The sequence below is a fragment of the Nothobranchius furzeri genome, chromosome 10, assembly GCF_043380555.1.
Source record: "Nothobranchius furzeri strain GRZ-AD chromosome 10, NfurGRZ-RIMD1, whole genome shotgun sequence".
NCBI lineage: Eukaryota > Metazoa > Chordata > Actinopteri > Cyprinodontiformes > Nothobranchiidae > Nothobranchius > Nothobranchius furzeri.
Window position 1 is genome coordinate 56,702,669 of NC_091750.1, and position 69,938 is coordinate 56,772,606.

The 69,938-nt window shown below is 41.8% G+C and overlaps 6 protein-coding genes across 8 annotated transcripts in view; 1 reads left to right on the top strand and 5 right to left on the bottom strand.

The window, feature by feature from the left end:
• Positions 1–10,200: 10,200 nt before the first annotated feature.
• Positions 10,201–14,480, bottom strand: htatsf1 (HIV-1 Tat specific factor 1). The gene is made up of 10 exons (XM_015961362.3): positions 14,326–14,480; positions 13,735–13,899; positions 13,295–13,529; positions 13,140–13,187; positions 12,916–13,070; positions 12,628–12,791; positions 11,954–12,050; positions 11,417–11,506; positions 11,197–11,334; positions 10,201–10,729 (listed from the first exon to the last, which is right to left on the bottom strand). The coding sequence occupies exons 2-10, from the start codon at positions 13,897–13,899 to the stop codon at positions 10,487–10,489; spliced, it is 1,335 nt and encodes a 444-aa protein (XP_015816848.3). The 5' UTR covers positions 14,326–14,480; the 3' UTR covers positions 10,201–10,486.
• Positions 14,481–14,631: 151 nt separating this feature from the next.
• Positions 14,632–25,876, top strand: LOC107386810 (uncharacterized). Its single transcript, XM_054731124.2, has 7 exons — positions 14,632–14,906; positions 14,983–15,107; positions 15,294–15,505; positions 22,328–22,447; positions 23,082–23,224; positions 24,151–24,362; positions 25,447–25,876. The coding sequence occupies exons 1-7, from the start codon at positions 14,763–14,765 to the stop codon at positions 25,736–25,738; spliced, it is 1,248 nt and encodes a 415-aa protein (XP_054587099.2). The 5' UTR covers positions 14,632–14,762; the 3' UTR covers positions 25,739–25,876.
• Positions 25,877–26,241: 365 nt separating this feature from the next.
• bnip1b (BCL2 interacting protein 1b) lies at positions 26,242–29,221 on the bottom strand. Its single transcript, XM_015961371.3, has 6 exons — positions 29,032–29,221; positions 28,318–28,410; positions 28,146–28,237; positions 27,808–27,915; positions 27,217–27,335; positions 26,242–27,123 (listed from the first exon to the last, which is right to left on the bottom strand). Exons 1-6 carry the CDS (start codon positions 29,113–29,115, stop codon positions 26,927–26,929), a joined length of 693 nt encoding a protein of 230 aa, XP_015816857.3. The 5' UTR covers positions 29,116–29,221; the 3' UTR covers positions 26,242–26,926.
• A 10,397-nt stretch (positions 29,222–39,618) lies between these two features.
• crebrf (creb3 regulatory factor) lies at positions 39,619–51,793 on the bottom strand. The gene is made up of 9 exons (XM_015961351.3): positions 51,579–51,793; positions 47,365–47,490; positions 42,747–42,922; positions 41,354–42,486; positions 40,639–40,836; positions 40,341–40,530; positions 40,190–40,263; positions 39,971–40,090; positions 39,619–39,872 (listed from the first exon to the last, which is right to left on the bottom strand). The coding sequence occupies exons 1-9, from the start codon at positions 51,585–51,587 to the stop codon at positions 39,754–39,756; spliced, it is 2,145 nt and encodes a 714-aa protein (XP_015816837.1). The 5' UTR covers positions 51,588–51,793; the 3' UTR covers positions 39,619–39,753.
• Positions 51,794–61,455: 9,662 nt separating this feature from the next.
• On the bottom strand, positions 61,456–66,302 carry LOC107386753 (prenylcysteine oxidase-like). Its single transcript, XM_015961360.3, has 7 exons — positions 65,978–66,302; positions 64,777–64,983; positions 64,418–64,592; positions 63,191–63,402; positions 62,737–62,877; positions 61,991–62,402; positions 61,456–61,899 (listed from the first exon to the last, which is right to left on the bottom strand). The coding sequence occupies exons 1-7, from the start codon at positions 66,084–66,086 to the stop codon at positions 61,650–61,652; spliced, it is 1,506 nt and encodes a 501-aa protein (XP_015816846.3). The 5' UTR covers positions 66,087–66,302; the 3' UTR covers positions 61,456–61,649.
• A 405-nt stretch (positions 66,303–66,707) lies between these two features.
• tcerg1b (transcription elongation regulator 1b (CA150)) overlaps positions 66,708–69,938 on the bottom strand; it is a 12,174-nt gene continuing 8,943 nt past the window's right edge. For all 3 annotated transcript variants that reach the window (XM_015961347.3, XM_015961346.3, XM_015961345.3), the window contains 9 exons: positions 69,915–69,938; positions 69,711–69,829; positions 69,397–69,547; positions 69,151–69,315; positions 68,303–68,485; positions 68,032–68,211; positions 67,814–67,897; positions 67,617–67,717; positions 66,708–67,417 (listed from right to left, as the gene is read on the bottom strand). The exon at positions 69,915–69,938 is cut by the window's right edge and continues 66 nt beyond it. In XM_015961347.3, coding sequence (XP_015816833.3) covers positions 67,216–67,417; positions 67,617–67,717; positions 67,814–67,897; positions 68,032–68,211; positions 68,303–68,485; positions 69,151–69,315; positions 69,397–69,547; positions 69,711–69,829; positions 69,915–69,938 — 1,209 coding nt within the window. In that variant the 3' untranslated portion in view covers positions 66,708–67,215. The remainder of the gene's footprint in view (positions 67,418–67,616; positions 67,718–67,813; positions 67,898–68,031; positions 68,212–68,302; positions 68,486–69,150; positions 69,316–69,396; positions 69,548–69,710; positions 69,830–69,914) is intronic.

Genomic DNA, 69,938 nt, shown 5'->3' on the forward strand with positions numbered 1-69,938 from the left:
CATATGGTAACATTGTCCCTGTCTGAACCAACTCAGCTGACTATGTTCGATGAGGAGGAGCAGTGGCTCTATTTTAGGCTCCTCACTTTATCTCTTGATAAAATGGGCCACCCTGTAGGGGAAACTCATTTCAGCTTCATTTCAGGGTAATCGGGTCTTGGTTCCTCGGGTTACGTTGGACTGGAAGCAAACTCCATGTGAGACCATTATCCATGCATGCTTTGTTTGTTTCATCCTCACCTCATTCAGTGATTGAATTATGATGGACGGCATTGCTTTAGAAAATAGAAAAGAAAAGAAAAGAAAAGACTTTTTTTTCAGAAACAGCCATCTGGCAGAGTTTAGCATAAGTTGATGAGCCATTAGTGATCTGTATGGAAAACTTTGATAACCTGCTGCAGCAGTGCAGCGCCACCTAGCTCAATTCCCTGACACTGTCTGATCTATCAGTTAATAACACTCATACAGCTGCAGTGTAGGCTGTTTCCTGTATGCCGTTCTCATCGTGTCCACATTACTGTTCCATCTGCCCAGGCATTTCCTGTCCAACCTTGAAATCAGCCTCCATCTCACACACACACACATACACACACTCATTATCCCCCATTTCCCTCCAAACTCTCTGCTGACACACACAACAGCCCCATATGTTCACGCAAGAAAAACTCAAATTTAAAACAAGCTTGGCTAAAATCCCAAGAGGGGTTTAAATAACATAAACAAACATAAATACCAGTTGTGAAAAGCAAATCTTCAAGGGAACTTGTGTATTTATTATTTCATCGCTAAAAGCTGACAAGCAGCACAAACTATCACTTTACAACCTGACACTTTTTCACGTCGGGCTGATGTGCGTGCTTTTTCACCAATCAGCAGTCCGGTGGTAAATCCAGCCTACTCCCAAAGCAGCCACATGTGTTTTTATTCAGCCGGGTAAAGTTGTGGCAGAAAACGGTTAGGTCACTGGTAGTTTACAATAATGTTATTCATGTAAAAGAGGGGAAATGATCCCCATATATGACTTCACTCTGTTTACACAAGCATGCCCCAAACACACGGATATTGCCAGCCACTAACACACCCACACACACATTAACGACTGTAGCGGAATATAGTTGGTATATTCTTACACTTTTATTAAGGTCCAGAGATATCACTGATCCAAACACCTTGTATTGAATTAGAGACAAGAAGAGAGAGAGAGATGGGACGTTTAAGAATATTTATTTTATAATTATTTGAAACAATCACCAGGACTAACTCTCTAATGATAGATGCAGATTAATGTAATGCTGAAGTGTTGGTGTGTGTGTGCCAGTTCAGAATTTTCCATCTGGTGGAGGCAAGTCTGAGTGCGGGATGTTGTTTGCTACTAACTGACCGACAATGGACTTCAGGAGGAAGACATGAGACGCGATCTATGCCGATCTACGTACCGTGCGAAGACTCCCGTGTTAGATCCGGATGCCAGGTCCTTGGACCCTCCTTGTGCTGGAACTGGTGAAACAGCGTCGGCAGCACGACAAACCAGTCTGAGGATCGTCTCCCGGTACAACGGCAGGTTTCCAACGTCACGTAGAGACCCCCCTTTTGGGTCAGAGAGTTCAGCTTTTATTCTGAAGGAACCGTCGTCTGGTTGATAAAACGACAGAATTTTCCAGCTTGACAGTTCTCAGCTTAAAAGTAGAAAATACAGCTGGCCAGTCTGTACTTCACTTAGCGATGATGGACATCAGAAGGATTTGAGAGCTGGTTGAGTACTTGGTTAGAACTCCGTTGGAACTGTGTTGGAACTACGTTGAAAACTTTCGTTGGAACTAAATTAAAATGGCGTTGTTCTGTTTTATTAAGCTAGTTGTTTATGATTCTTAGCGAATCGGAGTGGACAGATTAACTAAACACCACAGGACTCTGCCACGCATCAGAATGGAAGTTCTGATTGGATGAGTGAACAATGTGTCATGTGTTTACCTTATGTGGATCAGGATGTCTAGCTCAGTTAGCCCAAAGTCTTGTTGTTCATTAAACACATAAATCATAACATTTTGATTTCACAGATCAGTCACCTGATTATTATTGACCAACAGTTGTTTTGATTAGCTTTATTAGAAATAAAGTTCTTTGATTAACTAATGAAAAGCGTTCTTCGTCCTTCTTCTGTCTTCTTTGCTGTAATGTAAACATCAGAAGCAAGCGCACGACCTTTGCAATTTATGCACACTGTCACTGTGTCAAAGGGCAGCTGTTAAGGGCAGAAATGGCATATTCATAACGCTACACGACTCTAAAAATATTTCATAAGATGATGGATAACAATGAACCTGAGTTTCGACAATTAGCAGATTTAAAGAAAAAAAAACAAAGGGCCTGAGGCGCGGTGTTAAAGCAGAGGAGACATAATAACGGTCAGTTATGATTCCAACTCAGAAAAAGCACAGAGAAGTTGCTGTAGTGTTTGAATATCCAGAGCCAAAAGCTCTCTACATCACTCTTGGGTGTGTTTCCTGGTTACTTTTAATGCTGATTTCATTTGAAATGTTAATTACAATGCACCCATTAAGGCATTTTTAGATAAATTAATGCTATTATGTGAGTTTTAACACCTGAGGGGGCAAAAGTGTCAAATCAATCAATCAATCAATCAATCAAAACTTTATTTATAAAGCACCTTCCACAACCCTGTCAGGAAGCCTAAAGCGCTGAACATGGTAAAGTTGTAAGTAAATATATTGAAAAAATCAACAATAAAAGAAATTCAAATTGCAAAATACAAATTACAAAATACAAAATGGAAATTATAAGATAGATGAAACATTCTGGTAAAGGACAAATGTGTGAAACACATTTGGATTGAGTGGATGGATTGAGTGTCCCAATGAAAACTGTGGAATGGATTCAACATAAAAGAGGGCCAAAATCAAACATGTTCTGGAAACGCCAAGTGGAGGAGGTGTGTTTTTAGGTGATTCTTAAAGACTGGCAGAGATGGGGACAGCCTAACTGAGGGTGGCAACTGGTTCCAGAGTAACGGTGCTAGGACTGAGAAAGCCCGGTCCCCACGGGTACGACACCTAGACCGAGGGACAGCGAGCAGGCCTTGATCAGAGGAGCGCAGAGCGTGTGATGGGGAATGTTTGTTCAGGAGAGTGGCCAGATAGGGGGGACCACCACCCTGGAAGAAATGATAAACAAAGACGAGGATTTTGAATTGTGAGCGATAGCAAATCGGAAGCCAGTGCAGGGAGGCCAGAACTGGACTGATGTGGTCCCGTTTCCTGGTCCCAGTCAGGAACCTGGCAGCGCTGTTCTGCACAACCTGTAGGCGACGCAGTGTTGACTGACACAACCCTGCATAGAGAGAGTTGCAGTAGTCAAGCCGAGAAATAACAAAGGCATGCAGTACCCGCTCCAGGTGGGCTCTCGACAGCATATGCTTGATTTTAGCAAGGCGTCTCAGGTGAAAGAAACTGGACCGGATCACAGAATTGATGTGAGCATCAAATTTAAGTTCTACATCAAGTTTCACCCCCAAACTGGTAACAACTGGTTTTGAGTACGGAGAAAGAGGGCCAAGATCAGCATAACGATCCACATTCCTACTGTTGGGGTGAAAAACGATGAGCTCTGTCTTTCCCTCATTCAGATGTAGATAGTTGGACATTAGCCAAGACTTCACCTCATTAACACAGGAGACAAAGGACTGAATAGAGTGACCTTTCTCCTGACACAACGGAGAGTAAATCTGGCAATCGTCAGAAGTATGAAATGAAGAAGTAAAGTAGCTAAACATAGCTACAAATAAATCCTTAAGTCCAAACAACTAAAAATGTGCAGACAAATACAAACTGTACATTACTAATTGTACAATGAAGTTCGGCTATGTGTGGCTCAAAGAGACCATGTTTACGATGGTTGGAGAGTCTAGGGCAGAATTGTCATCTAACATCCTTCTAAGTGATAGAAAAATGAGCATGTTTACATGAAAATGACTCTGAAATCAGAAAAATTATTACAAATATTACAAAGAAGAATTGTCAGTACAGATGACAATATTTAAAAACCAGGGATGGCAGGATGTGTTCCCACAGGGAGATCACACTCCTGAGTCTCTACTCGGGACAATCTCTACAGTCTACTCAGGGTTCTGGAGTGGGGGGACCGCCAGATAGTTGAATCTCAGATTCAGGAGGATCAATGTGGGTTTGCCCAACCAATCTACATGTGTTTTGTGAATTTGGAGAAGGCGTTTGACACTCAGTGAGCCTGTGAGGGGTACTCCAGGAGTACACCAGGTCCTTTGATGTGGGCTGTTAGGTTCCTGTATGAGTGGTGCCAGAGCTTGATCTGCAATCCCAGCAGTAAGTCAGGCTCGTTTCCGGTTAGTCAGCCAAGACTGCCCTTTCACCAATCCTAAGGTAAATGGTCTATATTTGTATAGTACCTTCTTGGGGTTCTACAACCCCCCAAGGCGCTTCATAACACAATCAGTCATCCACCCACTCACATGCTGGTGGGAACGACTACTGCCCTGAAACGCACTGACAGAAGGGAGACTGGCGCCACTGGTCCCCTCTGATCACCACCAGCAGGCAAGGAGGGTCAAGTGTCTTTCCCAAGGACACAACGGCAGCATTCTCAGGCGAGAGCTGTGATTGAACCCACAGCCTTCTGAATACTGGACAACCTGCTCCACCTCCCGAGCTACTGCTGTCCCTGTTCATAACTTTTATGGAAACGATTTAGGTGTATCAATCAATCAATCAATCAAAGCTTTATTTATAAAGCGCCTTCCGCAACCCTGTCAGGAAGCCCAAAGCGCTGACCAAAGCGCTGAAAGGTGTAGCCAAAGTTTTGAGGAAATCCATTTTGACAGCCGAAAGATCAGGTCTTGGTTATTTGCAGATGATGTGGTTCTGTTGGTTTCATCAGAACGTGATCTCCAACTGTCACTGAGTAGGCTCATAGCTGAGTGTGAAGCAGCTGGAATGAGGAACAGCTCCTCAAAATCCAAGACCATGGTCTTGAGTCATAGATAGATAGAGGGCCTTCTCCAGGTCAGGAACGAGACACATCGGGGATGTGGAGGAGGCTCGGGGTCTTGTTCTCGAATGAGGGAAAAATGAAGCGTGAGATCGATCGGTGGATTGGTGCTGGCGTTGTGTCGGTCTGCCATGGTGAAGAGAGAGCTGAGGCGAAAAGTGAAGCTCTCGATTTACTGGTCATACGTTCACTTTTATAATGCGGCGTTTCCTCCGAATGCGTTTTAGCTCTATTTTTAGATCACTGAGCTATCCTGTTGTTTTGTCTACATCTCTTGTTTGTATCTCATGTATTTATTAGATTTTATGTACATCTTTGTGGGCCCTTACAGGGCTCTTTGTTGTTTTAAGTTCTTCTTTTATGCACGTACAGCACTTTTGGTTCGTCTTCTGGACGATGACAAGTGCTATTGAAAAAAGTTGGTGAAAAAAATGTTGATCATAATAACATTTATGCACAAGTAGGCCATACTTGTGTAAGACGCCCAGTCATCCATGCTTCAACAATGTAATGAACAAATGTTTTTTAAAAGGGTTCAAAAGCTTCTCTGTTGCAACGATTGGCAGTAAATTGTTGCGTTATCAGTTTTCCCAACCATTTACCTCCTTTACTGAAAAATGTGCAAACTCACTAGTGACTGTTGAGCAACGGCCGACCCTTTCAGGAGGTCAGCCTTGACTTTAAACATGGGAGAACGCGGCTTTAAAACCACACACAAATAATAAACACACCCCTTTCCCTTAAAAGATCTGCTTTGTGTGATTTTCCCAGCGGAGGAGAGCATCTGCAGCAGATCAGCTGTGCTCCTCCCTCACCCCCTCTTCCACCCACTTGTTTCCTTTTATTCCCCTTTATGGATTAATTCCTGATAAATAACAAGTGTAACTTCCCTTTCTCATATTAGCATGTACTGTGTTAATATATAAACAAGTTCTGATGTATGTTGGCTGATAGGAACAGGTTTCAAGAAATAATCCGATGGATTTGGTCGTTCAGAGCAGCTGCTTCAATGTGGGAACAGTACAAGTGCATCGTGTTCAAGTGGGACCACATGAGTAACTTGATTGGTCAGTTTTATTATCACCATAGGAGGACTCCTAGTTCACACAGTGGAAGTCCCCTCTTTTGCACACTGTTAATGGAGCGGACCTGTCCATGCAGCGCGCCGGACGAAGAGTTTCCCATGGCTGATCATCATCGTCTCCAGTCATGGGTGCATTCCAGCTCCTTTATCTCGCCCACTCAACATCCCAATGTGAAAAAGAAGAAAAACAAATCAAACAATTCAGTTTCCCATTTCTCCCTCTGTCAGCATATGGTTCCAATCAGCAGTGTGTGTGTGTGTGTGTGCGTGTGCGTGCGTGCGTGTGTGTGTGCGTGCGTGTCTGTGTGTGTGTGCGTGCGTGTCTGTGTGTGTGCGTGCGTGCGTGCGTGTCTGTGTGTGTGTGTGAACGCGTGTCTGTGTGTGTGTGTGCGCGCGCGTGTGTGTGTGTGTGTGTGTGTGTGTGTGTGTGTGTGCATGCGTGTGTGTGCGTGTCTGTGTGAGTGTGTGTGTGAGAGAGAGAGAGAGAGAGAGAGAGAGAGACCATGATTTATTTTACATACAATTATCCTCTGATACAAAGCTCTTTGTTCAACATTTCTCCATCTTTCCGACTCCTCCTTCCTCTCACGCCCTCTCCATCCTCCATCCTTCCATCTCTCTCCAGGAGCCATGTCTTTGACAATCAGATATAAAATTCTCTCTCTCTCTCTCTCTCTCTCTCTCTCTCTCTCTCTCTCTCTCTCTCTCTCTCTCTCTCTCTCTCTCTCTCTCTCTCTCTCTCTCTCTCTCTCTCTCTCTCCATGTCTCTCTCTCTATTTTAATCTTGCTTTTCTTGGCAGGAACTAAGACCTCGGGCGAACCTAGAGGTCTTTTTCCCAAGCGATCTCCAGGGTGGACTCCAGGGAACCAAACACACACTTACAAACACAGGCTCTGCCCTCATGCACCCTGTCCATTTCCTCCTCTGTCTTTACTCCTGTCCCATATCAGTCTTCACCTCCTTCTTGACTCATACATCGTTTTTGTGTTTTAAAGCTTTTGCTGTCTTGGTCTACTGGAAGAACGAGTCACTCTGGCCTTAAAGAACTGCCCTCCTTCCAAGAACAACACATGAGACAAAGTTTTGGTTTTGTTATTGTTTTTGTTGCCACAAAAAGTTTATCGAGCTAATATAAATGTTCTTTTTTTCTTATGGTCAAACCAGATGGGTAGTAATGGGAGCTCTAAAACAAGCAGAATGCCAAAGACTCATGTAATGAAATTACTGCCAGCCTGGACCTTCGAAACTGAAATGAAGAAATTAACCTCTGAACTCAAATAATTTTACAGCAGGTCAGGTTGGAGAAAGCAAAACTCAGTTAGAGCCAAATAGTTTACCTGAAAGTAAAAAATTCAAGAAAAACTGATCCAGGCACAATGTTGTTTATTATTTATTTATTTATTTATTTTGCCACATCATAGCTGAGCTTCGGACGATTGCAGGTTTTGGACTCTTATTTCCTGATATTTGGAAGTCTCCATTTGGATTGGATAAGAGCAACGCAACTGCAACGTGGATGTTTTATCTCCACAAATAACACAAGCCTGAAGGAGTTCTGCTGTGTGGTGGAGTTGCTAATCCTAACAGTTAGCTTCTACTAGCCTAGACGTTCTCTGCTGTTTCCTGGACGCTAAAACAACAGCATTCCCCGTGTGTGACAAAGGCCTTTCTTTTTGTTTTGTTTTTATATTAACTTTTTATTGAACTTTTATCTTTTGACACAGTGTAACAGAAAATAATACAAAGAGTACCAAAAATTAAAGAGCTACAGGCATGTATACTGAAAAGAATTAAGGGGTACCCATGGACGTAATTTTCACTTTAGAAGTGGGGGGGACACGGGGGGGTGGGGGTGGGGTATCTTTACGGTATGTTCTAATGGGAAACAGGCTTCAACACAAATGGTTGTTTTCTGCTTGGTCCTAAAGCTCAACCAGTGTCAATTTAATATAAAGTAATATTGTTTTTGGATGGTAAAAAGTGCAGGGGTCAAAACTTGACTTTGGAAAAAGTGGGGGGGACATGTCCCCCCTGTCCCCCCCCCAAATTACATCCATGGGGGTACCGCAGGATTAAACACAACATTTAGTATCGCTGGTGTAAGTCTAGTGCCTAAGGTAAAGGAGAGAGGAAAGTAAATAAATGAAATGATCAACAATAAATAAACTGTTGAGTACATTAAATGAATTACAATTCAAAGAATATATTATAGATACAAAATTAATCTAATGCAAAAATAAATCCAAAAAAGAAAACCACAAAAACAAAAAAAAAACACGATAAAAGATTAATAATAAAAATAACAATAATAATAAAAGTATTGACAGAAATTGGACCATAAACTTTGCTGTGAGTCATAGATTACTTATGAGGGAGCGTTGCTGACCATATACCTGACGACCATTGATTTTGTAAATGTACAGATCCCACTCCAAGTGATACATGTCCAACCTGTTTGAGAGCTTATGTGATAAACGTTCAAGTGAGGCCGACGAAGGATTTTCTAATCCCAGAGTTTCACCGTCTATTTTCCATCAGAAGCGAATGCAGGAGGTAGGTGTAGGAGACTATTTTCATGTTCAACCTGCATGAAAAACTCACAGTGACCGATTATAACCAGAAATAAGATTTTTTAAATGGTTGTAGAGTTCTACCCCTTTAACTTCTGCAAAACGACAACGTGAGCTCAATCAGAGCACTCTTTAAATATGCAAGGTGAATGAGTTGTAATTTCAGATTTCTGGAAGAATAGCTGAGAGGAAAAAAAACAGCTAGAATCCTAAAAAATGTACGGATGATAGGAAGGATTTTGGTAAACTGAATAAATTAAATGAGATGGGGATTTGGGATTTTGTCTAAATGGCTAAAAAGAACAGAACAGACTGATGATGAATTGAAACTCATCTGAAACATGAAGGTGTCGAATATAAACCTAATGGGATTTTCCTTGTTTTTCTGTTAAAAAATACACTAATAATCATTGCCTTAATTACATGGTAGTCTCGTCTTAAAAACTGGTCACTACAACAGAATATTATTCAGTCAATTTCCTAAATCCACTGTTATTTAAAAAAAATGCTTTATTGCTGATGTTGTTTATGATGAACCATTATGGGGTTGATCACACGTGGTTGTCTGGCACTAAACAGCTTTTTAAAAAGTGTGAAAGACATTTTCATTCTTTAAAAGATCGAAATAAAGTTTATCTTCATAATTCCACTAAACACTATTCGATGAAAAAATAAATATTTAAAAAAAAACAATAAAAGGGTCAAAAAAGGGGGATTTCACTGCTCTCACAAAGCTTTTATTTAGTGACAGAATTAACGGTAAAATTAAAGTTCAAACACATTAAAGCATTTAAATGCTAAATTTGACTTAATAAAAATCACTATTTCTTTAAATTCATTAAAACTGTTGCTTATTTCTCCTTAGATCTAAAAAAATACAGGGTTGTGGCGCCCCCTAGTGGTCAAGCAGGTGAGGGAGTTGATATGTTTCATTTGAGTTAATTCAAGTTTTGAAACTAAAAACAACGTAAATGAATAAATTCTCTCAATCACGACGTTTTGGGTTATTTTTAAACCTAGTAAGGTAAAAACTAAAGCAGTAAGACAGACATAAATAAAAGCATTATTTTTTATTATGTATGAAATAAGTCAAACCTCTTCGACCCTGACAAACCAAACAGCTGTTTCTGAATAAAGTCAGTTATTATCCGATGTTTTTTTTAACATCAGCACAAACTAGTTGTTCTCATCTGAAGCTGTGCAGCCTACAGAGACGATCGCTGGGCTGAATCTATAATCCTTTCATGAAAAACAACAGATGAGTTTCTGTTTGAGCCACCAACACATTTATTTAAACGTGTGCTGTGTTAAAACCTAAACTTGAACCAGATGTGAAGTGTGAACAAGATCGGCTCAGAGTTCGTTTACACTCGGACGCGAACGTCTGTGTTAGCGAACGATGAGAAACCGCATTTCCTGGCAGGTTGCGATTTTTCTTGATGTGTCCTTTTATGAGAGTTTGTGTTGCGCTGAACTGTAAAGGGAATATTTATTTGCACTGAGTGTTAATGGTCACATTAACAGAGTTTATTCTCACATTTCTTAAGGAATTTAGCTAATCAGAATAATCCAAACTACACTGCAGCTGTAGGAAAATGTTTACGGCCTAAACCGTTTCTTCAGAGCACATCTACTGAAAATGTAATCTGAAACGATGAAAACAGAAAATAAGACCTTAGTTATATTTTCTATGATACAAAAAATAACACAAACTGTCCAAGTTTCCTCTAAATGCAGAACTTTGTGCCTCCATTTAAAATCAGGATTGTCCTCGTTCAGATCCCGAAGCGGCTACGCTTCCTCGTTGTCACTTCCTGCTAGGCTGCTGTCAGTAGAATCCACTTCCTGTTCCTCTGAGGTCTGCGCTTCTGTTTGTGGCTGCTGCTCAGGTTCTGTGGCGCTGCTGCTGGACTCGCTGGGCTCTGTGGCTGTGCTGCTTTCTGACTGGTTGTTGTTCTGTTGTTGACCACTTCCTTCCAAGAACGTAGACCAACCTTTCAGCCGCTCCTCTCGTTCACGCGACGTCTCCTCCACCTACAGAAACCCCATCGAGTTCGAGTTAATCTGTTTGTTGCTGCTTTATCTAAATAAATAACGGAAGACGAGCTTTAGGCGGACATGTTTGTTAGATTTATGACTTGTTTGGCATCTCAACCTTTTTTAGACTTTGATCAAAATCTGCAAAAGATGTCTGGCAGCTTCTAAACGATTCAGCAGCTGTCTGACATTATAAATCTGATTTGTTTTTGCTGGCTGGAGACAAAACCCAAGATCCACCCACTTTAAACGAGCAACCAAAGAAGTGGCCCAAATATAGAAACGTGTCATGAGAAATGATTCTGATTCTATCTAGAGGTACGCGTTTGGGTTTAGCCCAACGTCCAGACCAAACCGCCGACTACTAACTTATTATCCAGGTCTTTGTTTTGTTATTAAATCCAAGAAAAAAAGCGCCAGAGAACCTGAGATGCTGTTATGTAGAACAGAGCAAAACATCTGACCTGATAGTCGGTGGTTCCGTCCCACAGCTCTGCAGCCAGCTGTCTCCCTCCAAACCAGCGGCCATTAAAGGAAAGCACACAAGCGTCTGCCTCCTCGGGTTCTTTAAATGCGACCGATGCAACCCCGTCTGGGTGTCTCTGCAGAATGAAGGACCAGACCGCAGCGTTTTATAACAGGTGAATAAAAACCAGAGGGTGAAATAGGGCGAATTAAACTCACATCAAACAGGATGACCTTCTTTACTTCACCAAATTTCTCACACTCGGTCCTCAGATCTTCACGATACTCGTTCAGCACCAGCGGGTCTTCCTGCAGCAGAGGGAGGGTTAGCACTCACAGCATACTGAAAGTGTGTGTGTGTGTGTGTGTGTGTGTGTGTGTGTGTGTGTGTGTGTGTGTGTGTGTGTGTGTGTGTGTGTGTGTGTGTGTGTGTGTGTGTGTGTACTTCTCTTTATGGGTTTGTGTGGACCAACCCCTGACGGGAGACCAACATTGTGTGGACATTCACCATTGTGTGGACATTTACCCGGTCCACACAACCAAAATCCTAGAGTAAGCTTCCTTTGTCCCACCTAGAGTTAAACATAATTTTTGCACCATTCTGGCTATAGTGGAAGTCAGGGTCCACACAAACAACTCAGAAAACGTAGTCCACACAAACCCATAAAAACACGTGTGTGTGTGTGTGTGTGTGTGTGTGTGTGTGTGTGTGTGTGTGTGTGTGTGTGTGTGTGTGTGTGTGTGTGAGCACTGCACCTCGAAGTCTTTGGGATGGAACATGTTCCTGATGATGACAACTTTTTCATGCCGCTTCCTCGCGTCTCCCTGCTTCTCAGGCCTCCAGTCGAGCTGCCTACATCAGAAAAATGTGAGCGTCAGTTCAGATCAGACTAGCTTCCTTTGACTTTTGGCTTTTTTTTTGAGGAACAAAGAAACTAAATCAGCAATGTTGTCATCAATCACAAATTTAATTTTGCCTTTAACCAGCCACACAAAAATTAGTTTGTTTTTGCTTTTCTGAATACGGCTTTTAAATTAGATAAAATTAATAGCAAATTTGAGAAACGATGAACTCTAAATTTGAACATTTTGGATATCATTTCAAAAATAGCTTCTTTTGGACTAAATAATGAACGAAAATAAGCAAATTTGAGAGAAATCACGCCATTTTTCCAACAAAAATGTGTTTATTTTAATTATAACAAGTGAAATTGCTCGAGTAAATATCAGAAAAATTCTGAACATTTCATAATATTCAATAATGAAATGAAGTTTTTTGTAATTGATCAGAATTATGTATTAGATAGAGGTCATACAATATTCACTAATGTTCTGCTAACTCAGAACAGATCTACCCTGACTTGTTATTCTAAGCAGTTTTGGCTGCACAGACAAGCTTTAAACTTTAAATTTGAGGTGGGAAAACTCACTTCTGCTGCATCTGCAACTTCTTCTTGTAATCTTTGCTTTTCTTCTTCTTCTTGCTGGCGTCGTACTGACCCTTTAGCTCAAATCTCGCTGCTTCCACGTGGAGTTTATAACCTCTAATCTCTGACTCGTCAATCAGATGCATGGCCAGTGCCACTGATTCTTTCTGCAGGGAGCCGTAAACACACAAAGTTTGACTTTGAATGATTTGCAGAGTCTATTTGAGCAAAATTATATAACTTATGTCCAATGTGAACAAACAGGAAACAGCAGCAGTAAGAAGGGTGAACCTTGAGATAACAGCAGAGGCCATCGCCTTTCAGATTCCCATCTTTGTCCTTGTAGAGTTTCACCTTGGGCTCCTCAGTGATGGGATCTTTCATCACAATTCCACATTTGGACATCAACTCAACAAACTCTTCGGGTGTGATGTCAGGAGGCAGCCCTGAAGGACAAGAGACTTTATTGTGAGAAACCAGAGAGAATAAGCTGCTCCATATTTGCAGGTACAAACCTGACACGTAGACGTTTGTGTTTTTGTCCTCATCGACATTAAACCATCCTACAATCATAAAAATAGATAAACTAAATGTATTTAAAACCGCTTCATGAGCATAAAAACATACATCTGTACCATGGAAAGAGATACTTTTGGAGATGTTAGTGTACCTGGGTCTGCTTTCCTCTTCTCCGCTTTCTGCTTGGCTTCTTTAGTTGAGGATTCATGCTGAACTGGAGCAGGATTTGAGGGGGGATCTTCTGATTTCTTTTTTTCTGGCACATTGCTGTTTGGATCAGGGGGTGCTGGGCAAGAGCTGCTCAGCGCTGAATTGTTTGCTTCTGGATCTCCTTCCTGACTGAAGCCGTAGTTGGCTTGGTAGGCTGCCATGAAGTCTTCTGTTATCTAGAAAAATACCAATATATTTATTTTATTTATTTATTCATTTGCTTTGTTAGAGGCTGAAAATTAAAGATACCACTTAACATCTTTTCCAAAAACATTCAGATTTTAAGTATTTAACAAGGTGTGACAAAAATAAGTGCAGGAAAAGCACACATTTCAGTTTGACAAATCTACAAAAGCAGAAAAAGAAACTGAAAGTCCATACTTTAGGAAACCAGGCCTTTTTTTCATGATCCCAGTCATACACAGTTCCATCTGCTGGATCGGTGTATGTGTAGGGATCCGATCCACCTTCATTCCTCTGCCCATAGCGTTCTTGCATTCGGAGTTGCTCCAGAAACTCTTCATTTGCCTTTGATTCCCCACTCATCTGAAACAGTGAGATGTTCACTTTAATGGTTTTATGCAATAATTAATACATCATAACAATTGTATTTTTATTTAGAATGTGTGTGCCTATATTCGAGGTTTTCCGCCTTATAGACTTTCAAGCTCTACACATACAAAAACAAAACAGTAGCTATTGATGGGTCAAAGCCTTCACTTAATAAAAAGCTGTATCTAGCAATCACGCAAACACATGGCGAATAGCATAAACATGTAAACATGCTGAAACAATTTGTTTTCACAACTGAAAACATAACACACTTAGCTAAAAACGATAGACATATTAAATACCACGGGTACATTTCATTTACGCGGCTGATGTGACCTTCTCCTCGCCATGGTTATCGTTTATTTACATTTTACGATCAATTAGCTTAGTGCGTGTTAGCCACAAAAAAGCTAATGTTACCTTAAACGAACGAAGTGCTCCACACACTCTGACAAAAACCACAGAATAAACCCATTCAACTTAGATCCTGCCTGAGTAACTCCGCTTTTGCGTGTTAAAACATAATAAAACGCATCGACTTGTTTTCTATTTTTTAAATCCCTGTTATTTTCGCCTTCAGTGCGCGAAGACGCTTGAATGAAATGCTTCCGATGTCACGTTCTAATGCGCATGCGTGACCTACAAAAGCGAACGCGTTTGATTTGAGCACTGGTGTATTTCCGTTTCAAGTTTTAATGACACAAAGCTACAATCACCCCGCCTGCAACTCATTAAGGTGTATGAAACGAGCGCATGTTTGGCAGGACAGTGGGAGCCCACTCCTCGTAGGTAGTTGAGCTGCAGCTAAGGTGTCTCTTTAGCTGCAGCTAACAGGTAAATAAGCTCCAAGCTTAGGAATGGCGGAGGGTAGTGGGAATGTTAACCCGGCCAGCCTTCCTCCGGGAGACCCGCAGCTTATCGCTATGATTGTGGAGCATTTAAAGAACCGGGGACTTTTTGACGAGTTTCGTCGGGACTGTTTGGCCGATGTTGACACAAAGGTAATCACTTTTTCGCTACTGATTATAGAGCTCAGTAATATTTAATATTTTAAATTTGGTTTATTATGAATTGCAGCCTGCCTATCAGAACCTGCGACAGAAGGTGGACAACTTCGTCACGTCCCATCTGAGCACACAGGACTGGACCCCGACCATCAACAAGAACCAGATGAGAAATGGACTCAGACAAAGTGTTGTTCAGTAAGTTTCAATACAAAAACTAATATACAGCTGAGGTTAATGCAAATGTACAATCCTAATATCTTACAGGAGTACAATGCAAATACAGTTTAATGCACACACCTTAAGTGTGCTCATATTATTTATTCTAGTCGTATCACATGTTTCCACTGGATGTTATGTCTTAGTCCCCGTTTTGTTTTCCAGATCAGGCATGCTGGAGTCTGGTGTGGACCGGATTATAACTCAGGTTGTGGACCCAAAGATGAACCACACTTTCCGGCCAGAGATAGAAACTGCTGTTCATGACTTTCTCTCAGGGGATCGGAAGGAAGAGAGCACCTCAAGTTCTAACCCTGCAGCATCCGAACAGACAGAAACACAAGAGTCCACTAGTGCCTCCGGCCCCAAAACCCCTTGAGGTATTCCCTACAAAAAACTGGTCTATGACCAGTTTAAAATGGACAAATGGGCATAAGTGTGAGAATGAGGAGGTTGTTTTCTCCATCATTGGTTTAAAGGATATTTTCAAAGCCTGTTTGTGTGCAAAAACTGCTGCACTGAACAGCTCTGCCTTTTTTGGGGGGGATGTGTGGGGGTGTTTGTTTTCTCTCAATTAAAAAAAAAATCATGTGCACATTTTTCTCTAAAGCTATTTGTGTGTTTAGATATTTTAGTAATAAACTTCCATTTTTAGATTTGCAAATATTCAGTAGAAATTGTTTTTTTCTTGGGAGATTTAGAAAGAAGAGGTCCAACTATAAAATCAGGAAACCCATTCTGATTGGTAGGGGTAGATATTTCTCATCACAACTTGGTTGATTTTAATGCTTGTTGAATTCTGTTTTAATAAAGACTGTTGAACCGTTTGTTTTAATTATTTTGTCTGCTTTTACTTTTAGTTGTGGAAATATTTGTTTATATTACCAGTGCAGTCACTTATTTGGTAAAACGATAAGCTTTCAGACTTCACACTAAATGGGATAATAGTACCATTTTGTGTCAAAAGTCAAATCCTTAAATTAGCCATTTTAATTACACTAAATTACTGGCTGTCTGCTGGGTGTACCCCGCCTGATTGCCCATTGACCGCTGGAGATACTGGTGTGAAAAACTATTTGCCCCCTTCCTGATTTCTTATTCTTTTGCATGTTTGTCACACAAAATGTTTCTGATCATCAAACACATTTAACCATTAGTCAAAGATAACAAGTAAACACAAAATGCAGTTTTAAAATGGTTTTTATTATTTAGGGAGAGAACAAAATCCAAACCTACATTTCCCTGTGTGAAAAAGTAATTGCCCCCTGAACCTAATAACTGGTTGGGTCTCCCTTAGCAGCAATAACTGCAATCAAGCGTTTGCGATAACTTGCTACGAGTCTTTTACTGTGCTCTGGAGGAATTTTTGCCCACTCATCTTTGCAGAAATCAGTCAATACTTTATTAATCCCAGAGGGAAATTAGAGTTTCAGTACTCACAATTCAGAGATCAGACATACATGGGCAAGACACATGACAAGAATTGGTGACTGGTCATTCGCAACCCGAGTCGCGCTACCTCAGAGATAAGAGGGTTACATGGAGGGAAAAAAAAGGCACGTCAGAGTTACCCTCCCACCAGGAGGGCAGCTTTGCTCTGCAAAAAAAAAAAACACCTAAATAGATATGCAACAGACTTCAGACAACACAACATGAGTCTCCACACAGACTGTGCTTTCCGTGGGTGTGGGTCGCCCTCCAATCGCTCCCGTCTTCCCAAATTTCCAGAAAACCAGATATCCTACCACTCCAATCAGGAGAAATCCAGTGATCATCAGGCCAAATATCCACACGTCTTCGATATCCTCAATGGACAGCTGGCTGAGGCATATGATCTTCTACTCCTTCCAGGAATCCAACATATATCCCACCGAGTGTGTCCCCTGTGGACATGTGGGAGCCCCCCTGCTCCGTTCTCATTGTTGAAAAAATCTTATCACATTGAATGACCAGTTTATCAAATCCATGGTTAGTAAAAATAGAGTTTTTCAGAAGAAATGCAGAGAAGCGCTCTGGGCAGACAGGACAAAGAGCCTTGGGAAAAAAGATAAGGGATCGAAAGAGAGAAGCGTCTGTACCCCTTGAAGAAAGGGAAAAGAAAATAATTTTAATTCAGCTTTATTTGAGGGTTTTCTAGCATGAACCACCTTTTTAAGGTCATGCCTAGCATCTCAATAGGATTCAGGTCAGGACTTTGACTAGGCCACTCCAAAGTCTTCATTTTGTTGTTCTTCAGCCATTCAGAGGTGGATTTGCTGGTGTGTTTTGGGTCATTGTCCTGCTGCAGCACCCAAGATCGCTTCAGCTTTAGTTGATGAACAGATGGCCGGACATTCTCCTTCAGGATGTTTTGGTAGACAGTAGAATTCATGGTTCCATTTATCACAGCAAGCCTTCCAGTTCCTGAAGCAGCAAAACAACCCCAGACCATCACACTACCACCACCATATTTTACTGTCGGTATTATGTTCTTTGTCTGAAATGCTGTGTTACTTCTACGCCAGATGTAACGGGACATTTGCCCTCCAAAAAGTTCAACTTTTGTCTCATCAGTCCACAAGGTATTTCCCCAAAGTCTTGGCAATCATTGAGATGTTTCTTAGCAAAAATGAGACGAGCCCTTATGTTTTTTTTTTTTTTTTTTTTTTTTTTTTGCTTAACAGTGGTTTGCGTCTTGGAAATCTGCCATGCAGGCCATTTTTGCCCAGTCTCTTTCTTATGGTGGAGTTGTGAACACTGACCTTAATTGAGGCAAGTGAGGCCTGCAGTTCTTTAGAAGTTGTCCTGGGGTCTTTTGTGACCTCTCGGATGAGTTGTCTCTGCGCTGTTGGGGTAATTTTGGTCAGCCGCCCACTCCTGGGAAGGTTCACCACTGTTCCATGTTGTTGCCATTTGTGGATGATGGCTCTCACTGTGGTTCGCTGGAGTCCCAAAGCTTTAGAAATGGCTTATGACCTTTATCAGACTGATAGATCTCAATTACTTTTGATCTCATTTGTTCTTGAATTTCTTTGGATCTTGGCATGATGTCTAGCTTTTGAGGTGTTTTTGGTCTACTTCTCTGTGTCAGGCAGCTCATATTTAAGTGATTTCTTGATTAAAACAGGTGTGGCAGTAATCAGGCTTGGGAGTGGCTACAGAAATTGAACTCAGGTGTGAAACACCACAGTTGGGTTATTTTTTAACAAGGGGGGCAATTACTTTTTCACACAGGGCAATGTAGGTTTGGATTTTGTTCTCACCCTAAATAATAAAAACCATCATTTCAAAACTCCATTTTGTGTTTACTTGTGTTATCTTTGACTAATGGTTAAATGTGTTTGATGATCTGAAACATTTTGTGTGACAAACATGCAAAAGAATAAGAAATCAGGAAGTTTGGCAAACAGTTTTTCACACCACTGTAGGCACCAGTCCCCCCACACTTGTTCGTGTGTGTGTGTGTGTGTGTGTGTGTGTGTGTGTGTGTGTGTGTGTGTGTGTGTGTGTGTGTGTGTGTGTGTGTGTGTGTGTGTGTGTGTGTGTGTGTGTGTGTGTGTGTGTGTGTGTGTGTGTGTGTGTGTGTGTGTGTGTGTGTGCGCGCGTGTGTGTGTGTCTTCTCGATCCCCAGTGAGTCGTGGTGGATGGCTGCTTATACTGAGCCAGGATTCTCTGGAGGTTTCTTCCTGTTAAAAGGGAGTTTTCCTCTCCACTGTCACTGCATGCTTGCTTAGTATGAGGATTGCTGTAAAGTCACTGACACTAGTCATGACTTTACAGCAATTGTCCAAGACACTGACACTAGTCAGTGACTTGATGCAATTTGCTGGGTTCCTTATATAGGAAACATTATTTCTGATTGGCCTAATGAACTGACCTGAATTGGAATTTTTATTATGTGAAGTGCCTTGAGACGACTCTTGTCATGATTTGGCGCTATATAAATAAACTTGAATTGAATTGAATTAATCTCAGGTCTAATGAGCAAAATGGTGGCTCATAATGTCAACGGTTAGACAAATATGTCAATATTTTTCATGTCTGTTTCTATTTTTGAACATTGACCGTTCAGAATTATTGTAAAGGATGTTGGATACGTTCAGAGGATGTTCAGATTTATACAAGAGGACAACCCTGACTATCTAATCAGAGTTTTAGGTTGTAGTTAGACAAAAGTGTAACAAACTTGCATGTTCAGAAACCATTTTCCTCCACATACCTCCTAGCTCCTAGTCTTGTTTCCTTCAGAAATCTGTTTATAGGCTTTCCACTTTCTGACCTTTATTTAACCTTATTTCTGAGTCTGTGTAACATTATTGATTCAGTTACCTGATTTTTGTATTTGGGATGACCATGTGATCCATGTTAATGTAAATGTGTCAGAGGCTGTGGGAACATGTGGTGGTTTGTGTTGAAGCCCTGAGCTTTGAACTGTGGTCATGAAATTAAAATGTAAAGATTCACATCAATCCCCACAAGGCAGAAAGTTGAGTCTGTTCTGTGTTTTGCATAAACATACAGAGACAGATGTTTACGATACGAGCATGTGGGAGAAGGCCATGCATGGCTGCTGTTTGCAGAGTGCATTAGTGTATACGTGTGTGTGTGGTGAGAGGTCATTGTGTGGGAGGCCATCAGAGGTTTTGTGACTGAGGCTGAACGCTGTTTTGAAAAGTGAACTAAGATTTAAAAAAAAAACATCTTCCATTGTCTAAACATTAGCCTTGGTAAGAGTGTGTCTTCTCCAACTGGGCCCCCGTATGAACACAAACTTAAACACACACTTTCCAAATGCCTTGACCTCCCACCGCCACAAATACACAAACATCCGTACACACACACACACACACTAAAGACTTCTTGAATGTTGAGTAGGTGAAACGATGAAACTCTGGAGAACCATTGGTTTTTGGGTCGCCCTCGTAGCTCTTGTGACTCTATAACATCAGTAATAACTCTTCTCATGACATTTAAGATAAAAACATTCATCTACAATGAAAAACATAACGTAGAATTAGGGAGCATCATTATCATCTTTTTACCGATATCTGAGCCAACCAGGAGAACCAGGGAGACACGAGGCAGGAGTTGGAATAAACGTAAAATCCTTTATTAGGAGTGATTGTCCAAAAAGTAAATCCAAAAGGCAGGAAGCCAAAACCGAAAATCCGTGTATGAAATAACCAAGTGACCAAGAGACAAAGAGCTCACCCGGAGAGCTCACCCGGAGAGCTCGAGGCAACGCTGACACAAACAATGGACCAACAATGCATTGAGACGCAGACAGGGTTTTATACAAAGGGGCAGGATGATTGGGAGATGAGCTGCAGGTGCGTGGGGAGAGAGAAACCAATCTACTAATCAAGAAGAGGAAACTAAGCTGAGGAAGGGAAATAAAACATGACCTATGAAAAATAACCAAACCTAAAGACTAGAAGAACAAGACAAATAACTAATGATCTAAGGAGGAAATGAGAACTAATAAACCGGTGGGGAAGGACCTAGAAAACCTGAACCTAAGAAACTACAGGGAAAAATTAGCTAGATAATATAAATACAAAGAAAACTAAAGAACAAGTGAACCTGGGAAAACCCGTTGGGAGTTGGAGACCTGAAGGGGCACAGAAACCTAAGGGGAGAACCTGGAGTGGGGCTGGGGAACACAAGGAGGCACATGAGGAACACAAGGAGACACATAAGGGGAACCTAGAGGGGGGCTGGAGAAGACATGAGGGGGACGCAGGACGCACACCATGACAGTCGACACCAGTTTGTTAGAGGTATCAGGCCAATGGTAAACCTGCTGAGGCTACAACTGAGCGTGGCTGGACCGACCTGCAGAGCAAAATCTTTTTGCTACTGCTACAGTCGGTTGGTGAGCGTCTAGGTTAATAAATTTACACTTCGAGTCTAATTTTTACAGGCTATGCTTCCAGAACGAGTCAAGTTCAGCAGTTCAGATTAAACCACTCACAGTCAAACACGAGAGCAATGTAAAACATCTGGAAACTTCAAAATAAAAGACGTGTGCAGATTTCCAGTTGCTTAAAGTAAAACGTAATAAGTTTCCCGCTTCTCCACCTACTGGTTGAAAGTGGAATTACAACTAGTGTAGGTCGTGCTGATGTTCACTCTGGTTTTAGCTCTTCGTTTGTCTAGTTCACACTTTGCTTAAAAACATCAACATCTTTGTTTTGTCTGTGATGACATACGTTATTTTGGCAGTCACATGATCGTGCTGTTTGAAATTGCAATTTCGGTCCAAAAACAATAGATTGTTCAGCCCTACCATGTAGTGTATAAACTGTTACTGGTGCAAACACTTCTAAGACAATTTTGCATGAAGTGCTCTGAAATTTTAGAGATTGAAGCTGCAATGCTCTTTGATCTGAGCTGACCTTGGGCCAGCTGTTAGCTCATCAGACCTCCTGGTCATAAGCTATTTCTACAAACAGAGGCTGATCATGCAGCCATCAACCATAATTATAATAAAGTATGTTTTATAACTTTCACACTGCTGAAATTATAGTAATGCTAGTGTTACAACATCAATGGACATTATTAAACATGTGAATAAAATAAATGTGACACATCTGATTCCAGTAACAGAAAACACATTGAAGTGTTTGCTCTAATAGTTTGTTATTCTTCAGAGGGAAGAAAATGCAGTTTGGCACATTTGCTTCTAATTTACTAAGGTTATGACTTATTCCAGCCGTTAATGCATCATGGATGGTTTAAATTTGAGGGGAGAAATAAATTAAACGTTTATAAAGCTGACATTCTGGAGAAACTCAGCATTTTTACATCTCTACGTTCCTCGTTGCACGTCTCCCTGCTTCTAACGGCGAACCCTCAAATACGCATGCGCGTCGCCTGGTTTATTGGGATCGGTTTGGAGCGCCAGATTCTTCGCGTCTCCCGGTGTTTGCATCAGCATCCTCTCGTATCCTCCTATCGTCGTGAGTAGTTTCATGCTTTATTAAACAAGTTACCCGCACTCCTCCCTACACTAAACTTTCAGCTCCACGTGTGCTGCGCGTTCACGGAGCTGCGCTGCGATTGGTGGAGAGCGCTCTTCTCTGTGGTGAACGCGCAGCTCTCCTCTCAGCTTTATATTCCACCCCCTCATGCCGCTGCCACATTTTCTGCGGCCTCACTCCTCCAAATAAACGAACCAGTTTCATTGAAACCATAACAGAGCAGCCTCCTGTGAATGATGAACCTGTCCGGCGTTGGGGGTTTCCTGCTGCTGGCGTGGCATCAGGTGCTGGCCGTGGAGCTGCATGATGTTCCGGAGAAACAGGGTGTCAAAAACCGCCTCTCGCTGCAAAACACAGGTGAGTCGGACTCCCTGAAACACATTTTTTGCAGGCTCCAGAAATGTGGCCACTTCTTTTAGAATATGTGCAAGGTGATTTAGAGGTTCTCTTTGGCGCGTGTGCGTAAAAGTGCGATCAGACAATGAAAATGGTCGGTTTGCTGCTGGGAGTCATTCATTATCCGATCAATTCTAAAATGAGCTGAAGGGCAGCTGAAATCCCAGTCTCTTGTTTGCATGATCGAGTTTAGATCTGGTGACTCCATCCTGTGTGCATTCCCTCCGCGTCAGGCGACTCCTGCAGGCTGCACAGCATCAACAGCAGCAATGAATGAAAGGAGTCAGTCATAACTGGTTAAAATTTAACTAAAACCCCCAACAAGAGGTGATCTGTTTACCAGCTGACCCTATTGACCCACAGTGGTCATGCCCTGAGCTGCAAAAACAGTGTTTTGGAGCAATTTATGAAGATTTGCTTAAAATAACACATTTTAAAAGATCAAGTATGTTTATATTGCCACACTGAAAAGAAACACAGCTCATTTGGGTCGTCGGAAGTGAATAAAAGCAGCCTAGTTTTGGCAAAATATTGGAATATAATGCTGTGCAAGCGGGAGATGCTCCATCAGTGATCTTAGTTTCTGTCTCTCCAGCTGAGATCCAGAGCTGCCTGGTGAGTTCAGGAAATGTCGGCTGTGGGATGTTTCAGTGCTTCAACAACAACTCCTGTGAAATCCAAGGCTTGCACCACATATGTCTCACCCTGCTGCACAATGCCGGGCACTTTGACTCCCAGGTGGGACTCCTCGGATGTTCTGATTTCATGTCACACTTCCACAAGAAATAAGTCAGAGCGGTTTGTGTTCCGCTGGGTCCCCTCCTGGACCCACTGACAGTCTGTCAGCAGCTTTCTGGGTGGGGATGAAGAAGACGGATCTGGATACAAGTTTTTATTTCATTTAATCCCATCAGTCATTAAGGTCGTTTGTGAGGAATGTATGATGTATAAGGAGCAGAGTAAAGTTATGGGTAGTAGCATTGGTTACAGAACAATCTGAGAGGGGCTCTGAAATGAGAGAAGGAACAGCGTGTCCACTTTACTAGAATAGAAATGTACAAGAAAGTGATGCAGGTTCTCGCAGTGACGAGCTGTCCTGCAAGGATTCAGGTGGGAAAAGGTTAACAAACCCTTTAGACGTGATTTCCCATAAATTTCCAGTTTTAAACATCTCTCCCAAGCTGCTATAAACAATGGAAGTTCCAGCATTCCAGTTAAAATAAGGTATGGGCTGTGGAAAAGCCCCATTCATAAAAAACTGAGTTGAAGACACTGAAATTGTGACTTTTTTAGAAAATCACAAAGATGAAAGGTTGCTAAGCTGTTGTTCAAGAGCTGAATTTTACCTGCATGATGCGGTGATACAGGTGAAAATTTCTGAGTTGTTGCTAAGTTTGCTAGCATCCTGCAAACAATTCACATCAACAAACCAACCCAAATCTTAAAGCTAAAGACCCAGAAGAACGTCCACATTTTAAATGATCCTCTGCACAATTTAGAGGATTTACACCAACCCCCTCCTCTTCTCACCACTGGCTTCTTTAATGCCCTAAAAGCTTCCACTTTTTAAAAGTACCTAATATTTAAAAAGAGTAATAATAATAATAATAAGAGAGTTACTTGAGTCATTAAAATGTTGTAAAATACCATCTTCTGCACCCCAGGGGAAATCCTTTGTGAAGGATGCGCTGCGATGCACAGCGGCGGGACTGCGGCAGCGTTTCAGCTGTGTGAGCCGCCGATGCTCTGCAGTGAGAGAGATGGTCTTCTCACTTCAGAGAGAGTGCTACTCCAAACACAACCTCTGCCTCGCTCTGCAGGACCACATTGACACCATGGGAAGCCTGGTCCAGTTCCACCTGATGTTTCCCACAGGGTGAGGAGGGCAATCCATCATCCTTATATAAAACTCGGCTCCTTCCTACAACTTTTTTATATTTGTTTACATTGTTTCCACCCAGTTTGAAGGTCTTGTTTACACAAAGAACTCTAGTTTTTATGCTGTCCAAAAACATGGGTTTTAGGTTAACTTAAAGAGCAAGTCAACCCCTACCAGAGTCTAACTCCACTCCCACTTCATGTTTGAAAAATGCAACAGATGCTGTTGCCTGGCAGACCGAGAAGGCGGGGCCGCTAACAAATACACACACACTCAGGCTCACGACAGCATTGTGACATCATAATGTACCAGTTTACATCATAGCATACCTCTTAGCCAATAGCGGTGGCAGATTTAAATTAAAATACAGTGCAGAGTTTTTACCTGACGATGGCACAACACTGCCAGTTTTAGGCAGAATATTTCAATTTTAACTAAGATGCACTGAAGTACCAAATTATTGACAACACGTGTCTGCAGCATGATTAGACACTCGTTTATTTAGTTTATCAGCAAAAAAAAGTTTATTTGGGGGTGACTTGCTCTTTAAGTAAAAGTACAGATAGAGGGTTAAACATGTTTATGTAAAAGTAGAATTATCCAAGACATTTTTGACATAAGTTAATTTAGTAAAGGGTGCATTCAAAAGTAAAAAAGGAAAAAGTATTTAACTTTTGGGGAGGTCGGACAAAATGCTAATCAAAGAACTGTTACTTTTGGAACTGGGACAAGGGAGTGTGTTGTCAGTCTCCATCCAACAAAGGGCGGCGTTTGGGTAAAACACAAATTAAAGTACTTTTGCTTTTAAATATTTTTAGAAAAAATAGTGGAATAGAAAGGTCAGATAATTTCTTTAAAATTTAGTGGAGTAAAAGTAAATAGTAGTCCTTAAGACAAATTACTTAAGTACTGATACAAAAACAATTCAAACTGAGTACAGTAAAGAAATACTTGTATTTCGTTACATTCATCACCGCTTATGGGGCCGTCCTTCCCTCCCTCCCAACACTTACACTCAGCTCAGGTACTCTTTTTCTTGTTTTGTTTTCTCTTCCTGTCACAACCTTCCACGTTTCACCAGGCCATACGTTGAGCTGATAAACTTCCTATTGAGGTGCGGAGACGAGATCCAGGTCTGGGTCGGACAGCGGCTGCGAGGCCAGTGCGAGCAGCACTGGGGGGCGCTGTGCGGCAGCTTCACCAACACCTGCCCTCTCAGCCAGTCGGATGCTCTTGAGCACAGCACCCCTTCGCCCGCAGCGGCCCAGCCCATCACTGCTGCAGAACCTCGACAGCATCTGACAGGAGAAGGCCAGCTGGATGACAGAGTCCCCGTGAGGCTGTCGGACAACTCTACAGAGTCTGCTGTGTAGGTGGGCGAGAGGAGGAGGTGCACACAGGGTACACCAACATTACGCACTTGCATCAGCAGCAGATAGAAATACTTTTGGAGGACTTTCAGAGAAAACGGCGCAGCGTAATCTAGTCTGTTTGCAGGTTTTGGCTGATATTCATCTTTTCTCCGAACATTTAAATAAGGATGAAGGCCGGTCATCTACCTCACTTTAACCATAGTGTCATATATCTAGTAGGAACACACACACCCAACACTACAGAGAACATGTTCAGAGCTCCCGTGCAGCTGATGAGTTCAAATCCGATTCGTGTTTTTGTATTTATAGGTTTTGTAACACTGAGCACCGAACATCAAACACACAAATACACATGCTTTAGACAACCGAGAGGAAGGAAGTATTATTTAATAATATTATTAGTAATTTTTTTAATGAGTGGTTTTGTTTTAATAAAAAATTAAAGAGCATTTTGTAAAAATTAATGTTAAAAACTCTTGTGAGGAAAAAAAGTGAGAATTTACTTAGAAAATAAATTGTTTTATTATTTAGGCAAAGTAATGATGCGTTCGGGTACTTCTACAGGATTGTTGTGCTACATGTTGAAAATAATAAATGTTCATTCAAACACATCTTGTGTTTGGTATTCACACAGCACTGAGCATGAGCAGGAGCCTTCAAATGTAGAAGGAAGTGGTTTAAACTCTTATCCTGACATCCTCTGGTCAACAACCTGAGAAAGACCAGAGTTTTACAGTAATTCACCTGGATCAGGTCACTTTATCTCTACTTGGTTTCTATTTTTGGAGTTGAAAAGTGCCACAGCTTTGAGAAATGAAGAGGAAGGAGATTTAAGAGTGTAACAACCTTGTTCAATGGGAGGGAAAATGCCACAGACGCATAACGACAGCATCTTTAAAACCATCCAGAGCACGCACACAGTTTCTCTTGAACATAAATATTGAAAAAGAAATCAAAAACGTTTTTTGTTTGTGCGATCCATCAGGCAGTGTGCAGCTTTAGTCACTTAAGATGAAACATTCATGTTACAGTTGACCTGAAAATAAACTTAACATCTTTTTTTTTTGTTTGTTTTATATTAAACACGCTGAAAAACCTTCTTCTGTTACAGTCACTGCCCGTAACCAGTTTATCTGCAGTCCTTCTAAAACCTCCTCATACAGGCCACATTTGAGTCCAGATGTTGCTCTAAATAAAGGGGAAGAGGCGTTTCTTGAGGATGTAGAGGACAGTGGAGAAGAACAGGGCAAAAGCCAGGAAGATGAGCAGCTTGTCTGTTAGCTCCCTCCGGTTGTACTTTAAGATCAGCTTCCTGCCCAGGTGGATGGTCCCCGTCATGCTTTTAAACTCCTCGTTGGTTTCCTGCACTGTTCTGGAGGAGGTGGCTGCAGCAAGGAGGAACAAAGGTGTTTTAATGAGAGGAGGTTGGATTAGGAGAGGTTCCCAGGTTTTAAACTGAATAAGTGTTTGTTTTTTACCCAGAACTCCAATGGTGTCCTCAGTCTGCTTCACCTGTTCAGACATCATCCTGCTGATGGACATCAGAGACTCTGTAATGTTGCCGCTTGTTTCTACCAAACATTCTTTGGTTACTTTCCTACGAGCAGAGAGAAAAGCAGGGGATGAAACGGAGAGAAAACTAGACATTTTGTTTTACTGGACAAAGTTTGTTGGAAGTCCAAAATAATTTTGAATCCTGCTCAACCATCAGAGCAAAGGCAACAAATGTATAGTTACCAGTATGTGTATAGTTAAAATCATTTGACCTGTTAAGTGAAAAAATAAGTTGACTAGTTAAAAATAAGAAAAAGGAAAAAGAAAAAACAAACAAGAATCAAAAGGACTTACTGGAAAACAAACAACTTGTAAATAAATACGTTAATACCTACATTCTCTTAGATTTTTCCTCCTGATTAACATCCACTCAGGAAAACACAAACCAGAAGCAAATTGTTGCTTTTTAAAAAATCAATAATTCAGTTATAGTTTCCTAATAGGTGATACTGACAAACACTAAAAATCTCACAGAGCTGTTTCATGTTTAGGGGCTCCAGCAGAACTTTACAGACCTATGTCTGCTGTTTTGGTGATCTCCACCCTGTAGAAGCTCATCCTTCTCCAGGTTGTCTATCATAAGCTTACAGGCCAAGTTGGCTCTCCTCCACGCTACCTGATTGCTGGAAAAGCAAATAAAAGAAATAAACTTTTTGTTTAAGTTTCCTCATTTAATTTAAGAACAAACATTTAATGTCACATGCACTTTTCACAATAAATCAACTAAACACATCTAGTTTTGCAGAGAAAATTCTACTTTTGCAATCTAATTTATCAGTAAAATTGCTGGTTGCCAAATTAACTTGTATACACAACAAACAAAAACTATCAGTCAGATTTTGTGTCTGGACACCTCATCATCTGGCGTTGCTGGCTCTCCGTTTCTGCAAGGATTTGCAGTCTGACCAACTCTCTGTCTTGCTCTTGCGCCATCTTCTCCAAATTCTGGCGCGGCATAACAAAACACAGCTACAGTTAAAAGCAATGCATTTAAATGCAGATTGTAGGCAAGGTAACAGCCTGACCTGTATCCTGAGCCTCAGCTTGCTGAACTTCTCTTTGACCTCTAGGTTGAGCTCCATGAGGGCAGACTGAGGTCCAGGACACTCCCTGATGTCCTGCAGGGAGAACACACACGGGAATAAAATAATAGGATACAAAGTTAACAAGAAATAATGAAAGAAAAAAAAAACATTTCTTTGACTTGGAATGAAACACAGAAACAAAGGCTGATCAGACTTGCACCAAATTACATGACACGTGTTTCTCTTATCTTCAAATGTCCCCAAAACAACTATTTAAACAATCACGTTAAAATAAGATCTGGCAGTCGTTAGAGCTACTTGATATTAATCTGTTTTCATTTTAATTTCTTAATGTTTCTTTGTTGCACCTTAATAAAATAACTAGGATCACAAGGCTTAATTATTTTTGTACCAGGAGTGGAATTAGCTTGAAATATCTCTGCAAGGTAAAGGTTTGTGGGGGAAATGTCCTTTAAGAATTCTATAGAAGGCAGTAACTTCCCTCCAAAATATATATTATCATACCGACTTTAAATGATTACATTTCTTTTTTCTAAATTTGTTAAATATAAAGTTGTCCGTAATCACCTAGTGCTGCTAAGCTAACCTTAGCTTCACTTTTGTCCAGATTTCAAACCTTCTCAATGTGTGTACGGTAGTGTTTTTGGTGAAAGCCTGTAAATCACTATACATTATACAACTTTTAGCTCTTACCTGAATGAGAGCTTTTATTTCCAGGTCATATTTTATAATTTCCTGGCCGCAAATTCGGACGTTTACGTCCTCGGTGGCTGCCATTGTTGTTTTTGTACGGCAAGCTGGAGGCTCAAAATTAGCAGAAACTCGAAGTAGTCAAGTTAAGCCAGTAAGCAACAATGCAATTCACGCATCGTTGATAGCTTACCGTCCAAAATGCCGTTGAAGATGTAGAGAAGATTACTGTTTTTATTGTTTTTATACCATCACCAGTAGTCTGCCTGAATATAATTTATATCTTAAAGCGCTTTGCTAATGAAATACGATTTATTCAGATTTTAACAGATAAGTCAGTTAATGTAATATATTGAAATATTGTCATCTGCCAAGATTTTGCTGTTTGTTTGGCTTTTTTTTTTCTTTTTTGTGGAGTCCATAAATATTAATATGTTGGAATCCAAAGTGTGTTTACTAATCTCTGGTTAGTTTTGAAACATATTAACAAGTGAGACATTTTTTTAATTGAATGAATAAAAACCATAAAAAATACAGAGGAATGAGCTCAAAATGGGGGGGGGGGGGGGGGGATTCCACTCGTAAATTAAATTTTGTCTATTTCTATTTTCCCAGAGTTAGGTGAGTGGGAAAAAAGCATTTAGTGACCGGCACAGTAATTAAAATTATTCAATATAGATACCAAATATTCCTGGTAATTTCAATCACTTTTCACACAAAATACTAGTTCCTGCTATTCATGTCCATTGTTTATGCTAAGCTAATGCAGACGGACTGTTGCCAGAGCAGAATTACTGCGCCGGTCACAAAAGTGCTTTTTTCTCACTTATCTAACTCTGGGGAATACAGAAATGGACAAATTTTGACTTAAGGGTGGAATCTCTCTTTAAACATTAAAAAATCTGATTAAGTGGGACTGGCATAATGATGGTTAGGAACTACAGTTCTAATCAGGAACTGTTCTAGAGTGGTTCTCTTATGTTTGAGCATTCCTTCTTTGTAGCCATCTCCCAAGTTTTGGCCCTCCTCCACCTTCTTCGCCCATGGTGTCCCTCAAGGTTCGGTGCTGGAGCCTCTACTGTTCCTCCTTTATCTGCTTCCTCTCCAGCACTTGCTGAGCTTTTTTAAAGGAATCTCATACCATCTTTACGAAGATGACATCCAACTGTACATCTACTTTAAGCTTCATGAGATGTCTAAGATGCAGCTGTTACACTCCTTCTTAGACTCTGTTCATATTTTCAACAGTAGGTGATGGACGCAAGAAACTTGAAGGAAGAAAACCAGTAATACTCAAAGTGGGGGTGCTAATGGTTTTATTGTTTTGATAATAAAATCAATAAACATAATCAGACTAATGTGGTTACAAGCAGAGCTGCAGTACCAACACCTGGCTGATACAAGAAACAATGATTTAACAAAAAAGTTTAGAAAAAAAGAGGCACAAAAACAAAACAGATTCAGGGCGGGTGTCCGCGGGATGTTGAGCAGCCAGAAACAAACAAAAACAGAACCCATCAGAAACTGAAACTGAAAGGGCCATTACAGTACAAACAAGAAAAAGTTTTACATTTCCAAGCCTGTGCATAAAGCCATCCACTGTGCCTTCAAGAAAAAAAAATTGAGTCAAAACAAAAGTATAAACCCAACACGACATTTATCATACAACATAAAAATTAACACATCAAGATATTGTATTTAAACAGGCATATATGTGAACTACAAATATAGACGTCGTTGCTAAAGAGAGGAACGAGTTAGTTCAGCAGGATACACTTTCTGCAGGTTTATGAGATTAGAATCACCAAGAGATCTATTGTAGAGGACTTAGCAATGAAATACAGCCTTCCTACAGAGACTGAGGAGAGGAACACACACAGGACTAACTACAGAAAGATCCCATGCTGTAGATCGAGTCCAATAAGTAACCATACAAGACCAGAAGCATCATAACAACGGCATGTAGCTGTGGAGCCCAGGATGGCCGATTCCTCCCATATCCTACACGTTTTGGCTTGTATGGATTTCCTATAAAAATATTTAATATTAAATTATACCCAAAAAAATGATGCTTTCAGATAAAGGTTTGTAAAATGTCTTACTTTGTGTGTTTTGGCAAGTCTGGAAGGAGATGTAAATCACTGCAGTGTTGGATGAGAAGTTTGACGCGTGTAAAAGTAGAAATAGGAATTTTGTTTTTATTACTGAAGGTGGGTTGTGGTTTGGTAAAATCAGTCTACAGAAGAGGAAAATAATCCCTCCCCCATCATTCACTGCAGGGGGAAGGTGAGCGGTCTCTGCCCACCAGCCTTCAATGACCCCTGTCTAATCTCTGGGGCCTCCAGATGAAACGACAGCAAACCAAAGCCCTTTTTCTAAAAGAAAAATATATAAATAAACAACCAAATACGCAAAGGTAAAGGGGGGTGAGTATCTCTGGTGCAGAAGTGAAGTTTTTCCACAAAACTCACTCTTTTTCCTCACAGTCGCCCAGTGAGTTGACTCCTAAACCTAACCTAGAACTTCGGTCCAAAGTCATGACGAAAGGAGTCGTGTCGAGGTGAGGTTCAAGACTGGCAGACCCGTTTAAGGTTTCTGACCTTGTTAAACCTCAAATGACAGAATGTTTTATGGTCCTCGCACAGAGAAATTAGTCAAAATCACAATTAAATTCGGTCTCCTTTAGAAAAAAAGGAGGGAAAATCGCTTGTCTGTGTATAAACACTTCACGTCTTATGGTTTGATCAGGTCATTTCAAGAGTTAAGGTGTTTCGAGGATTTGAATCAACCATAATGAAGGTTTTTGGAAATATTCATAAGTAAATATAGTTTTGCAATCTAACAGCATAGCTAATTTGTTTCAAACCAGGCCAGGAAATAGTCCCACCCAGAGTTCCTTAAAACCATTTCATTATTGCTCCAACAGATCTAATTCTACTCACCAAACAGGAAGTCGGACAGAAAATAAAGGTTTTAGAAGAATATTGCAACTAACAGCATATAAACCTTTAATTGTGACTTTGATTTAGGCGACATCTTCAGTGGAAAAGCTTAAATCTCTACATTTATTAATTGCATTTTAAACGATCTGACTTCATAAATAAATACATAAAATATTTGGAACACTGGGATTTAAAATCAAAACAAAAACAGACTAAATATATTTTCAGAATAAAACTAGTAAACGTGCAACTTTTGACATAGAGCATCAAAATACTAAAGCATGATTTTACTAAAAATAACACACAAAAGCAAAAGAGGCCACATAAAGTTACATCGTTCGAGATCTTTCTCTCTCCTGATGACCAGTCTCCCTCTGAGTTTCCAGACATTGGAAAACAGGGACAAAGCTCCAAACGCTCTCTTCCGTCTGTGTGATCCTGCTGAGGAAGACTAGTCTACATTCATCGGCAAAGAAGCAGCTTCGACGGAGTTATTCCTCGCTATGTCGGCGTACAGCAGTGCAGCAGTCAGAAGAACACAAGACTGACCAGAGTCATCAAACAGAAAGAGCAATATGGCTAAAATAAATCCAACACAGCCATGTTTCTGTAGCACCCAGCCACGAACAGATTAGCACCACGGGGTTACCTCCATGCTCAGTTTCCTGCAACTCAGTGCCAACGCTGACTTCACGGAGGGTCTGGCACTTCTTTATAGCAAAGTTTTTTTTTTCTGTTTTTAAGTGGAAATCTTTTATGCATTTTTTTTCTTTTTTTCCTTGCAAAAAATGTTTAAAGATGCATCAACGCAGAGCTCACTGTCAAAACCTCAGAAGAAGAAGAATGCATCGTTAGTGAGTGAGCAGGTGGAACGCAGACCCGAGTCTCCCTCTGAATCTGACACAGTCTCCTCGATACAAACACACCAGCGGTGAAAGCTGCAGCAGCAGCAGCAGCCATTACAGAAAACACAATAATGTGGCGTAGTGGGCAGAGAAAGGGTGTTTTTAATCGGATCCAGGTTTTCCAAAACATGTTATCTGCTCTGCTGTAATACTAAAGGATGATCCATCCCCTCAGAAGAGAATTCCTGGGATAATAAACACCTCCGATCTACTTTTGGAGGATGGACGGTGTACAAAAAGCGTGATTTTCAGAATAAAACAAGCATTTCAGTTTAGATTTGTATTTCAAGTCTCAGTTTTGGAAAACCCAGTTCCTTGTTTCTGAAGGGAAATGCCCTGCAGACGGACAGAAGAATGCAGATTTGTGTTCATGTCTAACCGATTAAGGCACCTGGTTCATCAGGCATCATATTTCAAAGTGTTTTTATTTCTTATAGGTGTAAAAACCAAGTGCAAGATGAGCAGTGCTGTTGTCATTGACTTTTAGGTAAAATAAATCAAGAAGGGTGTGTTTGTGTGGTGTAAAGATACTGTAAATGTGTCATGGACACTTTAGAATTGAAATTTTAAGTCTCTTTGTGCTCCTTCAATAGCAGCAAGTATGAAATCATACAACCCAGAGTACAGAGAGCCCCAGAAAAAGCCATGCAACAACTTTGCGACAACAAAGTCCAAATCATTTTCAGACTTAACTTGATTCTCTCAGCGCTGTGCAAGGAATTGTCATGCAGAAACTGATCTCCTGCTGCGTTTTTGTTTTGGGTCAAATAAGGACGATCTAAAGGTCTCTAAAGAGGAGGTGCTTTTAAACAATTGATAAGGGTGTAAAAAATAAAAATAAATGGAAAGGTTTGAAATGATACAGAGGAAACCCAAAGCCAGACTCTTGACGTCTGACAGCACAGCCAGCAAGAGGTTTTCACAAATCCAACAAACCAGAAATACTTTATTTTATATAATAATAAATATAAAATATAAACCAATAAATATGGTTAGACATAATATTTTAAAAATTTTAAACTGACTTTGTTTAGTTGGAAATTTAATTTCTGTTCCTCTACCGGTCCAAACACTAGATTGTTTGAGGGAACAAAACTTCTATTTACAGCAACAGTGACCCTAAAGATGATACTTTAGGGTGGTCGTACTGTAAATATTTTATATATGGTCATGGTGACAAGTGCAGCTTTAAAGGTGGGACATGATGTTTTCCTGGCGCATTTCTTGCCATATTGCTTGAAATAGTCTTTACAAACCAATGGAAACGAATGATTTAAATGTTTAGTCAAAAAATTTTTGTAAAAACTTCATGTAATAATTGTGACCATCCTGTTTATAATGACTGGATCCTAATCCATCCATCAAACTTCCTTCTGACTGCCCCTCCCTCTCTGTGCATTTGCCTATGTGTATGAATCATGTATTCTTGGCTTGGAGCAGCTGAAACGAAGCAACGCCAGAGCCGAGCTAGCTAGATGGGATGTTTCGTTCAGCTTGACGTTTGCAAATTTAATAAAGGAGATGTTTTAAATGTTCTGTTTAGAGTCTGGCTCTGTTATTGTTGGGAAACGTTTATGTGATGGACTTGTTGTCTGTGAACGCAGCCTGCCCTCTTTCAGGTGGCAGAGCCCTCGGATTTCCCAGATCGTTGGTGGCACTGAGCTGCAGTGATTTTGCAGTTAAGAATAAACCAAGAAAGATAAAAACAGCCTTGTTTTTCACAATAAAAACGCCACACTATAATAGCAAGCATACTAAATTATTATACGGTTACGCAGGTGAGATACGTTAGGAATTATCGCAGAAAAGGTGCCAACAATGGGTCGAAAAACATAAAACATTAGGACACTTGGAAACAAGCGTGGCGTGTTCCTGTATTCTGGAGGTGCAGCTGGGGGTGGAGCCTGTAAAAACGAGTTTGGACCTTTAACTCCTGTATTTCAGCAAGTGGTTTGTATGAATGGCAAAGAAAAACATCTCATATTCCACCTTTAACCTGTTTAGCGGTTTTGTATTAATTAGCCATGCCACTAAAGAAATCTTATTTAAAATTTCCAAGTTTTTTTTCTTCTGAACTTGTTCTCTACACAAAGATTCAAAACATAAAAGTCCAACACACCAGACTTCACATTTTCTGATGTGCCTCTTTGACTCTGGCTTGTGTTGTCGACTCCAGCAGACTGGCTTTTACACAGGAAAAGAAATCGCCATTCTCTCACCGATGAGACCAATAATTGTTGTAAATCCTCCTTTTGAGTGGCCCATCATGAAATACAAATCAGGACTGATAAAAACAACCAGGGGAAAAGATAGAAGTCTTGGAGAATAAAACATAATAAGCACCATGTGACAAACTCTGATTGGATACAGCAGAGTCTAATCCTTCATGAAAAGGAAAACGTTGCAGATTTGTTTAAAGTCAGTTGGCCTTTTGTTTTCTATCACTTGTGTATAGAGCATTGCACCATAGTGATTGACATTAACAATCCAGAACACACAGACAGACACTATATTTCTTTTGTACAGAGTAAAGAATGGCGACAATAACTGGAATACATAAATATATAATCTTTTGACTCTATACGTCATCACACGTCAGATAGAAGAACAATATTACCCTGATTTGCTGAAGAAGAGCTTTATGGATCCACGTAGCTTTTATTAGACAAGAGTAGCACAAAGTTACACACTCTATTAGCTTAAAAGTCTTTTTTTTTTTTGTCCGAAAGAAAAAAGGAGAATAAAGGAATAGTTTTTACTGGCGTGGATTTTCACTCCTTTCCTCACCTGTTTAAAAATGCCACAGAGTCTCCTGGTTTGAATGTAAAGTTGCACAGCCTGCGCCTATCACGTAAAAACCTGCGAGGACGCTTTCTTGAAACAGCCACGCGATCGACTGCAAACCACACACACGCTCGCCAACACACAGCCCTCTTTAGTCAGACGACCGTCAACCAGCGGCCCTTCAACCACTGTTGACCCCTACCAGACCTGGTTTCAAGCCATAGCTGAGAAAAAAGAAAAACGCTTCAAATGTTGTCAGGAAATACCCATGCGGAGTTTTGAAGCCATGGTTTCTTCAGATACAGCTCCTACCACGCCTGCTACTTCAGGTTGTTTTGAGCCAATCAAGCTGAATGGTTTTGTTGTTGTCGTTTACCAGAAAGGCAGATAAACCTCAGGTGTGCATCACAGCTACAAACGCGTCTGCCATGTTGTTATTTTTGTTTGCGAGTATGTGAAAAGTTATTTCAGAAGGCAATAAGTGTCCGGATTGAGTCTCCATTTTGTAATTGGCTTGCCATACAGTACAGTGATATAATAACTCCCCCCGAGGCGGCCAGGAACAACGGCTTTTCAAATGAGCTCTTCCTGGCCGCCTCAGGCTAAACCCCTCCTCTTTAAGTCACAAGTAGAAATCAGTTTTACAAATGATAACAATATAGCTCTCTGAAGAAATGTGTCTACACTGTACATCGCCCTGAAGAGGAAGCCAAAGCAGAATCAGTTTTTCCATAGGAAACCTGTACTGACGGCAAAATGAATCATGACGCCAAGGGGGGTCAGCATCAGAATCAGCGTAGGGGCCCTGGAATCAAAACCCTCTTTTTTTCTGTTTTTTTTTTTTTTTTAATATATATTTTTTGTTTTAAGACCACAAACATCATTAACCTGACCAGGAAGTAGATCTATCCCATCTGGACCCTGGGATTCACCAAAGCCACATCACCTCACATCACTTCATGGCCCCAGAAATGAGTAGATCTAACCCCTGCCAAGCCACACACACTCACATGTTCCTCAGCTAGCTCACAGACCTAGCCACACCAGGTAATAGACCTATCCGAGCAAGTAGTCATCAGTTACACTTGCAGCATTCACACAAGGCCATTTAGCAGCAAAATGGAAGAAAATAATGATTATTTTTTTCCTTTTTCTTGGATTTTTTTGGACAAAGTGCTGATTTTAAACATATAAGATAGATTAAACTATATATATATATATCTAACATTTAGAAGTTACTTATCAACCTATAGCTTATTTACAAAACGTATCACGACTAAGAAAATAACTGGACGGTAGGGGAGAGCAAGGCAGGCTACTAGGCAACAACTAGTTGGAGGAGTCAAACGTGAAACTTGGAAACTTGTCGATCTAGTTTCAGAAAAGCACCATTTATCCCTTTTTCAGTAGACGGAAAACTACGTGTGTAAATAGCCGTAACTCAGACGCACACCGCAGACGGGTCACAGCACCTCACAGTCATTGAGACAGAGCTCTGTGGAAGAAAGCGTCCCGAAACCTACGCTTGATTTATATGTTTGTGGTGTTTGAGTTTAGACAGTTCCTGGGAACGGTACGTCTCCTCTGAGGAGCAACAGGGAGACAGTGTACTGGGGGTTTTCTGAACTGCAGTGTGTGCCTCCTGATGGCCTGAGCTGAGTTTACGTGGTTTGATCGGCGCAGAAAGCTGCAAAACCGAAGGCAAGGTGAGACTCAGTTCTACAATGCAACTCCAAAGGCAACAATCCCAGGACGGGCAAACTTCATCTGGTTTCAGAAAGGAAAACTAAAAAATAAAGGAGTAAAGGAGAGAGCACAGTGCTGCTGAACCCAGATCAGTGTGAGTGTAAAGGCTTTGGCTTTCTCGCAGCTGAGATAGCACTACAGCTGCTTCCTCCACAGTGTTGCCCTCTGTCCTCATTAAAGACAGTACGCCCTCCTCCTCGTCCTCCTCACAGGCCCGGTCGAATGAAAGTGAGGCTCTGCTGTTGTGTGTCTGCAACAATCCGGCCCTAGTTCACTCAGTCAAGAACAACAGAGGAGTAAAGTGTCGCTCTTTAGATTTGCATTTTAAAACACATTCCTCGCTTTTCCTCTCCGACCAGGAAAAACCCTCAAGCTTACAGAAGAACGAGCAGGCAGCTAACATACAAAAATATAATGAGACCTGTTTTTTTGTGTTTTTGCCTCTAATATCTGATGCAAGAACAGGCTTTAGAAATGTGACATGCTTAAAAACTAATCATTGTCATGAAAAGTGGCATCTTACTATTGATAGATATAGAATTATTATTTATATACAGTACTTTTAAACATGAACTGTTAATAATTTGCTCGTGAACTAGATACAGAAATGAAACAAGTGACACGGGAACATTTTGGTTATTGTCGGCGACGTTTCGTCAAACTAGCGAAAAGAAAATAAAGTAACATAGCTTATCTACGAGCGCCGTTTTGTCCTGTCTAGCGCCTTTAACACACTGGAACATGTGGAGGGAGGAATCCGCTCAGGAATTGCGTGCTTCCTAAAAGCAAAGAAAATGTACTGGAGCTTTACGTTTTTAGACTTCAAAAAGAAAACCAAAACACAAATGAATGTTCCTTTTCTGTACAGAATTGGACCCAAACTCATTTTCACAGTTCTATTAAGTTCCCTGACCCTCCCACATTTCTTACATTCAATACGGCGTCAGGTAAGCTGTGCAAAACCTTACTTTTAACTGGCTGGTACGCCATTTTTCGTTGCATGTGTCTTTGGTACAAAAAACAATCAAAATATAGTGTGCAAATCATTTCCTCTCTCTCTGTAACTCTGAACGTAAAATGTCACCTCCCCAAAAGACGAGAGTACCAAAAACCAAAGGTAATCTATTGCAGAGCCCTCCTATATACACAGACTCTGTGGCATCACGCAACAAGAGCTTCCACTTGCTTATGTACATTCAGAATATATTTAAACTGTCCACCGACTCGTCTCACTTGGACCCTTTAAAGTCCAACCAGTCTCATCTTGATCGGTCTCCTCACACACACACACACACACACACATACATACACACAAGGCACAATGAAGAGAACTCTGACAAAATCTAGTATGAACACGTCAAACTGTTGTCACCAAACGGCCTGGTCGAATCTACTGTACAAGAAAGAAGAAAAAAAAACGGAGCTTCTATTTACAGTTTCCTAGAGATGGATCATCATCTTCATCACTGCCATCATCTACCTAACAGCTTCCCATACTGGCAATAAAAGCTCAACTGCATCAGTCCAGTTACAACCAGCACAAAGCACCATGCTACATGCACCTCCTCTGCACTTCCTGTTGTCGAGGGCAACATAAAGCTTTCTCCTGCCGGATAACTTTCAAACCGGCAGGGACGATTAGGTGAGCGTTTGCATTTTTCTTTTTTTGCTGTGATTTTTCACATGTAAAGCTATTTTTAGGACAGCAGAGCTGATTGGTTGACAGGAAGTGGCACAAACATATTTAGGCCTTCAGTACAAACTATTTCCTGCCACTCTGCTCTCAGTTTTTCTTCTGCTGTGGTTTTTCTTGTTGTTGTTTTCTCTTTTGGCTACCAGAGCCAACTTTGTCAAAGTGCTTTAGTGAAAAGGTCAATTAAACATCCTGTAATTGTGTTTTTGGGGGTGAACCTCCTAATGGAAAATGACTGAAACTCCTTCAAACCTTTGTGTCTGGCATGTAACCAAGTTCGTCACCACCTGAGACAAGCTCCAGTGGTTATACTCATCCTCAAACAGAAGCCTCCTACAGATTAAGCACATCTAATAATCGCCGTCACTTCAGACGCACTTCTCCCATCAGGCGGTCACGATGGGCCGGGTAACAGCGATGCACCCACTCCGCACGCGGGGTGTGAAAACAAAAAGCTGTGTGCGCGCCACACAATCGCATGGCAAAAACAAGCACACACACACACACATACACACAGGGAGGTGGTATGTGTGTTTAAGTGACGGACGATGTGTATTTACTCTGAGTTGGAGGGGCATGCAGAGGGCAGAACAGTTACAAAGGGACAGCACGGTGGTAACATTTAGTCCATTCTTCTCGTCTGATGGCCGTTTGCCTAGACTTTAGAGGTGGGGACTCGCAGGCCGACCAGCCCGCCGGTGGGATCGCCGCGCCCGGTGTTCTCCAAGATCTTGTTGACAAAGTCTGAAGTCTGCCCAGCAACAGGTGATGGCACTACACACAGACACACAAGAATACAATATTATTTACTGTTTTTCTTTAATTTTTTACAAATTAAATAATCTTTAGTTGTTTGATTCTCATCTTCTCACCGAGTGTCTCTTTGATGAGCCGCTCCAGGGTCTCCGTCATGTTGGTCGAACGAGGAGACGAGTCTTCCACTCGCAGCACGATCTCCTCCTTGATGGCATTGATGACGAACAGTAACCGATCTGGAACAAGGCGGTGGTTTTAGGAAATGCACAGACACTGATGCTCAGAGCTTTCTATAAATATTTAATCCAGAAAAAGAGAGGCACAAATAAACTCACCGTATTCTGTACCGAGTCCCCAAAGCTTCACCTTGTTGGCTTCATACTGAGCCTTCTTCTTTAAACGGCAAGCCCTAAATTACACACAAGTGAGTGGAAATGACTTGTACATAGACCATCTTATGACTCCAGCTGGGTCTAAACAGGTTACCTGGACGCCAGCTTGTTCTTCTCCTTGCGGGACCTCGGTCGCGCGGTCAGCGGCAGCTCGCTGACGGGCGTCAAGTCGCTGATCACCTTGTTCAGCTTACGAAGCTCTGTTCCGATCTGCAGCAGCTTGCGAGGATTGGGTGTCAGGTCTTCCACGTCGGTGCGCCGAGACTTCTTCAGCATGTACTTCCCTTTGTGACAGACATAAATATGAATTCAAGTTCTACTGATTAGGCCCAAAAGGGATGGTCTAGCTGAACCCGTGAGGTTGACATGAGTGCATTTGTTTATTTTGGTACCGTGGAGAGGTCCATTCTTCTGATACAGGTTGCTAGGCAACGTGTGTCTGTCCCACTCAGACGGCTTCAGCATCCGCTCCTGTTTAGAGGGCGTGAGCTGCTCGCTGTACTCCCAGAAGTAGCGACGCTTGCCTCTTTTCCGGCTGGAGACTCCAGCCGTCAGGCCTTTCATGTCTTCCATTACTTCCATGTCACAACCTGGTGGAGTTTCAACGAGAAACAGAAGAACAAGGAGGAAATTAGAGCAACAGAGAGACAATACAAGAGTTTTTACACTTTCTTTATGTATTATTAACCCTCCCACTGGCTTTAAACCATCAGTCCTGCTCAACAGCCAACTCTCCTCCTTAACCCTTTGATGCATGAATTATGAAATCTTCAACCATGATTTTTTTAACAATATTTTTCATTCAACTTCAGGTGTGAATGAAACAATTTTCAACAAATATTTTTTGTAACATTTAATAATTTACAAATAATTTATTACATGTCCACCTCAGAGGACAGTGTGCATTCTGAACATGAAATATGTTGGCTTGGCTTACTGAAGTCCAAATGGAGGGGCTCGAATGCAATGAAGTCTTCAACAGCTGTGCTTAATAGCAAAAATAAATAAATAACAACTTTGGGTACCTGCCCACTGTAGTGACCATTAAGCATCAAAGGGTTAAAGACAGTGGGAGGGTTAAACCAGAAACATTAAGGTGAAGGGCACCTGGCTCCGAGAAGGCATCACTCATGTCATCATCTTTGTCTGCTTCGTAATCTTCATCCTCTTCTTCCTCCTCCTCCTCCTCATTCTCAGACAGCTCATGTTCACTACCAAAACCCTCATCGTGGTCTTCATCGTCCAACTCCAGCCCGTCGCCTTCATCCTCCTCTGCCTCCTCCTCATCGTCCTCGTCCTCATCTTCATCCAGCTGAGAGTGAGCTTTGCTGCGGGTCAGGAACAATGAGTAGTTATGCTCCTCCTCCTTGCTCTTCTCAGAGTCTTCCACAACCAGAATGCCACCGCCACCTCCCCCTGCCGCGCTAGCCACTACCACGCTGCCACCGCCCACAAGTCCAGAGGCACCGCCCATAGTCGGGCTTGGCTCCGCTGCTCTGGCTTGGACCTCTCTCTTTACTGCCCCCTCTGCTTTCTCAAAGCTTGCCAGGCTGCCAGAGCCTCTAGCTGCAGGAGCAGGAAGTCCCGCCAATGCGACGCTGACCGAAGTAGAGGGCTTCTCATCTCGAGGCTGGGAGAGGGGTAGAGGGGGACCCGGCCTCTCAAAATCTGCCGGCGCAGCCACGTCACCTTCAGCTCGGAGCACAGAACTCACTCGTACTTTAGCTTTCCGCACAAAGTCCAAACTGTGAGACGTTGGGGCAGCGGTCTTCATTCCTCGTCCTACAGGCTTGGTCTGGCCTTGATCCTTGATGGCGTTGAGTTGGTTTTGGGTCTTCGCCATAGTCTCTGTGCTGGAGGGAACAGGTCTGGTTGCTCTTTGGGAGCTTTCAGGAAAGTCCGCGAGAAGACTGCGGGAAGGACGGGACTGGGAAGAGGATGTGGAACACAGAGACGACCGGACTGAGCTAGGGCCAAATCCTTGGCCAAGGACAAAGTGTCTCTTATTGTGATTGGAGGGCTGAAGTGGCTGGGGCTGGGACGGGGGGACAGGAAGGCTCAGGTCAACGGGAGGGCAGAGCGTCTCACAGACTGGCTGTGAGTCCTCGCTGTTGAGCTGCGCCAGCGTCGGAGTTTGACCAATCACTTCCTCATCCTGGTAGGGACTGGAAAAGTCATCCAGACCAAGGAAGTCCACCTCTTTGGTTCCCCAGATGTCACAGCTGGCCAGCCGTGTGTACCTGTCAACAACACACCATTGCGTCACAGTAAATCATTCCTTTAACAGCATAAAAGTTCATCTTTCTCGGCTATTATAGAATTTAATATTGAAAACATCCTAAAATAATTTCATTCTCATATTTAAATTAGTAATTTAGAAAGTTTATTATAACAAAATGAACTACTTGGATGCATCGTGTCATTTTAAACAAAAGTAAGGTTTACATTGGAGTAAAGAGGGTGTTAATGCATTAATAACTTAACGAGAGCGACCCTCTACCTGGTGAGGTCTTCCCAGTAGGAGTCCCACTGTTCGAACGCTGAGCTGCTGCAGACCATCTCACACTCCCCTAGTCCCATGAGCTGATCGACACCTCCCTCCACCTCCTTACCTCCATCCCCAACCCCCACCATGCTGTCCCCACAGGGACTCTGTCGGTGGCTGATGTCTGTGTCCTGCAGAGAAAAACAAGACAACAAAGCCAATTTTAGCAGAACGTAGATTACAAGACGGCCTGTTTTTAAGTAACTGCAATGTTTTTTATTGCTGTGATTGTGCACAAAGAGATGATGAAAACCTCAGACTTCCTCACAATTTCTCCTCCTAGCTGCCAACTTAGCAACTTAGTTCACAAAAAAGCATCAGTGTTGGGACAAATTGTAGAAAATTTAACAGAAAAATGAAGCCAGAAGTAATGCAAATGAGCAAACTTCCTTTTCCATTTGTGACTTGCCGTGCAGTGGCCTAGAGAGAGCAGCAGGTCCAAAATGATGTTCTCACAAGTCTTTAGAATGCAAGAGTGAGCAAAACAAAACACCAACATTAAACCGAACACAGCATTTAAAGGTTCAAAGGTCTCCATTCACACGAAATCTCAAAGAAGAAACATAATCACAAATGTTTAGCTTGCAAGTCAAACGTCGTTTTTTCTTATTGAAGCATGAACTGAACTTAATTTGAAAAACAATTATACAAAAAAAAATTCCAAAACTTGAAGATATTTGAATAAAGAGTTTAACATTATCGTGTAACATTAGTATAACCTGAAAATTTGATTATTAACTTAAACTTTTATAGGAAAAGTGAACATATTTGATAATTTGTGCAGAATTTCATTTGAGGTTTTCTAAAAATGAGAAAAATATGTTAAATACAATTCTAAGAAAATAAATAAATAAATAAATAAAAGTAAACCAATGCAAATATTGCAGTTACTACAGGGAGTCCCGTTTAAAGCGCCATTAATAACATTCATATTATTGTTTTTAAATTATTATTATCACCCTACATTTAATGTTAGCTCTTGTTGCCCCAAAGAAATAAATAATATAATAAAATAGACTATTGCTTTATTCTTCACGTGGAAGGGTTAAGCCAGTCTTCACAGTTCATCTTTTCTGCTGTGATTTTTCACATGTAAAGCTATCCCTATCCCAGATAGATGTATTTAAGTGCTTTTTTTTTTTTTTTAGAAAAAATGATGTGTTTTCTCCTTCTTCAACTGCGGACCGCCTCATTTACCGATAGCTGTTGCGGTGAGTATGTCACATTCATCGTCGAGTAGCATGCGGAGATCATTTGAATGACAACGGTAGAACCCGCCCCACAACCAAGAGCCGTCATTGGAGCGTTGCCAGACTAAATAATACATTTATTTAGTCTGGCTTGTCAGGCTAAGAAATACTAACAAGGTTAACTAAACAGCATCGATCAGCATAAACATAACTATGGAAGCATATTTCCATCAGTGCAAAGGAACAGTATCTCATAAAAACCAGAGAACTGTTCAAAATAATTTGATATGAATCTCGTTTTCACAAACAACTTTTCATGCAACAGCAAACCGACTTCCCTCGTTGCGGGGTTTTATGTCTGCAGCCAGATCTTGAGGTTGTTGGATTGTTTTTAAGAAAATTTGAAATTAGCAGTATAATAACCATTCTGTCCTGTTTTGTAGCAAACCAGTTTCTTTCATAAAAGAACCTGAAAAACATCAAATGTGAACTTATAATAAATCTTGTAATTATAACACTGACTTTGTTGGTTCTTAAGCACTGGGGTTATCTTAAGGTTACACGTTAGGACACATCTCATCTGTTTAAAGGTGAATCCTTTAATTAAAGCCAATTATGATTTAGACCTGTTATGCATGTTAGGCAGGACCTCGTCCCTGACCCGGAGAAGGCATCCACCATTTTTCCGGCTCTAGACCATGGTCTCGGATTTACAGGAGCTGATTTTCACCCCAGCTGCTTCACACTCAGCTGTGTGAACTGCTCCAGGCAAAGCTGGAGATCACGTTCTGATAAAGCCAACACGACCACATCATCTGCCAAAAGCAAGAGACTCAATCCTCAGGCCACCAAAACAGATCCCCTCATCATCTTGGCTGCACCTAGAATCCTGTCCTTGGTGGAGTCCAACTCTCACTGGGAACGAGCCCGACTTACTGTCGGCAATGCGGACCAAGCTCTCACACCAGTCACCTAACAGCCCGTATCAAAGGGTCTGGTACCCCATACTCCCGAAGTACCCCCCACAGGGCCTCCCGAGGGACGCGTACACATGTACATGGTTAACCCGGGTTTCCACCGGAGCCGTCAGCAGCACGTTACCGCAGCAGCACGTCTTGCTCACGCCCTTCCCACGAGACGCGAAGCAGCAGGGGAGCAGCTGTCACCGACAGAGCACGAAGTCACACGAGTGACTTCGTCAGTAAACACAACAACAAGCAGGAGAAAACTACAACATGGCTCCAAAAGGTTTGTGTTTTATGTTCTGTCCGTTTTATAATCGCCAATATGGACCTGAAAAACAAAGGAGACCGCTAGCTAGATGATAACTTCTCACAGGGCCACACAGTTAGTAACTATTTTATAAGTAAAGCAACCGGAAGGCAGTACGTTTCTTTATTCTGAAAATCTCGGGAGCTTCTCTCCATTCCCGCGTCCGATTTCCTGTCTTTCCTTCCCCAAAAATGTCGAACTTGACCCATTTCAGAGGCGTCGCGCGTAGAAAATAGAACCGGCGCGTAAAGGCCGCGACATGCTGCTCCTGAGACGCGGCCGACTCGCGCTGCTGACGGCTCCGGTGGAAAGAAGGGGTTAGACGAACTCCCACGCATCCTCCAGGATCCTCTAAGGGTGTAGAGCTGGTCTAGTGTTCCACGGCCAGGATGAAAACCACATTGCTCTTCCTGAACCCAAGGTTCAACAATCCGACGGACCCTCCTCTTCAGAACCTAAACAGATCTTACCAGGGAGGCTCAGTATTATGTTTCTCAGTTTCTTTAAAGGTTTAATATCTCATAATAACAAAAGCATTTTTCATAATAACTTCATGACAACAAAAATTTTCATAATATGTGTTTAACAACTTGATTATAACGACAAAGGTTGTAACAGTAATATAGCAACATGTGTTGTGGCTTCTACTCCGAATGAACGGGGTGATGACTCCAGATTACAGGGGCTGCACTGCTGCACAACAAAAAGAGGCAAGATCGCCAAACAACCAACAAGTTACACTGGCTAGCTCTCTTTCCATCACACACACATACTGTTGCCAAGGCAACAGACTGACAGCTTTTCGTGCCAAGAAAGGATGCTTTTGAGGAGCATAAAACCAAAACACCCATACTAAGAAAACATGTCCAACATAATATCTGGACATGCTTTTTATGCATGTCCAGATATTGTTGAATGTGAAAAAACACAAACCAGGAGTCAACATTTACTTTGACAACAGTACCTTGGCTAAAAAGTGAAAGAAATGTAAATTTGCATAGAAAAGAAATCCCTGTGAGATGGTTGGTTTCTCTGTTGTTTTCAAAGTGGAGGACGGCTTGACCAAAGTGCGTTTCGTTGTCTCGTTTTACTGCCAGGAGCCATCTCTTTATATGAAATACTAGACTTTCTCATAATAACGTGACTTAGCATCTCATAATAATGAGACATGATCTCTTTATTAGGAGGTAAAGCTCCTTCGTTTTTTCCTTGCCCTGACGGGAATACGCTTCTGTGTGCAACACTGAAATGTCCCAAAACAACAAATATTTCAAGGATTCTTTCATAAGAAGTTAAATAAACAGAACTAAACCCTGATAAAATAATTAAAAGTGTAATGATAAACACATCAGTGGCAAAGTTAATCCATCTCTCACTCTTAAGGTGAATTATGTTTTACAGGGGAAGGGCAAAGTGAGATACTCCAGGAGTAAACTTCAAACAAGAGTGACACGAGTTTAACGGCAAACATAACGTGTTTGCAACAAAGCAGATTACTCAGCATGAATAGACCAAATAACGGCCAAACCTGGCAACTGGCAGGTGGCAACAGCAGCGACATTTGTTTTCTGTCTATTAGCACAAACATGACCAGTTGTTTAAGTCGTTTTTGCAAAAAAGTATCCCGCATCAGGCATCAGTGGCCCGTTCTGGTGTTTTAGCGTCCTGACAAGCGTCCCATTTCATACAGGAGTACTTCAACCACAATCCCTCATGAATTAAAGAGCCAAATGGTAGCTCAAAATCTAGGACAAGGAGCAACACTAGATGATGTTTATGTAAGAGTCGCTTTAATTATTTTAACATTAATCATTGATCCAGTGAGAATTAGAGAAAATTAGTGAGAACATATGTTGCAACAGGAGTAAAAAGACTAAATCATCTCAAGTTGAGATGATTGTTACGCAAATAAAATATATACTTTTAAATTTGCTGCCGATATTTAACTCGTAATTAGAAAGCAATTCATGCTCTAAATGGCGAAACTTTATTTGGACATGTGTCAGCGACAGCTCGGTGAGAGCAGCTGTAACTGATGGGGTAAAAGAAGGATGGTCTTATGCCTGTTTCTTAGCCAGGTGTGTGTGTGTGTGTGCGTGTGCACTACTTACCAGCTCATACATGAAATCTGGGTCGGAACTGGTGGACAGCAGCTCGGTGCTGGTTAAGGCCTGGTCAGCAAACGAGTAGTTCTGAAAGGCGTCCCCAAAGGGAGGCTCCATCCCACTGACGCTGGGCTGCAACACAACAGAAACACCCAGCTTCACCACTTATCCTACAGCATACTGGTATGACTGGGACTACATTTTCAGTTTGTTCTCCTCCAGGAATTTTTACACAAATAACGAAACTAGTCAAACAGAAACCATAACCAACAGATCAGCATTGCTGTCGCACCGGAAGTTTCCACTGCTCCTGAGATAAACAGCATTTCATTTTGTTTGTTCAATTATCCTAACCTGTTTTAACTGAACAGGCAGTGGTGTTTTTTAGTGCAGTCTTTTAATTTACAGCTCTACCGCTTAACCAGAGAGAAACCCACGTTAAAAGGAACAGTAAAACAATAATTGTCTGATAAACAGGAAACAAGACGTTCTCCCCGTTATGAACGTGATAATTGGCCTCCGTTATTATGTGGCGTTTTGATTCAAAGCAGTGACTCTGATGCTGCTTCTATCACTAGTGACTGAAAGGAAAAGCAGTAGAACAACTCTGGCTTTATTAATGTCCAAACGAAAAGAAATGTGCAAAAACGTTGAAGCAAAGCCACAAAAAAGGAAGACGTTAGAGGACACAATGTGAAAAGCTCTGAAAAGAGTCATGAACCGGCAAAGTCAAAAAGTAGAGAAAACATCTCCACACAGAAGGAAATTCTTATAATTGGGAGTGTAATTTTATTACTGATGCATCTGCATTAAACCTAATATCAAATATCCCGAGGTCCAGTCTCATGGGCATCAGAAACCAGCATGTTATCCTTGTTTATGGTCCAAAATTCACCAAAAGAGCAACAAAACTGACAGATTTTTTTGTCTGTAAAATTATAACAAGATAAAAACTGGTGCAAACAAATTATGAAAGGTAATCGTTACTGTAGGATTTTCTTTAACTCTTTAGAACCCGAACACAATTAGAAAACAGACAGGAATAAATACATCAAAATGTAGAAATAAATCAAATAAAATAAAGAAGTAAATCAAGTTTCAATATATGTATGGATAGAACGTCCCTTTGGGTTTTCAAACTTGAATATTAGACTTAAGAAGAAATTTTGCAGATGTTTGAAATGGGTTGTGACACGAGTGTCCCCTCTGGTCCTTAACAGTTAACCCCCCCACTGTCCTAACGGGTGTGACCCCACGAGGAAAGTAGACAGTGTATCCCTTGGGTCCATGTGGCAGGGGTGAGAAGTGAGCAACACCTCACCCCTGCCAGGTGGACCTCAAGGGATAAATCATCAATCCTGCTCAATGGTCAACTTTCCTCGTGGGGTCATCCATAAAGACAGTGGGAGGGTTAAAGGCACACTTGGCAGTTTTGGCTTGTTTTTAGCACCCCCTAGTGTCTGTTTAGTAGAATCAAAAGCAAACTTCATCTCATGAGTTTGTCCAGTTTCTCCTTTAAAAGCTATATTTGAAAAGATAATCAAATTGTTATTCTGTCGTGCACGATGCTGTGTTTTTGTTTACATCTGACAGCCACTAGAAGGCACCTTTGCGCTCAAAAGTCTGCTTAGCAAGGCAAGGTTGGGACTGTGTTAAATGGCGAACTTAACAAGTCAAGCAGCTGATTCTGAGCCCAGAAGACGTTCTAAAGGGTAAATACTGTTGTAAAATAAACATATTAGTAGAAATTAGTCCTTATCCTGTACGATTTGTCTCTGAACACGGTACTGAACGTGTCAGCAGTGAACCAACATCCCAATGGCTGGAAAATCAGTCCTGTTGTTGCAATACCACCTCTGAACACCAGAGTTCACTAGAGTGTTCGCCAGTGTCAGTGTTATATACCGTAAATCCTCTAATGGGCCATTCCCATCTGTACCGGGTCGGCCCGGGCCGGGTAGCCCCAGTCGGCCCGGTTTATTCCACACATCCTTGCCTTAAGCCCATGTGGGCTGATTCTACCCACCAATCAGAGGCTTGCTCTAATGGAAGGTGTGAATTTGCTGTCAGCAGTGGGTGTGTTGGCCCTGGTCGGCCTGAAGCAGACCCCCTCGAGAAGAGGGCTGAGAATGAGCCTTGGTTGGCCCGGAAAAATACCAGGCCACCCAGATATGTAAACAACCTACACTACCCAGCCCGGGCCGACCCGGTACAGATGGGAATGGCCCATAACACAGGCCCGGGCCTGTATTTGACTCAAGCTCATCAAGCTCCAGGCCTTTATTGGAAGGAGGGCCAGAATTAGAGGCAGGCCTCAATTTCTATTTGAGCAAAATGAACTAATGGTTCGCTGGAGTTTTTGACAGTTAAAATTGCGCCCACATTTTCATAGTTAAACACATTTCTTTTAACAACGGTAGTTTCTCTTCAGCCCTCTCTCCCCTCCCCCTGCGCAGCAGCCGCAAACTCACTGATGCACCTGCAGCCTCTCAGAGTTCCTGCTGCTCTAAACATTAAAATAATTATTTCATTTTCTGTTCCTCACTTCTGATGACCTTCAATGGTGTCTGTTGCAACCAGCAGGTACAAAAACTAACTTGTTTTTATCTGACTATTTTTCTGTCCTGTCTCTGTTTATTATCTTCCTGCATCTTCTCTCAATCCTAAAGAGAAACTGCTACCTGGGTTCATATATATTCACCTTATGAGTTACCTTTGAACTGCAGCTCTAAAAGATCTACCGACCGCAAATACAGTGGAGTACTCCCGGCCGCATCAGTTAGGTGCGTCACCGAGGACAAAACAGGTGATGCGCCCCGATCCACAGCAGCGAAAAGCATCAGGCACAAATAAAAGAATAAAAGACAGAAAACATAAAAGGAAATGAGCCGACATGAATGCTCGCATGTTAAATTAGTTTTTGAGGTGGCGACACCTGATTTGATAACGTTACTGTGGCCGTGCTCAAGACGGAGATGTCTGGAGCGCGTCAACAATCAGAGCTTTGCATGCGCAAGCTGGTTAAGGTTAGGATGGGGGTGAGGGGAAGGTTAAATTGCAAGAGGGTAAAGGTCACAATTTGGTTAAATGTCCGTTTTACGGCAGGTGTCAGTACCGATGCTCTGGCACAGCGCGTTGCCTCCCGACGCGCAGGAGCTTGTCACCTGCTGACAGCAGGCTGCTGTCTTTTCCGAGGACTGCATCTTGCCGGTCATTATCACGTGACAGCGACTAGTCGATAACAGGCATAAAAAGTCACTATATAGCGGTGAAGTCGACTAGTGACTAGTTCATACAACCCCTGCTACTGCTCCCCAGAGTGTTATGCAGCATAATCAGCACGTTCTCTTTGAACTTGATATCAAATTTTCGCCTCCTCTTCATCTCCGCACGGTTAAAGTTACCCTCGCGGTCTATCACTGGCAAATCAAAAGTGAGACAGATGACACAACCGCCCCCCCGTACTTGCTTGTTACCACATTCCACCCGGCCACAATAAAAAACCGGCCATTATTCACCTCCGCCGACTCCGACAACGGCCAAAATATGACACCCGGCAGTTAATTAAATACAGGCTAATATTAGAGGATTTACGGTATTCAACCTTTAACATTCATGGACTCCCCCATTTTGGCTCATGACGGGGAGGGTTGTTGTTGGTTTAGTGTCGGGGAAACAGCAGAGAACGTCTTTGCTGGTAGAAGCTAAACATTAGCGTTAGCAACACGTTCAGGCTTGTGAAATTTGTGGAGATAAAACATTGATGTCGCCAAGCAAGCTAACTGAGTCAGTGATACAGTCGGGTTACTGTTGTCCAATCCAGGACGAGATGTCCGAATATCAGGAAATAAAGACTCCAAATCCGGCCATCTGACGCTACATGGCATTCCTTCCTACTAGAGATGTAAATTTATTACATAAACAAGTGTTCAACACCTTTAAATAATATTATTTGTTCTCTTGAACTGCTAAAATAATTTTCACACAATTTACTTCCTCAGAAGGATTCAGGCTGTGATCCACCCTCATGCTGGTTTATTTGGGCTTGCATGAATCAGCAGCCTCTGCAGACGGTACAGTTCCAGGGTCAGTGAGTCACCTCAGGAAAGTGATTCAAATCTCTAACTCTGTCTACGTCTGCCATCTCCACTAAATGTTACCCAGTATAATTTGTCCTCTAACTGGTTCATCAATGGGCTGTTCGTTGCTGTAGTTCTCACCTGAGGCATTGCCAGGCACAGCTTAGTGCTTCAGCGGCGGGAACCTCTGGGTCTCCTGTCCAGTCCCACTGCTGTGAGAATGTCGGATCAACACAACCAAATACTGCTGAGGGAGTCGGTCACAGAGCGCTGAAGAATGCAGCCTGGGTGGCTGGAGGGAGGAGGGGGGGGGACGAGTTACTGGGCTCAACTGGGATTGGTCTGGTCTGTTGTGGTCAGGAGCGTCTCTCTGTATGCTTCAGGTCTGTGGCGACAGAGAGGGTAGAATGAACTTTAACACAAAGCAACAACCAATTTGTTGTTTGACACGTGGATTTTTAAACACCTTACTTTACTAAAGCAATACATATTTTGTTATGAATATTGTACATATCAAAATGCAGAAAATTGTTCAATCTATCTGGATTTTAACATCTGTCTTTTATTTTCCTCTCCTATTTGCATAACAAATTAAGAAAAATTCAGCATAGAGAAACACGACCACATGACACAGAAATCAAACACATGCAAGGTCACCAAACAACTTCACTTCCTTCTGCTTGGTGGTGAGCGACAAAAATAAACTTTTCACCCGACTGTTCCATCTCACTCAAAACAGGCTTTGCATAGAGGCAGGAAGTGAATAAAAACACTGCTGTGCATGCTGCTAGCATAACTTTGATTGTATAAGCCACAACTGAACTAACACCAAAGCAAACAGAAGCACAGAACCTCCAAAATGTGCACACGCATCCACTAGATCACCAACAACAAATGGTAGAAGCTAAACTACATAGGAACTATTAAAAAGTAAGATGGTAAAATCCTTAAAGAGCAAGTCACCCCCTACCAGATTCTTACTCAACTCCCACTTCCTGTTTAAAAAATGCAACAAATGATGTTGCCTAGCAGATCGAGAGGGTGGAGCCGCTAACAAATACATACACTCACAACATTGTGACATCATAATGTACCATCTAACATCATAGTGTACCTCTTAGCCAATAGCGACGGCAGATTTAAATTCAAATGCAGTGCTGAGTTTTTACCTGACGACGGTGCAACACTGACAGTTTTAGGCAGAATATTTAAATTTTAACTAAGATGCACTAAAGTGCCGAATTATTGACTACATGTGTCTGCAGCATGATCAAACACTAATTTATATAGTTTATCAGCAAAAAAATGTTGATTTGGAGTGACTTGCTCTTTAAATACATCTCAGAAGAGCAATTTAGTCATGTCTGAACATGGGGGGGGGGGGGTAGAGGTTAATAAAATCATGCCTTCATCCGCTGCAGTTTTACAATCTTTTAATAAAGCTTCCACAGTGAACTATGGCTTTATCACTCTGCTCACATTATGTGGTACATCACACCTCACCTACAAAAATGGGCTGTATTTCTTTTCTATTTTAGCAGAAACCTTGGCGTGTGTGATCGAAAATGTAATTTAAGGATAAATATATGGTTTCCTGCACGAGTCCTGAATAATTACCTGAAAATAGACGCACAAAACGTTTCTTTAAGTGGCCATTTTTTGTGACAGCATACTGGCAGCCACTTCCCTTTGAACATTTAATCATCAGTGTGTTTAATAACAGCCCATTAATTATTAAACAGACCTTCCGAGATTCGTTTTGTAGCAGAAAACCAAATAAACATAACTCATCTCATAGCTCTAGTCTCATTTAAACAGCTAATAATCACTGCCTCACAACAATGGCTGTGATCCAAGTGGGCCAATGAGCAGCGTCTTATTCAGAATGAGTTTCCCACTGATACCAACAAGACCCCAATTACTGCAGAAACAAGCAGGAACCTGTTTAAATAAAGGGGTGGTGTGAGAGCAAACATCACAAAAGGTCATTAACACTCGAGGCATGAATATGTTCCTTAAGCCTAGGTAACAATTCGCTATGCTTAAAGAAAACAGGGATTTTTTTTGTTTGTTTTTTAATCACGTCATGACTCCACCTTTGCAGCTAGGATTAGACCCATATATTTTTTATATATTGTGTTGGCTGTCTCTTTAGAAGAGCCCGTTTAAAATCAGGCACATCCATTGGCAGCCCGGCGCTGCTGTCTAATTTTGTTTATTTACATTACTGAAAAAGATCTGCTTGATAAATGCACTGTTGACAAATGTTTATTTGTTATGACTAATTTTGGTTAAATGTTTGATTTTCATACCTAACGGTGCACGAAATTAAGATTCACGATTCGTTTAAAATCGGTGTTCAAAAACCGATTCAGGTACAGAAATGCTGTGTCCACTGTTGTTATCAGTGATGTTAGGATCAAGATAAGGTGGACAGATATGTAAAACCTGCCCAAAAAAGTTCCTCCGCATGCATCGGCTGACCATGATGAACCTCTTCATATCTGCAATTTAATAATAATAATAATAATAATAATACATTTTATTTCAAAGCGCCTTTCAGGACACCCAAGGTCACTTTACACAAAACACGTAATAAAATACAATAGAACAATAATAAAACCCAAAGAAGAAAAAACAGAGAGAAACATTTCAATAAAATCAGAGGTTGTAGGCAGATTTAAACATATGTGTTTTGAGTTTTGATTGGAAAAGGGTAAAACTGTCGATGTTCCTGATGTCTGGGGGAAGTGAGTTCCAGAGTCGAGGAGCAGAGCGGCTGAAAGCTCTGCTCCCCATGGTAGCGAGACGGGCAGAAGGAACCGCAAGATGGATGGAAGAAGAAGATCTGAGTGAACGGGACGGGGTGTGAATACTTATAAGGTCTGAGATATATGGAGGAGAGAGGTTGTGGATTGCTTTGAAGGTATGGAGGAGAATTTTGAAGATGGGCCTGAATTTAACTGGGAGCCAGTGGAGCTGCTGGAGAACCGGCGTGATGTGGTGAAAGGAAGGGGTTCTGGTGATAATACGGGCTGCTGAATTCTGGACCAGTTGCAGTTTATGAAGGAGTTTGTTGGGGAGACCATAAAGAAGTGAATTGCAATAGTCGAGACGGGAGGTGACGAGGCTGTGGACGAGAATGGCGGCAGTGTGAGGGGTCAGTGAGGGACGAAGACGGTTTATGGAACGTAGATGGAAGTATGCTGACCGAATTAAGTTATTAATGTGAGCCTGAAAAGAAAGGGAGCTGTCGAGAATGACACCCAGACTCTTGACATGAGGTGAGGGGGAGACTGTGGCACTGTCAATAGTTAAAGAAAAGCTGTCAGATGTTGAGAGGGTGGAGTTAGTGCCAACTAGAAGAAGTTCAGTTTTATTGCCGTTGAGTTTGAGGAAATTTTAAGCCCCAAACTGGTTGATTTATCATCAACTACTAATGTTGAATGACGTTTAATGAAATTATCATCACTTTATGAATGGTGATGCACAGAAACAAAGACTTTCATAAAAACCTGCAATCAGTCTTTCAGATATTGTCTCATTTGCACTCATGTTTTCAAAGTTTTTAATCAAAAACAAAACACAGCAAAAGTGACAAAAAAGCAAAAATGTGTGTGTGATATATCAGCCACTATATTTTGTGTGAGATGAATTCACATAAAACAAACTCAGAAAAGTTTCACAGAATGGTGTAAAACAGTCAAATGATCCTTTTTTTTTATCAGGAGTCTGTCTGAGCTGCGGTGACAGCATGACTCTCGTCTTTTACTTCATCTGCACCAATACCTTTGTAGCCGAGCCCTACAAAAGTCTGAGTTTTCTTATAAGACCACATCACTTTGATTTAAAAATATTTTGTGGTCTGAGAAGAGCTAAACTGTAAAATATATGATAGCATCATCTCGTCATTTTGTATAGAATGTAATTTTTAAAGAGATTTCACTTCGATCAATCTAATCATGACTATATGATAAAGTAGTAGTAGCAGTACACTGTAAAGCAATGCTGAGAAAAATAAAGTGTTTATAGAAATAAAGCTAAAGAAAATGTGAAAAAATGTTCCAACTCGCCGATTTCCTCAGCTTCACAAAATCCTGCTTCTGAGAGTCACACTTAAACAGCAGAGGAGTATAGTGGAGTGATACGGCTGGTTGCTGCACCCACCTAATCAGATGTGTGGTTCTAGGACGCAGCAGTTCACTGACACACCTTCAGCCCCACGGGGGGGAGAACACATGCAAGGGGATCGTGATGTCCTCGTGGTGGGAACGCAGGAGGACGAAAACGTTGAGGCAAACATTTCTGTTTTGATGTTTTGTGTTTATTATTTTAAACATGTCACATGTTGGAACAGGGACTGCCTGTTGGTCCTATTGAGCCAGGTCGTGAGCGTTTACCCTGTTAAACTGATTGATTTAAATACTACACAGAATGCAGCTCACAAAGCCGTCAATAATTAGGTCAGCCAGGTTTACGTAGATAAAAATACAGCAGGTAAAGTTAAAGTACATTTGAAACTGATTATGCAGACACTTTCAGAAACAATCACCTGACTGTTTTGTTACATTGTCTCACTTACAGCTTAAGAGTGATGTCATTGCACACACGTGCTCATGGGAAATAAGAAATGTATAAAATAAAAATAAAAAGTGCTTGAAGAATTTTACATAATAAACAGATTTAACAAATACCGCACTGGAATTGCACTCCACAATACCCATCGGTAAATGTTATCAATCCAACAATGAGATCATTTAAATAATTAACTTTAACTCAAGACACTGTTGGTTGCAAGACGATAAGCTTTGATTCATCAAACCGTATCAGAACCATCACATTATCAGGATAACAAAGCTATCTTCTTCAGAAAAACGTTACATATGCCATTAAAAACGATCCACTTGTTAGCTTAGGCATGAAAGCTGCTACGTCGCTAAACGACAAGTACAATGACCTTTAATGTACACCAGTAAAACCAGAATGTCACCAGCGTCTCACCAGTCTCTGCACCCATCACGGATCTCCACAAAGCAAAACAAAACCTCAATCTAAACCTCTGTGCCAACACCCACGTAACCCCGTTTTCCGATTGGTCGGGCGAAGATGACGTCCCGCCTTCGAGCGTTCCTGGTTGGACGGAATGCCTTTCTATCACAGGAGCTGCTTCATCATAAACAGCTTGTTTCAATCTAGGTTGAAGCAGAAGATAAACAAGTTGGGAGGCCTACATGCCTGTGCCCTAGATATTTATGTTTAACTGAAATTTAAAATTTGCCCGTCGATTGAGCGCAAGCATCTAATAAATAACAACACGTCACATTTCTTCTTGTCCAGTCCGAGGAAGACAGCGTTATCTGCTTATGTCATGTTGACGAGTCACAAAACACGTTTTTTTATTCAGCTGAAACTAATTATTACACACAGAATTTTCGCTTTCAAATATATCACAGCCACGTGATATAGTCGTGAACACAACGTTGCATGCGTTTTGAACAGTTGAAGAGTTCGAGCCAATCTTCTTACATAACAGTTGTTTTATACACAGTGGCCCAGAATCCGACTAAAATAAGTCAACAAACAAAATGCAACAAACAAAATCCACTTGGAGTTATTTTAAAGATAATTTAGTGCTCAGTGACCAAAATGTATTTTAGCTCACCAAAAGAGAAAGCCAGGTTCCATTTGAACACTTCCTGCAAACCCTTTACAAACTAGCGTACGCAACAATGTCTCGTTAAAATGTTAACTAGCTAATAAGAGAGGGGTTTCCAGTAAAACAAATAGCGAGTCTTGCTTTCTCTTTACCCGCAGCTCAGTCAGTATGGCCTCCTGTCCGCCCCCTTCCTCATCTCAGCTCAACACACAACAACCAGTTAGCTTCAAAGCTAATCCACCGTAGCCGATAAAACACGCACTCGCCGCTCGGCAAAGTTCACCTATACGCACCAATAACGCTTCTACTCACTGTTAAGACTTCCATGCGCACGCCTCGCTCGCTGTTTGCTTCCCGTGTTGAAGATAAAAGCGTTCCCTATTCAATGGAGTCCACACGCTGTTAAAGCTCTCTCGGGTTTGTTTTGTTTTTCTCTTTCCTGACGGCTTTCTGGAAAGCGCGTGACCGTTTGACCACGTGGTACGCCGCGGGGCCAATAGGAGTAGAGATCGAGCCTGAACGAAAACATCTCCTTTTTAATTTCATGGTAGTTTAGCTATGGCAAAAGCAGCAATGGGTTTAAAACACAAATAATATTATTAATAACAACAACAATAATAGATGTCTTCAGAAGAGTACTGGATTACGATTTGTGAAAAATATTGTCTCTTCAATTAGGTAGTTTAATTTGGTTTCTAGTCTTCACTGTGAATAGTAGAATAATGCATAATGATGAATAGTGTGAAGCCATCCGCCCCCTCCCACCTCCAGACTTTTCTATGGAAAGAGAAACATGAGTGTGACAGCAGAAAGATTGGCACTCAGGTTAATAAAACAAAATCAAATAAAAACACACTATAAAAAGAACTACATAATAAAAAGGGAACGAAATAAAAAGGGATAATAAAAAGGGAACGACATTTTTAGAGACTCAATGGGAAATGCAAAATAAATCACATTAATTTTAGTTTCATAATTACTCAATTACTACTTGGTCAGGGTCAGTAGGCTAAATGAAAGCAGCATATCTATCTATCTATCTATCTATCTATCTATCTATCTATCTATCTATCTATCTATCTATCTATCTATCTATCTATCATCTATCTATCTATCTATCTATCTATCTATCTATCTATCTATCTATCTATCTATCTATCTATCTATCTATCTATCTGTCTGTCTGTCTGTCTGTCTGTCTGTCTGTGTGTGTGCGTGCGTGCGTGCGTGCGTGCGTGTGTGTGTTCTTTTCTTTTTCATTAGGCAATGGCCACTGTTATTACTGATCCTTTTCAGTTACTTTCAGTCAGGGAATAAAGCAATGACAAATATTTCTATAAAAGCAGAAGAATTGAACATTTCAGAGCACAAGAGAAAACAATTCCAGTTGATATTTTTACCATTTTGGGGGCATATTACATACTATACCAGAGGTTATTGTTCTGAATGATGTGTTAACTCTTTAATGTTCACATTGACAAACAGCTCTCTGTTCACTTTAGAGAAAAATATGAAGAATGTTTGTTCCAACATTGCCATGTTTAATATTTTTGTGTGTTTTTGGTAAATTTAGTGCAACAAGTTCAATATACATGAGTAATCCTGTACTATATGGTTGTCCTTAAGGTCAAAATGTGGAAATTGAAATGAAAGCAGAAAATATCTGACTTAAAAGTATAGTGTAACTAATTGTGTCATTGTCATTTTATGCATAACACATTTACAAGACTACACATTTGAATTATCATGTGAACGTTAACAAGGTATGTATGACACTTTCCGTGATTTTAACACCTTTATTCTCATTAGAAGTGTGCTTTACTGATTCCATTTGCCTTAACAGAGTATATATCAATCAGAATAATGAAGTGGAAATGCATTTAAAACATATCAAACCAAAATGAGTCTCATGCTTGACTCCTGGAGGAGCTCACAAACCCCCTTGATTCTATTTTCAGCAGTGATGTTTTCTTGCTGCTATGAAAGCAGCGATGAGCAGACAGAGCTTATTAGACATGGTGCTGTTTATCTGCAAGTGGGTTTCATTCTATCAGAGTCTCTTCCTTACATGAGACACTGAAGCCCAGTTTTTTTTTTTTTTTTTACACAAGTCATCTGGAAGATTTCTTTCAACGCACGAGAAACATTTAGAAAACAGCCACATCTCAGTTTTGGGGAGCAAACATTTCACTCTCTCCTCGTTAATGTAATAAGATAATTTTTAAAGAAGCTATGATCAACAGAAAAAAGTAACGCAGACGGGCTTGTTTCATAGCCAATAGTGAACGAGACCAAATTCATGCTTTGCAAAGTCTAGGAACGCTCCAGTGGAACCTCCGCAACCCCTAGCAGCATTCTGGCTGGCCAATCACAGCTCTCTATAGGGGTTTCAATCCTATAGAGCTTGGTCCACAATGGTGGGCCAATCACAGCACTCTTAAGTGCTTTGTTGACCAATCATAGCGCTTTATTCACTTTGTGGGCCAATCGGGGCCCCGAGCCCTCTATTCGTCTGGTGGGTAGGATGATGCAACAGAGTGGAACAAGATGGCGACAGCTAGTTTGAAACAACTTTTACATCAATTTTGGACTATGGCCCAATCCCAATACTTGCACTGCACTCTGCGGTCTTCAGCAAAGTGCACTTGGAGAAAGTGCGCTGTAGGGTTCGAGTGCATAGTACACAAGTGTCCAAATAACTGCCGAATTGGGATGAGGAGCATTGCATCATCGATCGCATCGCATGCCGGGATGCTGGTCGCTGTGAAACTTTTTTCAAAAACCTTTATTAACAACTTTCAAACTAACAATAAAGCAATTATTTGAAGTAAATTTAACTTCATTGCTGCTTTGTCTAAAACATTCAGAGCATCAACTAATCATACTAAAATTATTTTATTAAAAAATACATATTTTCAGAAAAGGAACTTGAGCCTTTCCTCCCGCAGCAATGACTTGTGGGTAGTTCCGTTGCCCGAGGTCCGCATCGCTGCAGACTTGGGTGAAGTGCAGATTAAGGGTGCAATGGGGGCGTGGTCAACTTCCGCACTTGAGAATCGGGACACCCTATGCACTAGCACCCCTGGCCGGAACCGCGCAACTGAAGGGCGCAAGGGTGCAAATGCAAGTATTGGGATTGGGCCTATTTGGAATTGGGGCTTTATTAGAATCAGGAGCAGATAGATGTATTAAAGTCCTTTCTTTAGAAAAAAGGGTGTATTTTCACCTTCAATTGTAGACTGCCCCTTTTACCAAAATCTATTGCAGTGAGTATGTCACCTTGTTCATTGTCCGGTAGTATGCGGCCATCGTTTGAAAGGCAATGGTAGAACCCGCCCCACGGCCGAGAGCCATCAATGGAGCGCTGCCAGACTAAAAAATATATTTATTTAGTCTAGCTTGCCAGGTTACTTGTTTCAGAAAGCAGCACAATGTCACATCAGAGGAAAGCTTCTGACGGCAGGATTTGGACTCTTACTTCCTGTTATTTGGACATTTCTCCTCTGATTGGCCAACTGCAACACGGCTACTACTGACTGCTTTGCAACGCTGATTTTTAACTCCACAAATAACACAAGCCTGAAGGAGTTCTGAGTGTGGTGTAGTTGCTAATGCTAATGGTTAGCTTCTACTATCAGAAACGTTCTCTGGTGACTCCTGAACGCTAAACCTACAACAGCCTTCCCCATCGTGAGTCAGGATGGGTGAGTCCACGAATGTTAAGCGACAGTGTGACATCGATCTGTCAGGCTTTTCTAAACCTAACATTTCACCGTCTATTTTCTATCAGAAGATAACGCAGGAGGTAGGTGTAGGAGACTAGTTTCATGTCCAGCCTGCATGAAAAACGAGTGACTGAAAATAATAAAAAAAACAATCAATGATTTTTCAATGATCCACACCTTTAAAAGACACAAAAGAAGAATGTTTCTGTGCAGGCTAATACACAACACACGCACTTGTTGTTGGTCACATGAGATGACTGGAATGGACTGATCTGGAATATTTCAGTGTGTTTCACAAAAAATTACATTCATAATAAACTCTTCCACCACAGCTCAAAACTCCTGAAAAAACAAAACAATACAAATGTCTTAAAAAGACAACAACCTTTTCCCACCATCTCAACAACAATAAACAAAACAGCAAAAGACAAAAACTTTCATAACTCAGTTTCAGTCCTTATTAGCAGTGTTTGATCTGAATGACGCCTTTATGCTCAAGAGGGAAAAAATCTTCAGCAGCAGCAGATCTGTCCTGTTTTGTTTTGTTCTGTTCAGACTGAATGCTGGCTGGCTCCATTCCCTGAAAAAAATTCTTTCCGCTGGATTATGCAACAAAAGCAGCAGGAAGAGGAGATGAAAGTCTGATGAAAAGGGCGATAAAGCCTAACACCAGTGGCTACCACTGTAAAGTCACAGCTATCTCATTAGCTTATAAACCGTCACACTGAAATCTGACAGCAAACCGAGTCAATCATAAATCTTCACATTAATAATCAGAGGACAGGGTGCAGGTTGGATTAAACTCTAGAGATGAGCCAGTGACTAGACTCATCAGAGCTCCGTCTTGATCCTGTGCATCAAATCGCTCTGATCCACCATGTCTGTTTGTTTGTTCCAGCGGTGGTACGCCAGCAGGGCGATGTTCTTAGCAGCCACTGAGCTCATCTCCATGGCGCTGCCAGCCCACTCGATGCCATTAAGGTAATAAAGATTAGGGTGCAGCTCCACCGGAGGCAGGCCCTGGCTGCTGCCGTAGTCGGGATAAGCCTGCCACTCGGTCACCTGCACCGAATAGTACGACCTACAATTCAGGCGTGATAAAGCAGAAAATAAGTTTTCACTAAATCTCTCTCTTGGTCAGGTGTGTTGTTTTATCACCACATGTGACGTACCTGAAGAGTGTTTTGAGCTGTGACTTTTCCAGCGGTTGAGAGGAAAACACTTTGTAGATTCCAGCCTCTTGCGGCTGCTTGCGGCGAAATCCCGCTGAGATGTTGACGGGGCAGACGCTGGCCACGCTGTTGAAAAACAGCCCCGGCGTCTCGGTTGTCAGGACGCTGGCAAAGGGGAACAGGCGGGGATCCGGGTAGCCGAAGATGGAGGTGTTGAGGTAACCGTGGACAATCGTTGCCACTGTGCTGTGATAATCGCCGGGCATCTGTTTGGAGGGAGGCGTGAAACCTTGGAACTGGAGTCCAGGACCGACACCGTCCTGGAGAGGCGTCGCCAACACGACGATGTCATACAGTTCCGATCCCGTTCCTGTTGCCGTGGTGAAGTTCAGCTGGTACTGGAGAGCCTCGCCTGGAGGATAAATCAATAAAAAACTGTTATGATGCAAAGATACTTGGCAAAGCAGGCACAGACTTGGGAACGCCAGAGGCTCACTTATGATTGGCTCTGGATCCAGGAAGTATGGAGACAGGACGGATTGTAAACAAAGACTACGTCCCTCTTCGGCCTTTTTAAAAGGAGAAAAACTGGCCTCCACCCAGCCGGCTGAGAAGGAATCTGTTTCAGTGTAACCTCCCTTCCTCCATGACTGAGACATCATTTCACTGCAGAATTATTGTTTATCGGCCCTCTAAGCTGAGATGAGAGTGAGGGTGCATCTCTGGGAAAGGATGAGGTGGAGTACCTGAGGAGATGGGGGAGATGGATCGAACTTCTGCCTTCAGTAGATTAGCGTTGGCCATCTTCAATAAACCAGAACACACAAGCTTGTTGCCTCCTTCCACTGACCACAGGTTGTTCTGGGCTCCTGCTAAAGAAACGGCGCCTGAAAAACAAACAAACAAACACACACACACACACACACACACACACACACACACACACACACACACACACACACACAAAAAACCAATTATCAGCTGCTCACACATTTTCCTGCCCCCCTCTCATCTCACTCTCCTCTAGTATTCTCAACTTCCACCTCCTCCTATCCTTGTTTCCTGGAATTTTTCCACTCTTTTCCAATCTGACCTACATCCCCAGGATCGCACACGATCCTGCCCTAAATTCTTAACTAATCTGTCATTTTCCTGCCACTTTCCCAAAATCTACCACCCATTTCCTCATAGTCAGCTGACCTACAAAAGCAGGGATGCTGACATTCTGTCCATAGTTGACCCTCATGACAGGTGCGATGACCTCATCGATGAAGCGCTGCGACACGCCCAGCTCCAGCAGCGAATCTGAAAGTGGCCTCCTGGTCATGTTGATGAAGCCACTGCCTCCCAGAGAGTCCAGCAGCTCCTCCACTGAGCTGAAGGCGTAGCCGTGGGCCTGGTACTTATAGATCCTATAATGCACACACAGATTATAGTCAGTTAAGCTGGGCGGACACTGTGCGACCTTTTCCACACGTAGCACTCAGCTTCAGCTCAAACTGTACGACTTCCTCGCAGGGCAGATCTCACGAGCCATGTGCTCAGCCTGTACGACCCAGTTCTCGGATGCGACCTGACTGCTCACACTGTACGGCTGGTAGCAACACGTCGGCCCTAAAAAACATGCTAAAAATAGCAGTTTTTACACAACACGTCAGACTTTTTGGTCTTGTTTTGCCTGTTGTCCTTTGGATTTATGGGGGTTGGATGAGGAAAACGAAATAAAGAAAGTAAATCTGTGTTTTGTGATCAGTTTAATTTGACATGAACACGACAAACACGCTTCCTTGACAATCCTGGTCACTGTGTGTAAAAAAACGTTTAGAAATAAAAACGAACAACGTGTGTTATTAGGGAAATGGCGGGTGAGCGGTGTTGATGCATGATTGCGCATTCGCCGTGAGCAGTTCTGGTACTTTTTGGGTTGCAGCCGCTCGCTGCGCCGCTTCAACCCTCATGAGAAACGAGCAAAAATCAAACACTCTAGAAGTCCGTGCGAGCTCACAATTGCTGATCGGTAGCTGGTCACGTGGTGTTAATCGCCTCTCGTAATCCCCTGTACACTACACGACGCTCAGCGCAAAACTCGCCCCGATCTTGTGGATTCTCGCACGAGTGGAAAATCGGCTCAAAAAAGTGAAAAAGTCACACAGTGTATGCCCGGCTTTACTAAACGGAGGTCAGATTTAGAACATTTTCTGTTCCTCATTCCCGTATGGAGCTGGGAAAAATCTCTTCCAACAGAAAAATAAACCAAAAATCCCAATCCTTGATATTAGTTTTGATGATAGTGTTAATAATTATACTGCTTTTATTCAACAAAAATCTACATTTCCATATGTTTTTAAAAAGCAAACACGTTTCATTATTAACCCAACAAATAGCTACTGAGAATAAAACAAAAAACAGTGTGTATTAAATATTCACCTCATGAATTTCTCCATAATTTCCTCCACCCACATTTGAAGCCGAATGAAGCTGATGCCATAGCGCCACCACAGGCGGAACAAGTCTAACAAATACCAATCCGTCTCTTCCAAAATCACCTCCTCTCCATTATAAACAGCAGTCTTTCCTGCCACTGTACGGCGATGCTTAAGGCCTAAAGGAGTGAACACAAACCAATACAGAAGCATGAAAACCCAAAGGGTGAAATCTAATATGACAATGAATCGGTGCAACAGGAATACTGGACTAGTGTTTTGAACAAAAACAAAAAGAACAGGAAAACTATCAAAAGCTCACAAGGTTATTAAAAGTTCTGTTTTTACAGTGTACCTACTCACCTAACTGTTTGACAAACTCCTGCATGTGGAGATTCAGGGAGTGTATAATCGACCCTCCAGACTCGTAGTCATTGTTACTGACAGTGACGGTGGCGAGACGGCCTCCAACCTCACCCTTCTCAAACACGTCCACCTGCACCTCTGGCCCAAAGTGCTGTCGGAGGAAATGGGCCGTGGCGCTGCCTCCTATCCCTGCTCCAACCACCGCTGAAAAACAAGGAAGAAAATTTGAAGAATCTCTTATCTTTTAAATCTGCATCCAAGATTTAAATCGCATCAGTTTTATTGATTACATTTTATTTTTGAGAATAACTAGACTCAGAATAAGAGAATATCAAAATTTCTAATTTTAGACAATGCTGTTTTTTAAAGCTTCCAGAACAAATGTTTTATTACCTATTTATATTTGTGCAATACAAAGGTTATATTTTAACTAAATCCTATTTGTACAAACAGCTCTGCAACCTCACATATTTTATTAATACATTTTCCAGTTATTTCAAAAACAAAACAAAAAAAAAGAATAAAACATGAAAATTTACTGAAATCAGCTGGTCAGTAAAAAAAAAGTATTTTGAATAGATTTAGAATTAATCAGTGTGTAGTGGTGCGCCCAAGGGGTGGCCTGGAATATTTTTGACCACCACACTTAGTAAATTACATTAATATTCCCACAAAACATACACTCATCTTTTTAAATCATACAAGACATACATTTTAAAGCCATTAACTAATCTAGATAAAATTTTAATAGAAATTGCATGTATGCCACCATTTAAATTTTTTATTTAATTTTGTATTTTCACTGAAAAGCTTGTGGGGTAAATGTGTTTGTTTTAAAGATTTACAAGCTAAACTCTCCAAGAGTTACCACTGGGACCAAATCGGAGGGATCCCAAAATTGTCACTGGCCCCCATCAAAAATTTCTGGGGTCGCCACTGCCAGTGAGAATAAACTATCACCTTCAACCTTCCTAGTAATTTAACTAACACAAATTGATTTAAAAAAACTAATAATCTCAACAAAATTTGTCCTTTCCAAGGAGTAGATAGAAACACCCCGACATCTAGCAGGAATGCAGTTTCTGCTAAACAAAGCGAAATAACGAGACCCTGAACGCCGCATCTTGCTCGCTAGCATAAGCTTGATTTAGCTTCTTTGCTTTCATGTGTTTTTAAATAAACGTGCAACTCATTTTACCAATTTTTGAGGGCGGAGCTCCATCAACATGGAATGCCTCTGGTTCTCCAGCAGCCGACCAAACTATTGTTGCAACAACTGCGAAGACCAAGAGCTGGAAGCCGCCCATGGCGGCTACAACTACCTTTACTGAAAGAGGTTAGCTACGTTAGGTTCCCGTTAGCTCCAGTCCTCCATACGCTTAAAAATAACTAAAAACTGCACATAGATAGGTTTCAACTGACGACAATAACAAACAAAAAGTGAATTTAACAAGATGAAGCTCTAAAGGTTAGCTGATGGGTTTGATGATGCAGAACAATTTCAGTGGGGTCTACACTTTTTATACCACGGGGCACTTAGCGATGAGCCGTGTAGGCGGAGTCTGTACTTAGACCAAGGTATGACCATTGTATTTTTTACTCATTGTCAAGTTACCTTGAACATAATTATATACAGAATGCATAGTTTCACTTATCAAACCGCACATTTTAAGGTGAAGCCTCGTCCTTCTATTTAGTGAAGCTGTATAAAATGAGCGCAGCCCTAAAACGAACGATCAATAACTTCCGCCGACACCACGTGATTCAAACATCTGCCTGCCCTGCAGGCACAGTAAACGCTTCTTTGTATGAATACTCTCGGTACGTTTTTGCATTTTATTATTTAGTGGTGCATTTTACAGTCAATGCAATGTTTACATAAACTGGTAAATGTATCACTGTGCCAAATGACAACACAATAAACCGTATTGAAAAACAGTGGAAGATGCTTTTATTTCATTTAACAGAAAAACTGCAGCGACGCTGGAATAAACCACTGAGCAGAAACTAACATTCACACTGAGCCATCAGAAACAGTGACTGGCACAGTGGAGCTGTAAGGCTTTAAGGACGCCTTTAACAAATGCACATATTTAAACGTGCGTGCACCATACACACCCACACATCTTCATTTACATCAGATATCTTACATCTGTGTGACTGTTCAAACAACAGCCTCATCACTTTGCCTCCCTCTAATATGTGTCAAAGGTCATGGGCCACCAGGTAAACCTCTTGTCTGCCGTTTCTTGAAAAGAAGGGCTAAAAGGTGACATGACAGAGACCTTAACCGTTCATCTCTAACCAAGTGAACCCTCAGCAGTAACACTGTAAAGCCAGCCTGGAGGCTGGGGTTCAGGGGGTGCTGAGGAGACATCATGCTCTGACCAAAGGGAGGGCAGGGAGGGGCATTGGCCATGAAGTTGTTGAGGTTGGTCACTTTGTAGAGCGTCGGGTTGGCTCTGAGGCAGTGGGTGGAGGCGGCGGGCCACGGCGGTCCAAATCTTCAATGTAGAACATGATGAGCTTCCTGCGTTCCTCTGGGACACAGTCCAGAACCAGATAGCGTTTGTCATTCTGAAGGATCTTCTCCACATCTTTCAGATGCTGCTCTGACTCCTGGATCAGCTTTCTTGACCTGGAAGACGAACAAGACGTCAGAGGTGATCAGAACAACCTCCGTAACAGGGAAACTTCCTCTCGTCTTTTAAACAGACGTTTTAAAGTAACAGGATGCAACTTGGACCATTTCTCGGCTCGAATAATACATTTGGGGCAACAACACAATCTTAAAAGGGTTCAACTTCTTTTCCAAATCGCCTGATGGATGCACAGACCTGTATGTGATGAATTTAGTCTCCTTTAGTAGAGTTCTGAAGTCGGCCTTGGCGGTGATGTATTTGTCCTTGATGTAGTCTTCAAACTCTCGCTGCCTCTTCTACAAAAACAACAAACACATCCAAATGACAGGAGTTGCTACATGGTAAGGTTCACTCTACTTAGAAAAGTTCACGACCTACAAAAATAGTCTTACTCGGTCACTGGAGGAAAATTTAATACATCGTGGGTCGTCCTTGATGACCTTCTTCACTTCCTTCCATGTAGTTGTCAAAGTGATCTATAACGCGCGCACACACACACACACACTTATAAACTATAACCAAGCTCATGCATGTGTGAGGAACTGAAGCTGACTAAACGAGTCACTCAGCCTTTTGAAATGTTTTTACATGTTTTTGTTTTACTTCTCACCGTGATGGTCTCATCCAGCAGCTGTCTGAACTGCTCCTTCTTCTTCTTGGCCAGTGCTTCCACGTGTTCATTAAACAGCTTCTCCTTCTCCTCTCTCTCCAGAAGGGAGGCAGACTCCCAGCGGTGGTCCTTCCGCAGGTTGCGGCGAGTATCTGACCACGCTGCATCTGAAGAACGTACCTGAGGAGACAACAGAAACGTGGATTGGGTCTTTTTGTTGCGACTACAGAATCCTCCACCAGGCAACAACAGAAACCGAGGAGCATCTCACCATATCGGACATGAGAGCTTTGAAATTCTGGATGGCCTCCTCCCTCTTGTGCTGCTCCCTTTCTCGGTCGATCTCTTTGGTTTGTTCCGATCTGGCCTTCTGGACCTCCCGCTCCCTCTCCCGGAGGCTGGCTTCGATACGAGCCTGCCGCTCCAGCTCTCGCTCCTTGTCAATGTCCACATTCTGTGAGAAAATACATGTCGACTTTTTGAGTTTGCACTTGGTACTGGTAGCAGAGCAGGACACACAAACGGTTTTACAAAATTGTTCCAGGAGTAACAGAACAGCTTTTTTTAGTCAAATCAACCCGGGCTTTCCACCAGACGCGTTAGCGGCGCTTAACGTAACAGACGTGCGTTTCCTGCTAGCTCAGCAGTGTGTCTCTCCTACAGGAAGCATTTCAGATGCGCACTGGCAGCAAATGCGTTCCACGCAGGTCATTATATCACCAGAGCTCACGCGTGATTTCGGCAGTTCAGAAGAAAGATGGCAGCACAAACCCGTTATTTTTACTTTGGCCTTGGAGGTGTCACAGGTAATGATGTACTTTTTTGTACAAGTAAAGCAACATTATTTTGAAAGTTCCTGGAAGTTTCACACTGCTTTTGTGTGCAACTTCCTGTCCGGCCCAATCTGAGCTGCCGAGCTTGACATGTTCTGGAAGCGTAGCATATTAATATAGGGATCCGAAGCAACTCGACACTACGCTTCTGGGACACGTCACTGGAAACACACCCGTCGACTACGACGGCGGAGCTAGCCGAGTATTACTCTTCGCTGATGTTACGCGCCGCGTACATGCCAGTGGAATTGCAGGACGAGGGCTTCGCCCTTTTATCAGATCCTACCTTGGCTTGTTTTTCCAAGAACTGCTTAAAAAGTTCTTCTCTGAGTGCAGAACTCTCTACAGCCTTGTACCGTGGATCCGTCTCTACTCTATCCTTCACTTTGCTCCATCGCTGACTTCCCTCTATGTGCTGCTCGCTCAGGAGGTCGTAGAAGTCTTGTTTCACCTGAAACAGGACAAAGAACTCCATTATGAATCATTTCCAAATGAAAACAGCTGGATGAGAATGACGCGGCAGCGTCGGTACCTTCTCTCCTCTGGATTTGGAGTCCTCCTTCTCCCTCTTCCTCAGCGCGGTCATGAATTCAATGAAGATGACCTCTCTGTCCTTCATCTTCTCTATGCTCTTAAATCGTGGATCTCTGCCATGCTTCATAGCAAACTCACTAAATGTTGTTCTGAATTTTTTTTAAAGAGAAATAAGAGAAGAAAAGGTCTTGAAGACATGAAAAAGTAAAAAAATAATCAGTAACTAGCATTTTTGTACTTGCATCTAACCGAATATCGGATGTTTCAATAAAACAATAAACAACCATGATGATAAACATCCAGTTTGTTTACTTGGGTGTGAGCCGGGCGTCCTCCATCATTCGTCTGAAGTCATCTTTGGCCTGCATCAGCTTGTTCTTCTTCTCCTTCCTCTCTTCCTCTGCTCGTGTCTTCACATACTGATCAAACACCTGGAAACAGCATCGCACGGTCACAAATGAAAGAATCTCACAAAGCGCCAGAAAACCCAGGAGAGAACAGAAGGAGAGGCTAAACCTGTTTTCTTTCTTTGGGATTGAG

Coding starts and splice junctions, on each gene's coding strand:
- htatsf1 (XM_015961362.3), bottom strand. CDS start 13,899: ATGAGTGGGGAATCAAAGGCAAATGAAGAGTTTCTGGAGCAACTCCGA. Junction 13,071..13,139: donor CACAAACGTCTACGTGTCAG/GTTTGTACCTGC, acceptor CTTGTCCTTCAG/GGCTGCCTCCTGACATCACA. Junction 11,507..11,953: donor TCCATCCCAAAGACTTCGAG/GTGCAGTGCTCA, acceptor CCTCTGCTGCAG/GAAGACCCGCTGGTGCTGAA.
- LOC107386810 (XM_054731124.2), top strand. CDS start 14,763: ATGGCGGAGGGTAGTGGGAATGTTAACCCGGCCAGCCTTCCTCCGGGA. Junction 15,506..22,327: donor CTCCGGCCCCAAAACCCCTT/GAGGTATTCCCT, acceptor TCCTGTGAATGA/TGAACCTGTCCGGCGTTGGG. Junction 24,363..25,446: donor CACCTGATGTTTCCCACAGG/GTGAGGAGGGCA, acceptor ACGTTTCACCAG/GCCATACGTTGAGCTGATAA.
- bnip1b (XM_015961371.3), bottom strand. CDS start 29,115: ATGGCAGCCACCGAGGACGTAAACGTCCGAATTTGCGGCCAGGAAATT. Junction 27,916..28,145: donor CAGCAACGCCAGATGATGAG/GTGTCCAGACAC, acceptor TTGCTTTTCCAG/CAATCAGGTAGCGTGGAGGA. Junction 27,124..27,216: donor GGACACCATTGGAGTTCTGG/GTAAAAAACAAA, acceptor TCCTTGCTGCAG/CCACCTCCTCCAGAACAGTG.
- crebrf (XM_015961351.3), bottom strand. Junction 40,264..40,340: donor AAGAACAAGCTGGCGTCCAG/GTAACCTGTTTA, acceptor TGTGTAATTTAG/GGCTTGCCGTTTAAAGAAGA. Junction 40,091..40,189: donor GGGACTCGGTACAGAATACG/GTGAGTTTATTT, acceptor GCCTTGTTCCAG/ATCGGTTACTGTTCGTCATC.
- LOC107386753 (XM_015961360.3), bottom strand. CDS start 66,086: ATGGGCGGCTTCCAGCTCTTGGTCTTCGCAGTTGTTGCAACAATAGTT. Junction 64,593..64,776: donor GGAGTTTGTCAAACAGTTAG/GTGAGTAGGTAC, acceptor TCACTCCTTTAG/GCCTTAAGCATCGCCGTACA. Junction 63,403..64,417: donor ATTATGGAGAAATTCATGAG/GTGAATATTTAA, acceptor TGTGCATTATAG/GATCTATAAGTACCAGGCCC.